The 57,519-nt window shown below is 35.2% G+C and overlaps 1 protein-coding gene across 10 annotated transcripts; it reads left to right on the top strand.

Annotated features, from left to right (window-relative positions):
• Positions 1–38,857: 38,857 nt before the first annotated feature.
• LOC147381376 (RAF-like serine/threonine-protein kinase 20) lies at positions 38,858–48,131 on the top strand. Of its 10 annotated transcripts, none has more exons than XR_015174608.1 (9): positions 38,858–39,098; positions 39,354–42,573; positions 42,668–42,754; positions 44,426–44,578; positions 45,064–45,227; positions 45,338–45,485; positions 45,947–46,020; positions 46,375–46,462; positions 47,721–47,771. XR_015174608.1 is itself a non-coding variant. In XM_086430520.1 (9 exons), the coding sequence occupies exons 2-9, from the start codon at positions 39,820–39,822 to the stop codon at positions 47,867–47,869; spliced, it is 3,666 nt and encodes a 1,221-aa protein (XP_086286646.1). In that variant the 5' UTR covers positions 38,858–39,098; positions 39,354–39,819; the 3' UTR covers positions 47,870–48,131. The 10 variants fall into 10 exon arrangements, 7 of the variants coding, with proteins under 7 accessions (XP_086286646.1, XP_086286645.1, XP_086286644.1 ...); XR_015174607.1 differs by having other exon boundaries at positions 47,685–47,736; XR_015174606.1 differs by having other exon boundaries at positions 47,682–47,733.
• Positions 48,132–57,519: the final 9,388 nt, after the last annotated feature.

Below are 57,519 nucleotides of genomic sequence, written 5' to 3'. Positions count from 1 at the left end.
AAAATGTAATCTTCTTTTTCAAAATGTTTTTACCGACTCCGTGTCGATGCCAACCCCGTGCTGATGAAACTTCTTTTTCAAAATATTTTATCGATTCCGTGTCGATGCCAGCTCCGTGCTGATGTAATCACTTTTAATTTTATCGACTCCGTGTCGATGCCAGCTCCGGCTGATGTAATTTTTTTTCAAAATCCTCTTTTACCGACTCCGTGTCGATGCCAACTCCAGCTGATGTAATTCTTTTTCAAAATCTTTTTTTACCGACTCCGTGTCGATACCAACTTCGGTTGATGTAATTCTTTTTCAAAATCCTTTTTTTATCGACTCCGTGTCGATGCCAACTTCGTGCTGATGTAATCATTTTTAAATTTTACCGACTCCGTGTCGATGCTAGCTTCGTGTTGATGAAATCGTTTTTAAAAAATTTTATCGACTCCGTGTCGATGCCAGCTCCGTGCTGATGAAATCGTTTTAATTTTTACCGACTCCGTGTCGATGCCAGCTCCGTGCTGATGTAATCACTTTTAAAATTTTACCGACTCCGTGTCGATGCCAGCTCTGTGCTGATGAAATCGTTTTTTAATTTTACCGACTCCGTGTCGATGGCAATCCCGTGTTGATGTAATCACTTTTAATTTTACTGGCTCCGTGTCGATGCCAGCTCCGTGCTGATGTAATCATTTAAATTTTACCGACTCAATATCGATGCCAGCTCCTTGCTGATGAAATCTTTTTAATTTTACCGACTCCGTGTCGATGCCAGCTCCGTGCTGATGAAATCTTTTTAATTCTCACTGGCTTCGTGTCGAGGCCAGTCCCTGCTGATGTAATTCTTTTTCAAAATATTTTGTCAATCCCGTGTTGATGCCAACTTCGCGTTAATGTCGGCTCTGAACCAAAGAACTCTTTCTTTAAAACTGGTTTGCTTTAAAATAAATAACTTTACCCGACCTAATAAAATGTCAGGCATTTTTCTTTTTGTAAACAAGATAGTAATGTTTGGTCTTCTATACCCAAAAGTGGCCAAACGAAAGAAGTACAAACACCCTGAGAAGCCTCCGTATTTCCTTCGATATACATCAACTATGAGCAACTCAGAGGATCCACAACCTGCGACAAGTGAACTTGCCGAAGCTAATGCAATGATAGCGAAGCTAATAGAAACAACGAAAAGACAAGAACAAATGTTGATGGCTGTTTTTAGTAATACTAACTTCCTACAAGCGCAAGCCGCTCAGCACCAAGCATCTGGATCAAATCTGGAACCCCTTGAACAGACACGACCAGATCAACAGACCACCCCACCTCCTACGGTGCCAATGTATCAGGGCCCTCCACTTTACATCCCACAGAATCAACTACCTCTGGTGGTAATCTCAGATGATAAGTGTGACTTCAGGGTACCTGAGGTCAAAAACGCCACTGATAACAAAATGGCCCAGCAGATAAAGTCTCTCCAAGAAAAAATGAGACGAATGAATGGTACAAATATTTTAGGAGGGACAAGATTCAGGGACCTTTCCTTTTATCCTAATGCACAGTTGCCAGCCAAATTCAAATGTCCGGAGTTTGAGAAGTACAGTGGGGTGGGGTGTCCTCTGTCACATCTAAAACTATACTGCAGATCCATGTGCCAATACGGCGAAGATGACAGGCTACTGGTGAAGTTGTTTCAAAGAAGCTTGACAGGGCCATCACTCAAATGATTTTCCGGATTGGACCATACGCTTATTAAAAGTTGGCAAGACTTGGCTGAAATGTTCTGGCATAACTATCGGTTCAACACAGATGTAGGTCTGGATCGAAATGATATGGCCAAGATGACTAAAAAGCAAAGGAAAACAGTAAAAGAGTACGCCCAAAGATGGTGGGAGTCTGCTTCACAAGTGAGGCCTGCAATGACTGAACAAGAGATGAACACCACGTTCATCTCAACACTAGGGCATGCCTTTTATATTCATCTGGTTGGACACACCACAGGCACCTTCTCAAATTTAGTTCAAGTGGCAGACCGGGTCGAGGACGGGATCTGGACTGGTTTAATATTTGACTTTACATCCCTAAGTGCAGCGGCAGGGACATCGGCACAGAAGAAGTTCGTGCATTTTGTCAAAAAGAATGAGGAAACTCAAGTCAACAATGTATAACCCAGCCAACCTCTTTTCATTCAGTCATCAGTTCAGAGGCCGCAGGCACCACAAGTCCCTTGGGCGTCAGTACCTCGAGCTGCTTAGGCTCCAGCACCGCATAATCCCTTTCAGACAGTTCCTCTGCAAGCACAACCAGCACCACAGTATGGGCAAAACCAGCAGGCACGACCTAACAGGATAAACAGAGTATTTACCAGATTACCCATGACACTATCAGAACTACTGCCACTCTTACTCAGAGGCGAATATCTAGTAAAATGTCCACCAAATCCTGAGGCTGCAAAAGGACCAGGGTACAACCCTAACCTGCTCTATGAATTCCACATGGGTGCACCAGGGCACTCCACAGATCAATGCTGGCAGCTCAAGCATCAAGTACAGAACCTGATTGATAAAAAGGTTCTCATCCTAGATGGACCTGCCAACCGACCCCAACAACAGAACATCAACTAAAACCCCCTACCTACTCACAATGGAGAGGGGAGTGGGCACAAGGTAAATGTTGTCTGTGGAGAACTCGACTTCAATCCCTCAGATTTAATAGCGCCTATCGGGTCCAAAATCAGGATCTACCTAACTCAGGGATCAGAAGCACCAACAATCAGCACAATCAATCGTCATACAACAAGCTCACCCCAAAATTCACTACCACCTCTCAGATTGTCTGACCTCACCATCCATCCCACTCATCAAACTCCCAATACTGCTACTCGACCGCTTCTTATTATACCATATGCATCGCAAGGTTCTCAATATATGACTCGACCACCCCTTCACATACCATACACCGCATCTTCACGTCCACCACTCATCATCCCATACACTCCATCGACTATTCCTACTACCATTTCATCCAAATCATGGCCACCACCCCTCATTCTCAATGTAAAACCCGAGTTGCCTCCCATGACTATATACTCACCCAAACCATTCCCCTATAATTCTATCCAGGCAGTTCCTTGGAGTTACGAGACAACAATCACCACGACCTCCGGGGTTGAAACCATGAAGAAAGCAATGGTGGCCGATATTGGGCATATGACAAGGGCATGGCGATACAAAAAAATATTTAAAAAGGGGTAAAGCATCAGGGAAGAGACTGAAGAAACAACAAAAGGCATGACGGATGAAGAGAAAAGAAAAGTAAAAGCAAAAGACAAAATGAGCGAGAGTGAACAGAAAGAAGAGAAGGCGAAAGTGACGGATAAGGAAGCTGTAGACTTTATTAAACTCATTCTCAAGAGTGAGCATAATATAGTGGCCAGATAATGGCCCCCAATCCCATTATTTTCACTGAAGATGAATTTATGCCTAGAGGAACGGGGCACGTCGAGCCACTAAACATCATGGTCATATGCAAGGGCATGATGGTTGCTAGGGTACTGATTGATAATGGCTCAGCGCTTAATGTTTGTCCGCTTGAGACCTTCCGGAAACTCAACGCTGATTGGTCACATGTTAAGCCAAACAACAAGGTTGTCCAAGGCTTTGACAGTTCGAGAAAGGATTCTCTAGGAGAAGTGGATCTACCTATCACAATAGGCTCATGTACGTTCGAAGTAACGTTTGAAGTCATGGAAATACCAACAACTTTCAACTTACTGCTGGGCAGGCCATGGATCCATATTGCCGGGGCAGTACCGTCTTCTCTACACCAAAGAGTCAAGTTCATCATGGGGCAGAGAATGATATCAGTGCTGGCAGAAAATCTTATCTTAGTTGGAAAAGCTCCGGATGTGCCATTTATCGACATTGAGATGACGAAGGACAAAACACTCTATCACTCTTATCAATTCGCCGTTGTTAATCATATTGAAAAGGGGCAGGAGAAGGTAAAAGCAAAACTATCAAGACCAAATCTGATGGTTGGTCGGGTTATGAAAAGGGCAGGTTATCGACCCAAGCAAGGATTGGGGCCAGGAGGAAGATGGAGAGTTACACCGGTTGAAGCCAAAAAGCATACTCCTTATTTTGGTTTCGGGTTCAGGCCCACAAAAAGGGATATTATAGAAATGAATGAAAAGAAAAAAGAGCTTCGACTAGCGAGAAAGTAAAACCGTGAACCAAATATCTGGAACCTGGGCAGAGTTCCGCATATCAGCGTTAGCTTCCCAAAATCACATATCAGACCCGACAGTTTATCAGAACCACAACCAGTAAAAAGGCCAAAAAGGGTAAATTTCAAACCCGTGCAAATTCATGAAGACTCAGTTGTTGAGACCCAGTCATCCTTCATAGAAGGCATTGATGTCTTATTCAATGGGGATTCCGATAAAAGTCTATCAGAAACGGCTCTAGAATCCACCAACGTGAAAACCACCGTGAGCCAAGAGAAAAAATCACCCTTCCCCATTAGCATCGACTGGGCATCAGTCGTCGTCCCACCGAGTTTGGGAGGGACTATGCCCCCATATGATAAAAATCAATCGGAGATCATGGTTATCTCCAAACCACCAACTAAATCACCCAACACATCACTTTCACATCTCATTCGCCCCCTCAGAGAAGGGGAAGTTCTGAACAATTGGGAGGAATTCCCATTGACCCTTGAGGCTGTTGAGGCCTAAAAAAAATGCCGTTAAACGAATCTAATTTGTCCAAAGATCATAACGAGCCTTCGTCCTCGGGTAAAGACTGTTTTGAGGGTTCCCTATCTTTATTAATGAATTCGTATGATTGTTCTTCTTATTTCAGGTATTCGAAAAGCAACAAAAAAATAAATATTCCTCAAAAGGCAAAAAAATCAAAAATTTCTCAAAAATCAAAAAAATAAAAAAGCTTTCAAAGTTGTAAAAAAATAGATATTTTTCAAAAGTCAAAAAAAGAGTTTTCAAGGGATATGTCTCAATCAAATAAGTACCCAGATAAAATAGAATTTGAAAGGGACGAGTATGATTTCGATCTTGAACTCAACTTTGACCTCATGGGGATCGAAGAAGAGTCTGAGGACGAAATGGAGTACCCGCCTAAAGAAATCAAAGACTTGGTAGAACGTCACGAGAAAAGTGTTCAGCCAAAAATTGAGGATACAGATTCAATCAATCTTAGTACTGAAGAGGACCTATGAATTGTCAAGATCGGAGCCTTATTAACGTCACAACAAAAGGAAGAAATGATCAAACTCTTACAAGATTATCAAGATGTCTTCGCATGGTCGTACAGGGATATGCCGGGATTGGACACAGATCTTGTCGTGCACAAGCTACCAATTACCTTCGGAAGCAAGCCGATCAAGCAGAAATTGAGAAGATTAAAGCTAGAATGGACCCTCAAGGTCAAGGACGAAGTCATGAAACAGTTCAAAGCCGGATTTCTTACAGTCTCTACGTACCCTGAGTGGTTGGCTAATGTCGTCCCAATACCCAAGAAAGATGGGAAGGTACGCATGTGTGTTGATTATCGGGACCTGAACAAGACCGGTCCTAAGGATGATTTCCCACTTCCACACATCGACACTCTAGTCGATAGTACAGCAGGGCATGGCATGTTCTCGTTCATGGACGGCTTTTCAGGCTATAACCAGATAAAAATGACAGAAGAAGACCAGGAAAAGACTGCATTTATCATGCCATGGGGTACTTTCCACTACAAAGTCATGACATTCGGGCTAAAGAACGCAGAGGTGACTTACCAACGGGCAATGACTGCACTATTCCACGATATGATCCACAAGGAAATGGAGGTCTACGTAGACGACATGATTGCTAAATCCGGCATTGAAGAAGATCATCTGGTAAATCTAAAGAAGTTGTTCGAGAGATTGAGGAAATACAGTTTAAGGCTAAATCTTGCAAAATGTGTATTCGGGATAACATCGGGCAAACTACTGGGTTTCATCGTCAGTAGAAGAGGCATCGAGATAGATCCGACAAAAACCAAGTATATCCTCGAGATGAAAGCACCCGTTTCAAAAAGAGATGTTCGGACATTCTTGGGAAGAATACAGTATATTAACCGTTTCATTGCTCAACTCACGCCTATCTGTGAGCCAGTCTTCAAGCTACTCAGAAAAGACACACCGAAGAAGTAGAACAAGGACTGTCAGGAAGCGTTCGACAAGATTAAGCAATATCTGCTCAATCCACCAGTCATAGTCCCTCCTACTCTAGGGCGACCTTTGCTGATGTACATCTCGGTGCAAGAAACGTCAATGGGGTGTGTGCTAGGGCAACACGATGAATCAGGACGGAAAGAACATGCCATCTACTATCTCAGCAAGAAATTTACTGAATACGAAGTAAAATATTCAACGCTTGAGAAGACTTGCTGCGCATTAGTCTAGGCATCTCAACGACTACGTCACTATTTGCTGAGTTACTCGACTATGCTAATAGTAAGGATGGACCCCCTGAAATACCTATTCAAGAAACCAGCATTAACAGGTCACACTGCAAAATGGCAACTATTGTTATCTGAGTTTGACATCACCTATGTCACTCAAAAAGCCATCAAAGGGCAAGCAATCGCCGACCACCTAGCCGAGCACCCGTGCCTGACTACGAGCCATTAAAAACGAACTTTCCTGATGAAGTCATACTGATCACTGAGGTTGAAGACGATAATGATGAACCAGGCTGGAAAATATACTTCGACGGAGCAGCCAACCAGAAAGGAAACGGAATAGGGGCAGTTTTGATCAAGCCAGATGGATCCCACGTGCCAATCGCAATCAGACTAAAATTTCAATGTTCAAACAATGAGGTTGAATACGAAGCATGCATAGCAGGGTTGAAGGTAACACTGGATCTCGAGGTAGATGAAATCGATGTTTTCGGAGATTCAAGCTTAGTAGTCTATCAGACGACTGGAGAATGAAAGACCCGAGAGCAAAGACTGGTCCCTTACCACGAGTATCTGAAAGAACTAAGCTCACGCTTCGATAAGATTTCATTCACGTACATGTCGAGAGCTAAGAATCAGTTTGCAAATGCACTAGCTACACTTGCCTCTATGATCAACATCTCGGAAGACCTAATCATCGACCCTATTGAGATTGGAATTCAAGATGAGCCAGCCTATTGCTTACCTGTTGAAGTAGAAGAATCTAAAGAAAAACCATGGTATTCTGACATCAAGGCATATCTTGAAGATCGAACGCTCCCCTTAGATGCGACGCCAAATGATAGAAGGACCATTAAGAAGCTAGCAGGATAATTTTTTTTTAGCAACGGTATTCTGTACAAGAAGTCGCACTATGAGATCTTACTTAGGTGTGTGGTAGAAACAGAAGCGAAACGATTAATTGAGACTGTACATGGGGGAGTCTGTGGGCCCCACATGAATGGTCATATGCTCGCCAAGAAAATCATGAGGATGGGATACTATTGGTCGATAATAGAGAGTGACTGCTATCAACATGTCCGCAAATGTCATCTATGTCAGATCTACGTCAACAAGATTAATGCCCCACCTTCAGAACTACATAATATGACTATTCCTTGGCCCTTCTCATTCTAGGGCATGGACGTCATTGGGCAGATCTCGCCAAAAGTTGCAAATGGGCATCGTTTCATCCTTTTTGCTATCGATTACTTCACCAAGTGGGTAGAAGCGGCTTCATACGTCAATGTCAGTAAGAGCAACGTCATAAAGTTTGTCAAGAACAATATCATTTGCCGGTATGGACTTCCAAGTGGATTGGTAACTGACAATGCTAAGAACTTCAAGAACAAAGATATGATCAAAATGTGCGAAGACTTCCAGATCACCCATCACAACTCTGTACCCTACAGACCTAAGATGAATGGAGCAGTCGAGGGAGCGAACAAGAACATCAAGAAAATAATCGAGAAGATGGCAATTACATACAAAGATTGGCACGACATGTTGCCATTTGCACTACACGCCTACCGAACCTCGTTCAGAACTTCGACTGGGGCAACTCCGTATTCATTGGTCTACGGAATGGAAGCAGTATTGCCCGTAGAGGTTGAGATTCCCTCCTTCCGAATCTTAAAAGAAGCAGAGTTAGATGAAACTGAATGGATTCAAGTTCGGTTTGATCAGCTAAATATGATTGAAGAGAAACTCATTACAGCCATTTGTCATGGACAGATCTATTAACGACGAATAGCTCGTGCCTATAACAAGAAAGTTAAGCCTAGGGATTTCTCGCTAAGAGACCTGATCTTAAAGAAGATTCTGCCAATCCAAGAAGACGCTAGAGGAAACTTCAGACCGAACTATGAGGGACCATTCATCTTGCATAAGGTAATGACGGGAGGAGCTCTGATTCTCACAGAAATGGACGGACAAGTCTTCCCGCAACCGATCAATGCTGACACTGTTAAGAAATATTACACTTAAGACCTACCCTGAGATAACGAAAGGCCATTTTTGTTATCCCAAACAAACCATCACACCCTAGTCAACCCTTTTGAGCCATCACTTTTATTTCTTAACCTAAGACTGGGGCAAGTCAACAACTACAAAAAAAAATCAGAAAGAAATAGAAAGATCAAAGCATCAAAGTACTCCTGGCCCGCATGAGGATAAACTGTGAACGGCTAAAAAAATAAAAAAATCAAAAGAAGTCAAAAACTCTGATACTTGATCTGAGCTCGACCCAAATCTCCAGTCTACACAAGTTCGAGAGACGCTGGAAGGAAACATAGATCACTTTTCGAAGTAAAAATAACCGAACCCCATGTCTAAACCACTCCAGACAAAACTAGACCTTAACCTTTTTGTAACCTCTCACTACCATAAGCTTAAGCCAACGTTTCGTCCTACTTAAAGTCCTTTTTGATCAGGAAATGTTCTAGGGCAACATAATAATAGTGGCAGCACCAATGATCTTGCAACTTGGTCCGGACCTCAAAGTCTTGTTAGTCGTTGGAAGACTCTAGAGGGGAATCCAGATCGGATATTAAAAAAAAAAGAGTACTCAAAGTGTAAAGTAGTCTATCTCGCGGCTCAACTTGAGTTGTCAAACCACGAATAGTTGTTAGCAAACTCGAGAGGGGAATCTAGATCTATTACTCAAGAAAAAGTGCCACTACAAGAATAGAGTCGTCGATCTTGCAGCTCAACTTAAGTCACCAAGCCACAAAGACACGGAGACTTCGAGCGAAATTGTAATGAAAAAACTAGAAAAATACAAGCATGGTCTGAAAGGGCATAGTGAAAACCTGAAAGGGCGCTATGAGTAAAAGAATCAGACTATGGCAAGATTAAAGCCACCAGCACGATGAAAATCCCAAAAAGGACGTCGATGAGTAAAAATGTGGAAACCGGGTCTGATGAAAATCGTAATTGGCACAGGGGCAATAAAGGTAAAAAAAAAATAACAACAACAACAACTCCTGGCCCGCAATAGCATAAACTATGAACGGCAAAATCTTTCCAAAATCCCGAGACCTAAAATAGTCTTCCAATACCATGGCACTGGGAATGACTCTAAAGGAATCAAAAGAGTAATTGACGTTTATATCCTCTGTGATTGGCAAAAACACCGAGATCGTCGCAACAAAAGGTTTTACAAACTCTGAATTTATCGTACCCATTTGATAAAGATATTTCATAAATTTCATAAAAAAAAAAACTACTATTTTGACCAATGATGAAGATTCTTGGACTTATTCAAATTTCAAGTTTTCAAAGCATTAGATACACCTGAGGCCAAGTAAGTACAAAACCTATTTTCTTTGTATTAATCTTTCAATATTTTGTAATGAAAAGAAAATACAAAAAGAGTGAATACAGCACAATCAATCAAACATCATGAAAAAAGAGTCAAAGCGTTCCTACAGAGCACGGATCCGGGCAGCCCGACTCATCATCAATTTTTCAACGTCCGAAGCATCATGACTCACTAGACAAGACGCGAAGGCATCGAAGCATGGACCCCAAGCAAGCCCCTCCTAAGATCACTCTCCGGGCCTACTGAGGTAGATAAATCATTGATCATCGAACTCGCAATTGCAGCAATGGAAGAGTTTATAAGAATGGTCCAACTAAGGAAAGCATTGTGAATGCATAGTCTTGATCATGCTTATGAGATTCTAAGTGAAGATGAGTACATGCAAACATTTCCGAGGGGAATTGGACTCAAACCATTTGGATTGAAGTCAGAAACTTCTCGATAAATGGCCGTTGTTATCATGAATCACATTAACCTTGTTAAGATCCTTATGGATGTGAATCAGTAGTCCACCGTACTTTCTAGTATTGTTTCAAAGAGCGATGACTCTTGAGGTCGTATCAACAAGCGTAGCAGAAAACTACAATGGAGTCCTTCAAGTGATGATAGTAGAATTTCAAGTCCCTTCACCTCTAGTTCTGATTTGAGAAAATTTCTTTGTAAGGTATTGTAAACAACATGCCGAGGGGATTTGAATGGTGGTCGATGTTTCCTTGGAGCATTTGTGTCCTAGCCCGATATCAAGGTGTCGAAGAAGGCTATCAGGGTGGTTAATCCAAGAAATGCCAAATGGTCACTCCGAGGTCATATGGGTCGAACATATAGAAGTGGATGACAAAGCAGTTCACAGTACATATAGAATACTGATTAACTCTGACCTTGGATTGTGGACAAAGTGATGGGTTGCTACCTTAGATTGACAGTGCGAACACCTGACAAGTATTATGACTAGTAACATGCCAGTTAGAGATATTGGTGTGATAATGAATCAAGAAGTGCGAAAGAGTATGTTGATACTGCAAGAGAGTAGCACCGATGCAACAAGTCTTGGTCGATTTAGTTCCAACTGCAAAACTCTGTCTTGGATCTGTGACAGTTGTTAACAACCATATTGCTTGTGCTCCAACTGCAAAACTCTCTCTTGGATCAGTGACAGCTGTTAACAACCATATTGCTTGTGCTCCAACAGCAAAACTCTCTCTTGGATTTGTGACGACTGCTAACAACCTCAGTGCTTGCACCGTTGAAAGGATCAAAGGTATCAAAGGACAATGCTTGAATTGAGAGGGCTAGCTTATGATAGAAACAGAGCAAGATCAACAAAAGAAGGCAATCAAGAGAAAATTAAAAAAAAAAATTCAAAAACCTTTTCGAGTTACACTCAACTCTGATTTATCAAAACATGATCGAAAAATAGTCGAATTTCAAAACTCATCAAATTTTCATCAAATCAAAGATCTCACACGAGCTCCGCGTCATCGAGATCAATGAACTAATAAGGCAAAACTCTGTTAGACCCTGTGCTTGAGGCACCATTTTTCACAAAATTTATCAATTCGAAATCGTGTTTTACAAAGTTCTCTTGTCCGTGCAAATAGGGGTTTAGTCTATTCTTTGCAAGCAATTCCTGCAAAGAAGGACAGCTGTAGACACCCCAATTTTAAAGGGGCCATACTCGAAAGGGCCCGAAAATACAGACTTTTCAATAAAAATTACCAACGGGCCTCAAAAGCCCAAACCAATCGAAATATGACATTTTTTGACAAATCAAAGCTTCTAAAACCTCTCAATGAGTTAGTAGGTCCACCAAAAAGATTTGGCATGTTCCCATCTATAGACACCCCATTTTTGCACTCGCCTGATAAATCAAATCGTCAACCCGATCGCAATGATTCCCAATGATGGATGTGCATTCTATTGCTTTATTTTGTTACCAGATGTGTTTCAGAAATTCGGATGAGGTATCTCGAATTGACAAAACCTTAGAAACCACGTTACGCTAGGAAAATACGACTCCAGAAACATAGAAATCATCATCGTGCAGACCAAAAAGAAATTTCACGATAAAAATCATTAAAAAATTACCAAATTATCAAAATACCCCTAATCTCAAAACAACCATAGAGCCTACGTTACGCTTAGAAAAATCCATTCGAACACATAAAATGACAAATCGGAATCAAATAAATCATTTCACCAGTTTTAACAGAATTTGACAAAATTACGAAAATGCCCCTCATAAAGTTCACAATCATTTCACATAAAAATTTTCATAAATGACATAAACCAACATTCTCATTGAATTCCTTACGAAAAATTGATTCTAAAACATCCTAGAACATTAAAAACCGACTTAAAACGTGAAAAGTCCTCTTCGAGGGCAAAATGGTAATTTCACAATTTTCATAATTAAAAAATTCGAAGTTAATAAATAAAACATTAAATAATTAAAGTGAAACATTAATAAAATTAATTTTGAACCTAAAAAATCGATTAATCGGACTCTCAGCCAAAATTGTTGAGGGTTCGTGGGATATTTCTTTAAGGACCCCTCCATTTGGGGGTCCAAAGAATTAAAGAAATAATGGAGGGGGGTTCTCCAAAAATTAAAAGTAAATCAAGCAAGACTGAAATCAAGGTATTAAAGTCAATCAAGTGAAACTGAAGTCAAAATTAAAGTCAATTAATTAAGATTAAAGTCAAAACATTAAAAATCAATCAAATAAGATCAAAAGTCATAATAGAATTCTAATTAAATAATAACTCTATCTAATAAAGTTCTAACTTAAAAATAATTCTACCTAAAACAATTCTAATTAAAACACAATTCTACCTAAAACAATTCTAATTAAAACACAATTCTACCTAAAATAATTTTAACTAAAACACAACTCTAATTAAAAGATCTCTAATTAAACACTAACTCTATCCAAATCAATCCTAAAAAACATCTATAAATAGAGGTGCTCACACCCTATTTTCGTATCAAATCATAAACCCTAAGAGAAGTAGGTCTAAAAGCCCCCTAGCCTCCCATAAACCCTAGTTTTGGAGTCCCAACTCCTTACCTAACATCCCCCCTTCGATTTTAGCATAAGAAACGCCTAAAAACCTTCCAAAAATATCATAAAATCCGTAACAAATTTGAAGAGTTTAGATCCAAAAACAAGGAGATACCTTACATCGTAGATCCGAAATCAAATCCGGAAATAGAACGAAGCAAGGAAATACGATACAAGGAGCTATTTTTGTCAGATCTGAGGGAATAAAGTTTACTGTCGGAAAGGTACATTTTTTATTTCTTTTTATTTATTATTATCTAGGTTGTCAGCAATGTAATTTATTTGGAAAGTTAGTAGAGACCGGCTTTGGCTGGGCGGGGTTGGTGCCTAACACCTTCCAACCCCGTAATGTGATCCCCGGACTCTTTTTCTCTTTCGTAGATTAGTTTACTTTTTTAGAGTCAGTTTGGTTCCTAGACCTTAACAACTAGGTGGCGACTCCAAAACCTCAAGGGTCAAAAGCGGATCCGCGCATCCCGCGGATCGAGGGCGCTTTCAGTGGCGACTCCGCTGGGGACTATTGAGGATCAAACTTGAAAAACCCCAAGTATGGGAGCATTGCCAAGATGACCTAGTTTTTTTTATTATTTAGTTGGATTTATTTTATTTATTTTTTCTGTTTATTTATTTTTTTGTCTTGATTGTAGATGATTTTGGGCATTGCATTTTTTTTTTCAATTAAGGATCACTTTTTGATGACCCCTAAATAATGAAAGATTCAAATTGAGGGAATGATGAAGGTTGGACAGAAATATTAAAATGTTTTTAAAGAATATTCTAGTAAGAATTAAGTCTAGGAGCCTTTAATAAAACATAGATCTCGTCGAGTAGATTAATTTAGAATCTGAGTTCACTCAATTTCGTTATCGGAAGCCTTAGATATCATCAATGCAAGTTCAATCTGTAAATCTGGAATTATTTCCGAATGAAAGTTGGGACAGCAATGTTAAAACTTTTTTACAGAATATTCTAGTAAGAATTAAGTCTGAGAACCTTTTAATAAAATGTAGATCTCATCGAATAGATTAATTTAGAACTTGATTTCACTCAATTTCATTATCGAAAGCCTTAGATATCATCGATGCAAGTTCAATCTGTAAATCTGGAATTATTTCTGAATGAAAGTTGGGACCGCAACGTTAAAATATTTTTACAGAATATTCTAGTGAGAATTAAGTCTGGGAGCCTTTAATAAAACATAGATCTCATCGAGTAGATTAATTTAGAATCTGAGTTCACTCAATTTCGTTATCGGAAGCCTTAGATATTATCGATGCAAGTTTAATCTGTAAATCTGGAATTATTTCTGAATGAAAGTTGGGACAGCAACGTTAAAACATTTTTATAGAATATTTTAGTGAGAATTAATTCTGGGAGCCTGTTAGTAAAATATAGATCTCATCGAGTAGATTAATTTAGAATCTGAGTTCACTCAATTTCGTTACCGGAAGCCTTAGATATCATCGATGCAAGTTCAATCTGTAAATCTGGAATTATTTCTGAATGAAAGTTGGGACAGCAACGTTAAAACGTTTTTACAGAATATTCTAGTGAGAATTAAGTCTGGGAACCTTTAATAAAATGTAGATCTCATCGAATAGATTAATTTAGAACTTGAAGTCATTCGATTTCGTTATCGGAAGCCTTAGATATCATCGATGCAAGTTGGGATTGTATTTTCTTAATTCACAGAAAATCTTTTTAACACAATTAATGTTCTTGAGAGTGAACTCATCTCAACCATTGTCATTCTATTATCAATGTAACACCTATTGGAATCTCGATTTATTTTGGATCACCCAAAAGTGATCATTGATTAGACCTTAAAAATTATAAAAATTATGCCTATTGCAATGTTTGTTTGATCATTTATTATATGCCATGCTCATTAATTGATTTGCCATGATCTTGACAGATATATTTGTGATGTGTTTGATTTCATCTTAATTTTGATGTGATGGGTTTTGGATTATTTTCTTGATCAATATTCATTTGATATTCATATGTGATGACATAATCTGGCCCATGGGCTCACGGGTTTGAAAAAGGCCCCGGGCACACCCCACCCTGTTTTGCACACACCACATGCACGTTTACTGTTTTGAGCACTTACACGTCCCATTTAGCCAACGTGGCACTAGTGCGTGGCTCGGTCTCTTCGGAGATGCAACGTCATTCATGAAACCCACAACTCCAGTCACGTACCTTAGGGTATATCAAACTGGGGGCATTAATACCGTCTGATCAGGTGATTCTGAGAGATATATTAATGCACCCAGGCTAGGGCAACCTGAGCCTTTGTCCTATTGTAAGCCACACAGTCACATGTCCCGATTGCCAACGTAGTACTAATACGTGGTCGGTCCCCTCGTGGGATGCCAAACCATTTATGAAAGCTACAACTCTTGACTCGTACCCATAGGTATAAAAAGATAATCTAAGTATATCAATTGCACTTCTTGATCAAAACCGGTGCCTAAGCAAGATCTTGCCCCATTGTACCCTACTGTATGAGGGGGATGGACTACGTCTATTCTAGACGAGAGGTATTTAAGTGGGCCCTTGCTCAGCATTGTGCGCCACCTCTCAACTGGAGATCAAACTGACTGTTTTTGACTTCAGAGAAGTGAGTTGAGGTTTTAGATTATCACCTATACGGTATATCAAACCAAGTCACCACGTATTAAGAGGTATATACGTGTATTTGGGTAAGGGTGGCCAGATGAAATGCATTGCACGTAGTAAGCTTAGAGTCTAGAAATCTTTCTTGTAGGTCACGACCCGAACTGACTATGGGTGTTCCCGGGTTGCTTTATTCAATCCAACCAACAGGTAAGTGGTCGGACCGATCTACAATAATCAAACAGAACCCGCAATATCGGTCCAACTCAATCGGTGAAATGTACCAATTAATTTGAATCACTTAAACCAGTTAGCCCAATTGACAAATGGATCAAACTGATCAATACCAAATCAGTTGGACTAATTGGTTTCACTTTTAAAGATCCAGACCACTTTATATAGAAAGATTCGATCTTATGATCAAATTAATTTGTCTGATCAAAGGTTCAATCCCAATCAGGGGTAGACCCGTGCCTAATCTTTCTCACTTTCTTGGTCACCATAGACTTATAGTGCATTTGGATTCGATATTTCCCATCGAACTTGGACTATTCTATATCGAAACTTTAATCATGTAGTTAAGAGTCAAACCTTTAGAGTCAATGGTTAACCTTGGTTTACTTCCAATCGGGTGATAATTGGTCCCAAATATTTTAAATCCTCATCTATGTCATTTTGGGTCCGTCAAAAGAGTCGTCTAGTCAAAGTACCAATGTTAAGTTCAAGTAGTCCATCCACCCAAAAGGACTTTCTCTCTTTGTAGATAATTGTCCCTGAGTTTTCTTTGAGTTTCAATCCAGTTTTTGTCATTCTTTAAATCCAGTAGTCGAGTTTGTCAATCAATGTTTTTCAATTCCAATAAAATATAGAAGCTTCTGATTATCATACGTGTAATAATGATTTGAGCATAATATCTAACATGAGGATTGACTTAGAGCTCAATAATCAAACTTAATAAATATTGGAATTAAAGAGTACACTTAAGAAGTGCAAATGGGTACTACATTTTCCTTAGCAGAACATGAGAAGAATAATAAATTTACTTGAGAAATTCAACAACGTTCCTGCATGGTCTCGTGAGAATACATGGATGGATTGCACCAAAATAGATCAAATCCTAAAGTTGAGGGTGAACTTCAAAATCAAAGATTATCAAGAATGATGTAGTTGAAACCATCAACTAAGGTGTTAAGATCTACAAGAAAGGATTCATCATATTTTTCACTTAAGAAAGAAGAGTTCTCATTCGCGAAAGAATATAAGATTTTTTCGAAGTTTGGAAAAGGTTGAACGAGTCAACGTCAAATACAAAGAAGTCAATCACACTCAACTTTGTAAAAGAAGACTGAAGATTTCTCTTTATCAGAAAAAGACTGAAGATTATTCATTCTTAGAAGAAGATTGAAGATTACTTATTTTCAGAAAGAAGACCTTGCTTGACAGAGCAATCCAAATATCAAATTCTTGAAACTTTGACCAAGTCGAGCAGCATTCACAAAAGGAAGCCTTCTTTGGTCGAACCATTTTCCTGTCTTACCAAGATGAAGATAACCTTCTTTAGCCCCTCGCAGCCTTTAAAAAAAATCAATAGCATTTTTTTTCTAAACCACGCCGACCAACCTTGGGAGGGAATCTTAGTATGAATTACGTTTTGACCTGATCCCAAAAGAGAAAAGAAATATTTGGGGTACGTAGGCAACCTGATAAGTTACTTCAGGTCCGGTCATGAAAAAAATATATTCTCTTAAAGAAAGTATTATCCAAAAGGAAAATCCCCTATTGAAAGGTTTAAAAGAAAAAAATGTCAAACTAGGGGCATTAGAAAAAAGAATTAAAAGAATTGATAAAAAGGAAAGAATACTAAACTAGGGGCATTTAGAAAAAAAAATCAAAATAATTGACAGAAAAAAAGAGAATATCAAACTAGGGGCATTTTGGGAAGTTGAGCCTTATATCTTTTCTTTCTAAATCATATCCTAAGCCCACCTATTAAGTCATCCTGAAAGCTAATTGACTAGGTTAAGGTGCAGAGAACTAAGAAGTTGTCGAGTTGGTTATATAAGTTCATCAAGAAAAAAAAGAAGTCCGCTAAGTTGAAAACCTGAAAGGGCGACTTAGGCAAAATTTAGGGCATAACCATAAAAAAGAAAGCCTGCTAGGTTGAAAACCTGAAAATGCGACCTAGGCAAAAATCAATGCATCATCAGAAAAAATAAAACAAAGCCCGCTAGATTGAAAACCTGAAGAGGCGATCTAGGCAAAAATTAGGGCATCATCAAATGGAAGGAAAAGTCCCATCAAGAAGAAAAATTCAGAAGGAAGCTTGTGCAGAAATTAGAAAATGTAGAACCATTCAAGCCACAATATTCATTTTTTAGCCAAGAGCTCACATCCGACAAAGACAATATTGAAGTCGAAAAAAATCAAAAGTCATCTTGAACATTGTAGGATCTTCAAAAGTATGTTTACTTGTTCAAGTGTTCGCTAATGGAAGATGTAGAATCATCAACCACTTTGAAGAGGAAGATCTTTTATTCTAATATTTATCAAGATTTTTTAAGTCCAGCTCAAGCATTTTTTAAAAGAAATTCGAAAGAAAATGATCAATTCTTTATTGCACATATGATAATCTTAAGAGTTTTAAATTTAAGAGAATGTCAGTTCTTCTATCTATCATACATCACACTCCATATTTTTCAAGCGTAATCCATTCCATCAGTCTCGTAGTCAAGTCCCAGTTAAAGCCAACCTTGAAACTAGGGGCATTTTTGAAGGTCATTTAATTCCAAAGTTTTTGTTCTTAATCACATGATAAAAAGAAAATCATACAAAAGCTTAAAAGTCCGACGAAGCCCAATGATAATTACGAATCCAAATGCATGATAAGCCAATAAATGCCTGATCTTTCAAACTTTGAGCTCGATTTTGAATCATATAATCAATTAATAGGATTGTTTAAGTTCCTATAAATCTAAGCTCGAGAAACGTGGCTTAGTAAATTCGAGTCTGAGAAGCGAGATTCCAACTTTTTGAATCATAGAATGAATAGGCTTTTTGAAGTGCCTATAAACCTAAGTTTGAGTCTGAGAAACGAGACTCCAACTTGTTGAATCATAGAATGAATAGGCTTTTTGAAGTGCCTACAAACCCAAGTTCGAGTCTGAGAAACGAGACTCCAACTTTTTGAATCATAGAATGAATAGGCTTTTTGAAGTGCCTACAAACCTAAGTTCGAGTCCGAGAAACGAGACTCCAACTTTTTGAATCATAGAATGAATAGGCTTTTTTGAAGTGCCTATAAACCTAAGTTCGAGTCTGAGAAACGAGACTCCAACTTTTTGAATCATAGAATGAATAGACTTTTTGAAGTGCCTACAAACCTAAGTTCGAGTCCGAGAAACGAGACTCCTACTTTTTGAATCATAGAATGAATAGGCTTTTTGAAGTGCCTACAAACCCAAGTTCGAGTCCGAGAAACGAGACTCCAACTTTTTGAATCATAAAATAAATGAGCTTTTTGAAGTGCCTATAAACCTAAGTTCGAGTCCGAGAAACGAGACTTCAACTTTTTGAATCATAGAATGAGTAGGCTTTTTGAAGTGCCTACAAACCTAAGTTCGAGTCCGAGAAACGAGACTCCAACTTTTTGAATCATAGAATGAATAGGCTTTTTGAAGTGCCTACAAACCTGAGTGTGAGTCCGAGAAACGAGACTCCAACTTTTTGAATCATATAATGAATAGACTTTTTGAAGTACCTACAAACCTAAGTTCGAGTCTAAGAAACGAGACTCCAACTTTTTGAATCATAGGATGAATAGGCTTTTTGAAGTGCCTACAAACCTAAGTGCGAGTCCGAGAAACGAGATTCCAACTTTTTGAATCATAGAATGAATAGGCTTTTTGAAGCGCCTACAAATTTAAGTTCGAGTTTGAGAAACGAGACTCCAACTTTTTGAATCATATGATGAATAGGCTTTTTGAAGTGCCTACAAACTTGAGTTCGAGTCCGAGAAACGAGACTCCAACTTTTTGAATCATAGAATGAATAGGCTTTTTGAAGTGCCTACAAACCTAAGTTCGAGTCCGAGAAACGAGACTCCATATTTAATAGGATTGTTTAAAGTTCCTGTAAACCTTAGCTAGAATCCGAGAAACGAGACTCCAGCTTTGTCTAAATCATAAAATGAATTTAACAGGATTGTTAGCGTGGTTACAATAGGTTCGAGTCTGATAAACGAGACTCAAATTTTTTTCGAACTCTAAAAAAGAATTTCAAATAGTATTTAATGAAGTTCCTACAATGTTATGACTCCAATTACTTTATTGTTTAACCTTTCCCTGATTGCTTTCGTTGCATAAGTACATTTCAATTTTGAATCATTATTGTCAGTGAGAGAAGATCTCTGGGACTTGACACATTTTTATTCAGTTTCACACAGTACACACACTCACACTTGCACCTTTTAGTCAAGGAGAATTCTTTAAAATTCAAGGATCTGACACTGTCAGTGAAAGCTCACGCTTGAGGACCTGACAACATTTTTGTTCGGGGAGAGTTTTACGCTCAAGGATCTGAACGCCCTGACGAATTGCTAAATCAGGCTGCAAAATGAATTGTCACTAGCTTTGGCATTCAGATATCGCACTATCTACCAAAATAGATTTGTTATCTAGTTTGCTTCAACCCTCTGCTAAAGAGGGACATCTATAGACACCCCATTTTTGCACTCGCCTGATTAATCAAATCGTCAACCCGATCGCAATGATTCCCAATGATGGATGTGCATTCTATTACTTTATTTTGTTACCAGATGTGTTTCAGAAATCCGGATGAGGTATCTCGAATTGACAAAACCTTAGAAACCACGCTACGCTAGGAAAATACGACCCCAGAAACATAGAAATCATCATCTTGCAGACCAAAAAGAAACTTCACGATAAAAATCATTAAAAAATTACCAAATTATCAAAATACCCTTAACCTCAAAACAACCCTAGAGCCTACGTTACGCTTAGGAAAACCCATTCGAACACATAAAATGACAAATCGGAACCAAATAAATCATTTCACCAGTTTTAACAGAATTTGACAAAATTACGAAAATGCCCCTCATAAAGTTCACAATCATTTCACATAAAACTTTTCATAAATGACATAAACCAACATTCTCATTGAATTCCTTACGAAAAATCGATTCTAAAACATCATAGAACATTAAAAACCGACTTAAAACGTGAAAAGTCCTCTCCGGGGGAAAAACGATAATTTCATAATTTTCATAATTAAAAAATTCGAAATTAATAAATAAAACATTAAATAATTAAAGTGAAACATTAATAAAATTAATTTTGAACCTAAAAAATCGATTAATCAGACTCTCAGGCAAAATTGTTGAGGGTTCGTGGGATATTTCTTTAAGGACCCCTCCATTTGGGGGTCCAAAGAATTAAAGAAATAATGGAGGGGGGTTCTCCAAAAATTAAAAGTAAATCAAGCAAGACTGAAGTCAAGGTATTAAAGTCAATCAAGTGAAACTGAAGTCAAAATTAAAGTCAATTAATTAAGACTAAAGTCAAAACATTAAAAGTCAATCAAATAAGACCAAAAGTCATAATAGAATTCTAATTAAATAATAACTCTATCTAATAGAGTTCTAACTTAAAAACAATTCTACCTAAAACAATTCTAATTAAAACACAATTCTACCTAAAACAATTCTAATTAAAACACAATTCTACCTAAAACAATTTTAACTAAAACACAACTCTAATTAAAAGATCTCTAATTAAACACTAACTCTATCCAAATCAACCCTAAAAAACATCTATAAATAGAGGTGCTCACACCCTATTTTCGTATCAAATCATAAACCCTAAGAGAAGTAGGTCTAAAAGCCCCCTAGCCTCCCATAAACCCTAGTTTTGGAGTCCCAACTCCTTACCTAACATCCCCCCTTCGATTTTAGCATAAGAAACGCCTAAAAACCTTTCAAAAACATCATAAAATCCGTAACAAATTTGAAGAGTTTAGATCCAAAAACAAGGAGATACCTTACATCGGAGATCCGAAATCAAATCCAGAAATAGAACGAAGCAAGGGAATATGATACAAGGAGCTATTTTTATCAGATCTGAGGGAATAAAGTTTACTGTCGGAAAGGTACATTTTTTATTTCTTTTTATTTATTATTATCTAGGTTGTTAGTAATGTAATTTATTTGGGAAGTTAGTAGAGACCGGCTTTGGCTGGGCGGGGTTGGTGCCTAACACCTTCCAACCCCGTAATGTGATCCTTGGACTCTTTTTCTCTTTCGTAGATTAGTTTGCTTTTTTAGAGTCAGTTTGGTTCCTAGACCTTAACAACTAGGTGGCGACTCCCAAACCTCAAGGGTCAAAAGCGGATCCGCGCATCCCGCTGATCGAGGGCACTTTCACCATCTATTCCGCTCCACTCAAAACATCGATTTTTCGACAAAATTGGCCAACGGGCTTCAAAAGCCCAAATCACTAAAAAGTGATGTTTTAATTAAACCGAGGCCCCTGAGACCTCTCAATGGTCTAAAGGACCCACCAAAAGGGTTTGAACTATCCTCTATTTGTCTAAACCCTCACCGCTCCGCCTTTGTATCTAAGAATACCCGAATGCTCGATGAAATTCTCCAATAGACTTAAAAAGCCAGATTTGCTAACACGTGGCATCTCGATCAAACCAATGATTTCAAAATTTTCAAAAAAATAAATAAAATTAAAAAACAAGACTTGGGACGCCTACCACCTCCTATACCTTCTACCGCTCCATCTCCAAATCCAAAAAAATCTAAACCCACATAAGGCCCATAAATCCTTAATTCTTCAAAATCTATTTTTCTCACCCCCTAACCTAAACTCAATCCCACATCACCTAAAAATCTAATACCAATCTACACCCTCAAAATCCATTCCAAAATAACCCCCAACCAATTCCTAAAATTCAAAACCATTTCATAACCCAAGCCCAAAACACTCCAAAACCCCTAAACCCAAATCCATATCCAATTCATATCCAACCCACAATCCTAACCCATCAACCACTACCCACATCAACCAATCACCATCTTGATAATCAAAGATGATAAATGTCATCATCCCATCTCACCTCCCTCATCCAACTACCTACCCCCATTAATTTGCTTTAAATCTCATCTACCCACACATCAACCCATCACATTTTCTCTCAAATCAAACACATCTACCCACACCCTTAACCTATACCTCCCTTAATCTACCCTCATCATTCCCTACAAAAATCATATCTACAAGCTAAACCTACACTATCCTCTCAAGTCAAACACTCAACCTCTCCCATCAACCTATCTCAACCCTTCATTTCCACCCACTTTGACACATGGCATCATCTCCCTCACCCTCCTAAAATATCATCAACCACCTCTTTAAATCCTCAATTCTCTTAAATCAAATATCATTTAATCACAACCACCATCTTAAACTCACCTCACCAAATACTCCACCCAAATGGGTTGGGTAGGATCCAAACCAGTTGGGTCAAAACTCACCCATTTAACCCCCATTCCCTAAATACCCTTCAATCTCCTCTATATTACACCTACTTCTCTCTCAAACTCATAACCATTCTATCATTTTTCTTCACTTCACCCCATTATATCCCTAAAATAACTCCTCAACATCTATAAATACCATCATCCTCTTCCCAAAAATGGCCCGAACTTCTCACTACAAAATTCTCCCCCCAACTCTTACTACTAACCATTATTCCTAATTCTCACCACAAAAATACTCCCAATTCTCTCCTCCAAGTGTCACAAAAAAAATCACATACTACACTCATCTCTCTCATCATCTCTTCTCTATTCCTTCTACCAAAAAAGGAGCTGTATTTTCTTAAAATACTAGAGACTCAAGAAGACTCAAAGAAGAAGAAGAAAAGAAGAAAGAAGATACAAGGTGGGTTCAAGGCAATCCCCCTCTCTTTCTCTACCCTCTCCTTCTCCCTCTTCTATTATCCCCTCCCCTCTTCTCAAGGCAAAGGTTTATAAGGATCATCCCCTTCAATGGGATGATCTTATAATCAAGCCAAAAATAAATCCCTTATTAGGGTACAAATGCACAACACGTGGCACATTATTTTTTGTATTTTTTAAATCAAAATGATCGAGTTGAGTTGAGGTTACCACTATTTAGTGGGGAGAAAAGGGTGCCTAACACCTTCCCTTTTCTCTAACCGAGTCACTTATCCGAATCTCAAAGGTTGATTTATCTTTATCCATCGAGAGTCACCACGAGCCCAAAATAGTAATTTTTCAAAATGTATATCGGGTGACCATTCACACCCACTTACAACATGAATGGTGGCGACTCCAAACCATTGTAGATGTGGTCTTCGTAATAACGAAATCACGTGTCTACACCATCTATTTTTTTCCACAATCTTTTCATCCAATCATTTTATTATTAACTTAAAAAAATGTAATTAAAACACTACATTAAATGACCAGCTCCAATTGTTCTACATGCACAAAATATAAATCTATCATCTCTAACTCCAACAAGCATCCATCCAAAAGATAATGAATCAGACTGCATTTTATTTATAATGTTTGGTTGTACGACTGGAGTCCCCAAATAGGTTATCGAATAAGGCATGGAACCATGCTGTAAGTTTGAGACGGAAGTCGGCTGCATTTGAGTTTGTGGATGAAGTTTCTGTCGTCCTTGTTGCTGTGAATGAATAATGCCAATTTCAAAGTAGATAAAACAGTTTTGAAGGCAGACGATATAACTCCCACAACAATAATCAAAATACAAAGGGACCCTTGCAAAGAAACAAAGGTTTTATTATTTTTTAGTGACCAATAAGCGAATTACATAAATAAATAAATAAAATCTTTTAAGTGATCAATGGTGAGGTCTACTGAGTAACTTGCCTTATTTTTTATCGTGAAGTAAACAAACCATATAATAAAGTGAAGACGAAATGCTACTTTCAAATTGTGTGCTTACCTGCAACTTAGTCACTTTACCCCTTAATATGCTTAGAAAGTAAGCACAAAGGAGGATCAAAGTCTGCAATAAAAATGATTAAAAGTGTAATCTTAGTGTAGATATAATATTTCTTAATTCAATCCTTTTAATAACAGATATTAAGCTGAAATTACCAAAACATGAAATAAAGAAGTTCAAGAAAACTCACTACAAGCATGGTGAGTAAAGATCCAATCAATGCCATCACCAGACCTACAAGATGATTAGAAGATTGATCAAAATATACCTAAAAGATTTATTACTTGATGATTAGAAGGATGAAAAGAAACTTATCAAAAAAAGGTATACTGAGGCCCATGATTAATGAAGAGATCACCAGTGCTTTTTATAAGAACTGTGTACATATGAGATTTCATATGGTTTGATGGTTTAGCTTTGCTAGACTTAATGCCATTGGCGACATTATTAGTGCATATGTGAATTCCAATTAAGGAAACTAAATAACTCTAATTTGGATTAATATTGGACTAAGGAAAAAAAATCAAGAAAAACATGGAAGGGAACATTTTGATGAAGCAAGAAATAGCATGACACTAGTTTTGAAGGTGTGCCAACTCCTTCTTGAAAACAGGGTGTTTGGGTGGTTCCCACTTTGCATCCCCTCCGAATGACTAAAAAATGTAGAAGGAATTTTAATTTAAAAAATTAAATTGAATCTAAATATAAATCTATCATCTCTAACTTCAACAAACATCCATATAATTTTTGCATTTCATCAAAAAAAAAAAAAGTTCAAGCATTAGAAACAACAATGTGATTAATTGTTTTTGGTTAATGGGCAAAGATGGGGTTTCAAACCCATGTATTGGTATGAACATTCACAAACTTCATACCAAAATGTCACCATATCAGAGATCTAAAACAAAATGTCAATTTGGAAGAATAAAAAAATTGGCATAAAACGTATGAAAGTCAATGAAGAAAGTGAAATGATGAAAACATACTGCAACACGCATTTTATTCAAGCCTCCATTGCAAGATACTTTATGATAACCATTGTTTTCATAAATTCTTGAAACATGTCCATCGCAATTATATTATTAACGAAAAAAAGATAGCTTAGCGAAAAAAAAAAAACAATAAATAAATTTGTCACCACTTTATAATAATTACATGTGGTTCCATTGCAACCACCACTTTACACGGATAATGGGGAACATTAAGGCACCATGTCAGCATGTTTTTGTGTATCTACCATCTACATACACCAACGATCCAAAGATAAACTCAAAATAGGAGTTTCGCCATAACAGAAAAATAAATATATTTGTAGAAACATTCTTAAATTGTGATAAGAAAAGTAATTACCACGAACCCAATAGGCTAGCCAGCCCATGAGTAAGATAATCAGCAAATAGAAGTTCAGAACCAAAGAGAGTCTTACATCTTATGTTCTCCCCACCTTCAGGGATGTATTTAAATGAAAGTCAGATTTCTCATTATTGTATCAAAATCTTATATAATCAGAGAACATACTACAAGAATCAATTATTAAAATGTCCAAAATTCAAAATCCAAATATCACATCAACAAATTCATATAATTTGTCCTGAATAAATCAATCTTTGATTACAATGACACCCAAGTTCTATTAGTAATCATATATAATCAAAAGAGTAAAGCACAATAAAAAAAATCAACCACTCTCCATCTTCCTCCATGCTTCAATCGATAAGTCTAAAAAAAAAACTATTGTTATATATATGAAGTCGAATATTTTAAAAAAATGATTCTATTATAATAATTTATGAAAGAACAATTTACTCAAAAATACAAATGAAAAGGAATTTGTAATTCAATCAAAAAGATCAAAATCATTTATAATAATTATAAAAATAAAATAAAATAAATTGTTATCAAATAGAAAATAGAAATGACAGAATTTTACAAATAAAATAAAATCATATAAAAATTAAAAGTTACCTGACTTGATTTCTTCAAGTTCTTCTAACATCTCTTCAACATCAATTGGAATTGGGGAAGCACGTAACTAATCTTGCCCACAAATTAAACATTTCACGAACTTCAGAGTTAGAGAACTACGAAACGGATCTACCACGCGATCCCCAATGCTAAAAGTAGTTTCAGAAGCAACAGTGAAAATTGGAATAGCTAACAAATCTCGTGCCACCATAGAAAGTATGCGATACTTAGAAGAATTAATTTTTCACCAATCCAAAATATTTAAATTTATGTCTTGCTTCTCAACACTTTCTTTTAAATATCCATCTACTTCTGATTTGTAATCCACACTTTCTTCTTTTTCTAAGTGCTTCAGAAACTCAGATTGAAATGACTTGACTAGAACATTACCTTCACCAGTTAGTTGATCAACTTCCATCTCATTTAAAGTTTGAGTAAAATCTTTTAAAGAAACAACTGAAATTGAATTGAGAAACTGATAATACTGAAAAATTTAATTCATTGTTCCCCTTATTTTTCTAATCAACTCCTTAATATTTATAAGTGGATAAACCTTTGAGTAACAAAATTTGACATATCTTAACTTATAACGAGGATCCAGTACCACAACAATCAATAATATCTTGTTTACCTTGTCAATACTTCTCCAATACCTATCAAATTTATCCTTCATCTTCAATGTCATAGAACTCAAGCAAGGATCAAGACTTTTAGACCAATCAGAAATAGTATTTTTAATTGCGCAAACTTCATGAAAGTAAGAATTAGCAGTGACATAAAGAGAACCTGATATTCGTTTAGAGGCATCCTAAAAAATTTTGTAAAAATTTAATCAATACTCGAGTATAATTCTACTCATCTTTAGTGGGAAGCCCTCCTCTAAGTTTTTTTCTCAAATTATGATTCTTGTTCTTCCACCCGTTCAAATATTTTTTGAAATTTTATAACGGTATCCAACATAAGATATGTTGAATTTCACATAGTTGGAACATCAAGGACTAAAGAACTCTTGCATGTAATTCTCACTTGGTCAACATATTTCTTAAATTGTTGAGTTTTTTACGGAGAACTCCTTACATTGAGGTGAGGCAATTGGTAAAACAGTTGAGTTATGCTTGTTTTAATGGAGTATAAAGAATGTGTGTACTATTACGGTTGATAACGCAAGTTCTAACTATTAACCAATCAAAAAAGAAACACAAAAGAAAAGAGAAAAGGCTACTGTTTCATTGATTGTATGTAATGCAATTGAATACAAAAAATAAAATAATTTAATCTAAATACAAAGAGACTATATATATGTTAAGTCAAAGGAAATTGAAAAGACTATTCTACCCTTAATAAACAATAAATAAAAAAATAACCCTATATTTCTTAACACTAACGACGTTGACATTGGTTATTTGAAAAAAAAAATTGAACAAAAGGGGTGATTGCATTTTAGAAGGTGAATTTTTTTGCATATGAGGTGTTGTGCACATATATTGAATTTGATAGTAAAAAAAGGGATTAATGATGTGTATGATTCTAAAAGTAGAGTCCGCAAGACTGTGAATTCCTTACATATTTCATAGTCTCGCGGATTCTACTTTTAGAATCATGCACATCACTAATCCCTTTTTTTACTATCAAATTCAATATATGTGCACAACACCTCATATACAAAAAATTCACCTTCTAGAATGCAACCAACCCTTTTGTTCAATTTTTTTTCAAATAACCAATGTCAACGTCATTAGAACTTGCGTTATCAACTACAATAGTACACACATTCTCTGTACCCCATTAAAACAAGCATAACTCAACTGTTTTACCAATTGCCTCACCTTTATGGCTAGTGACAACACAAAAATTAAGTATCTTTTTATGTAGTTTTCAATTTTTATCAATGAAATGTGCAGTGAGACACATGTATGAAATGTTTTGCAAAGAAATCCACAAATCCATAGTAAGAGAAACTCTTTGGACATAAGTATTCAATATTTTCTTCAACTTCTTATTTTCATTTGCATACAATTGTAAGCAATCTTTTGTCACAGTAGTGCGAGACACTAAACAGAATTTAGGTTGCAATACACTTAAAAAATATTGAAAACCTTCGCACTCCACAAACTTAACAGGCAACTCATCAATGATTATCATTCTTATAAGGACATTCCTACATAACTCTTGGTCAAATTTAAAAGAGGTAAAACTACTATCTATTTCTTGTCCTGCTATTTGAAATGATAGGACTTTTTGCTTCTTGTCATCACTATAAGATACTTAGGACATTTAGTTAAATGTTTCCTTAACGTACTAATCCCATTAATACTCGAACAACCATAATCTGAACTACAATAATTACATTTGGCTCTTTCTGACTTCTCCCCCCCCCCCTTATCATTTTTTATTTTAGTAAAATGATTCCAAACATCAGATTTTGGTCTATAAGGCTTCTTACAAGTTGAGTTTACCTTAGGTTTTGAGGCAATAGTGCTAGTAATAGTAGAATGATCAAAAGGAGCAGAAGGAGTATAATCAATAACTGACTCAATATTGGCATTGCTAGTGTCTTTGTCTCCCATACTTAACATCTAACAAAAAGAAAAATATATCAATTAAGTCCCAATATACATCAAAATGTTTAAAATAATTAAGTAAAAAAAACATTTAACATGGATTAATGCTCCAATTAAATGGCTAATTATGAACTAATTTTTTCATGAAACATCCAATTAGATAAATGGTAAATTATAATTTTTGGAGAAGAATTAATTTTTCATTTTAGGAATTAAAATGAATAGTCAACAATTTTGAGTTTATCTTTTAGTAAATCAGCCAAAAATAAATAGATAAATAAGGTGTATTTGTTTTTTTCTTTGCAAATTGAGCCTTCTAATTATAAAAAATATGAAATCGAAATAAATCATAATCAACCCCAAATCCCTAATATTTAGTTGGATTTTTTAAAGTTAATTTGGAGCATCGAGAAGGTAAAATACTTGACCCATTAAATAAGCATCTGTGATAAAAGTTCAATGAACATGCAGATCGATAGTTTTTCCTATTAAAGGAAGAAACTGGAGCTTTAATAGATCGGCTGATCCTTCTACTCTCAAATCTGAATCTGCTTTAACTTCTTCTCCTACATTCAAAGATCTTTGGAAGAAAATCTCCTACAATGGAAAATCCATCAATCAAAATGCAGAGCTCTTTGTTGATTTCGTCTCTGATAAGGTTAGTTTCTTCCAACTATACATAGTTTTTTTTTAATTCCAATTATACAGATGAATCGAGTTTGGATTGGTCTTGAGAAGGCTCCGGATGAAACTTTTAATAATAAGATATAAGGGTGAGTTTTAATGCTTTGTTTTCTCCAAACTAAAAATTATGTTTTTTTTGGGTTTTTTTTTTTTGCTAATTTTATTGTGTTCATTTGTAGTTTGGGAATTGCGTCAATTGGCTCATATTAAGCCTTCTGAAAGTTTGTTGAAATCTATTACCAAGGAGGTTACTAATGTTGAAATTACATATCCAATAAGGTTTGTTGGTTTTCTTACCTCTGTACTTCATTTAATTTTTTTTCAAGAGAACGACGAACCGTCGATAGTCGGAGTTGAGATGCAGCCCACGGTCGCACAGTTGTACTATCACACACAATGACAAGAGAGAGAGAGAGAGGACCATCGGCCGCCAGAGTTAAGCTCGCAGCCGCATGTTCGCTACAACTGCAAGAGATGAGAAAGAAAGAGTAGATGGAAGTGGGAACAAAATAACGAGAGTTAAGGTTTACTGGTTTTGGTTTTAAAAAAAATTAAAAATGAAATATATATATTTAATATTTTATTTTAAATAAACATTGGTTCGATTTTTTATATTGTCTAAACCAAGAACCGAATCGAATTCATCGATTCTTCTTTTTTAAACTTGAAATCGAATCGGTATCAGTCTAAACCGAACCAAACCAATCCAAATTCCACGGTTTGTTTCGGTTCTCGATTTGAATCGAATTAAGTTGCACCCCTATTACCAATAATGATGGATTCTCGTGAAATTGCATGATCGAACGATGCTAACTTGATCTTCTCGTTAGAAGTTGTGTAATTAGGATTAGGATTTTTGAAGATAAAATAAGTTATTGGTGATAACAATAAAGAGATTGCAAGAGCTCCCAAACAAAAAAACATGGAAAATAGATCAAATGGGTCTCATTGATGCAAAATGAGGCATGTTGTTTACCAAAAAGGTCATAATATTGTATGATTTTGACAATATTATTATAGAAAAATTCATATTTATCATCAATACTCGAATCATCCTTTAAGTATGTGCGTAGTCTTTGAGTTTTAGATTTGTATGGATCTAGAATTGTAGTGCCACTTGTAAAAATGAGATGTTCATTTCGAACCTCAATACTATGATAGTTTGGAGTCATCATCATTATTTTTTAGGAATGACAGTAAATGAGTACCTAAAATAGTTTTTTAAGAAAATCAAATTTTGATATTTGTAGTGACTCTTATCAATGGAAAATGAACATAATTTACATAAGATCAGGGTAAAAAGGCCAGTTAGAGAATGAAAAAAATGTTAAGCACCACATTCTCCACCTTAAGGTGGTTTACCTTTGAAACTTAGTCATTTTAGAAAATAATTAATGAAAAAATCTATTAAAAAAAATACATGAAGACGAATATGTGCATAGAGTGAAAATATACCCTTTAAGAAAATGGCTTGATATTAATGTGAGACATGGAGATATAGAGAAGGATATCCCCATGAGGTCTACATTTTTTACATGAGTTGGAATGTTGGTTTAGATTTTTTGAGAGATTTCATGGATGTAATTCCCTTAGAGTTATGACCTTGATGCATACATACTTGGATAGAAACTTTGTGCGTCAATCTTATCTAAGAGATGACACAATTTTTCATCATGAGCAAATATATGTTGTATGTGTGCATTGTGTACATTATGATGCATGAAAGACTAGATGGGTTAAGAAGGCTTTCAACCTTCATCCGTTCAATCAAACCGTTTCAAGTATTCTATGACCAAAGTTTCAACCTGCTTAGAATGAAGGAGTGTTCTTTATTATATCTTACAATTTTCTAAAAAAAAATGATAGAAGAAGAAGATAATATAAATGCTTGAAAATAAAACTAAGTCTTAAGTCACTTTGTCCCTTGATATTCTTGAATGAGTTTGTCTTAGATGAAAAAACTTGTAAATTGAGAGTCTTAACTAAAAGTTGAAGGTAAGAGATGACTGAGAATTTTAATTTGGAAGATTGAAAGTTAGAAAGAGGTTAATGATTTTTTAGTAGAGATTTAAGTTGAGAGGTTTGAAAATTTGAGTAGATATTTTAATAGAGTTTAAGGTTGAGATATAGAAATTTGAGGGCATGAATTGTTTATAGAAAATGAGACTATTTATATAAATTTTAAAATATTTTAAGGGTAAAATGATCTAACTCTAAAAGTAAAAGAAAAATATATGAGCTTCATTTTATTTTTTTTCATTTATATAAGGGTAAAGGTGGAATTTGTGAGATCCTAAAAACACATTTGATCTTTGGTATTTTAGTAAATACCTCCAAAAGTATGAGTAAAATGGTGAGAGGTAGAAACGTGTTTTGGAAGGATAAATAGCAGAGTGACATGTGTAAAGTGATATGGTAGGTAAAAAATAGATTTTGGTTTATTTGTAAATAATATATAAAACATGGTTAGGTTATGATATATGTAGGATTGGATTGGGTTAAGAGGTGAAGTAGTGATGCCACAAAGCTGAAAGGAATTCTTAGCCCATGGGCCAAGCAAAAAGGGGCCTTAGGCCATTTATTAGAGATAAAACAAGCATTTTTGGAGGTTGAGATCCATTCCAATTTTTATTTATTTTGGACCATTTTGTGTTGAGGGATCGTTCAAGTTTGGGTGTCTACATGTCCTATATGGCTAAAAGTCTTGGAATAGTTTGATTTTTTATGAGAATGATCTCTATGACGAGGAAATCATCCTCACAATAAATCAGTCCATTGCGAAACTTTTTAGCCATATATGACAAAGTTTTGTCTAGAACGTTGTCTACAATTTTATCTAACGAACATTGTCCTATATATATTGATCAATTATCCAATAAACATATAATCCATCTTCTAGTTTTTTCTTAAGATGGGTAAGTTGGACTTAAACCCACGACATTAAAGTTGCTTTGCAATGTGTCAAACCAATTGAGCGATGGGTCTAAGTCTCCCATTTTCTAGTTCTTGCTTCATGATTTGGTGTCACTAAACCATATGGAGAGATGTACATGGTTGTTTTTAGGACAAAGTATACACCCAATTGTGTTCTTAGTACTCTTCTGGGGTTTTATTTCCTTTTTGTCCAATTGAAAGTCACGTTCACCTCTGTTGCAGATTAAAGAGAACATGAACTAACCAGTGACAGGGATCAATTACGAAAAATGAGACTAAATGATTCTTTTGTTTATTATTATTATTATTATTATTATTTTCTAGTTTTATTTTAGAAAACTTCTATTGCCACACTAACTTTTACTAAGAGCACACCTAGATTTGTGCTAATTACATGGCGATTTCATATGAATTGGGGTGGTGGTAGCCAAAGTTAGCGTGGCAATAGAATCTCTCTTATTGCTACACCTACAATTTTTTATAAAATCAAATAATGAAGTTAGATATCGTCTGTGGGGGTGCGAATAACCATTGTATTGTTTTTATGACTGCAACCCATTGCCATTTCTTCTCTGAAAAAGCTCTTCGCCTTGGGTTTCTACTAAAAGCTCTTCAAGTCTTAAGGGACTGATTTTGAGATGGCCGTCGCTCCCCTTTATTTTTTACCCTTTTGTTTCAAAATCACTTCTTTAGTGTGTTGGTGTACATAATTTCTTCAAATTGGCATGTTATAAAAATAGGAATATAAGTTCTCCTTTTTATTTATATAGAAAAATTACAAGTTTGCTTTGGTTTAATTACAATCGGCATCGATAAAATCACATTTCATCTCACCACCAACTTCAAAGCTTTTTTTTGTGTGTCTTTAGATAATATTCAACACTGTTATGTGATCAATAACCAAAGGGCTGCATTATATATCTTGGAGGGGTTTGTTAAAATTTTGATGAGGTCTTAGTTGGAATTTCTTCAATCCACAGGCCTTAGATACAAAATTAATCGATGAACAAGAAAAGATAAACCAAAAAATCAATTCCAAAAGTGGTCTTGTTGGATTCTCGTGGAAAACCCTAAATCAGGGAAAAATCATAGAGCCACATCGATTTCAATGTTTGCTCAAAAGGCCAAAAGAAATGATTTTGATGAGTCACTATGTAGATGATTCGATAGTTATTTCACTTGAGATGACTCGGCCTAATCACAATTGATTGGATGATTGTAAATTTTCAGCTTTAAATCAACTTTTTATGAGGTTAGCCCCCAACAATTACAAGTAATTGGGGAGCAAATTTGCTCCTAAATCTTAATATTTAGGACTATATCTATGGTTGCAACCCAAAACCAATAATGAGGCCAGGATTTTGTCCATGTGGGGGCAACTAAGAATAGAAAAAAAAATTGTGGGGGCGACTTAGAGTGAAAAGAAATATTTTGTGAGGGCAATAATTGTTGATTTTTTTTTATCACTAACTAACATTTGTCGCAATAGCTTATTAATCTAAAGACTTTGAAAATTCTTATGACGGCAAGTGCCCCTACTATAAATCCGCCCCTACCCAACACAACGCTAAAAAAATTCGTGCTCAAAGCCACTCATAGGGCCATCTAGCCCGCGTTCCTATAATTAGTAATAACGTGGGCTTTAGAGGCCTGAATTTGAATTCTACGAATGGGCCCACGTTCCTATAATGGTGTTTTGGTCTTCCCATCCTGGTCTTAATTTTAAAAAGAGAGATTCTATTGCCACACCACCTTTTGCTAATAACACCCCAATCCATATGTAAATCACCAAAGTTAACACATCTTGGGTGGCATTAGCAAAAGTTGGTGTGGCAATAGAAGCTCTCTTTTAAAAATTATCTTGGAACAAGATGACTTGGGCGAGTTATACTGAACTCAGGGAAAACATGGTGGGATAGTCAATGTAATTGGTCCTTCTCATTGACTCGTCTGGGCTGATATTATGAAATATCAACCAAGTTTATGAAAACTTATCGGACTCCAATAGGTTTTAGTGTGTCTTTTCCCCCCGTAAAATAATAATTATTTAAATGTTGTAATTTATATATAAATATGATTCTGTGTTAGAACACTAATAATCCATTATATAATAAATAAAAAAATAATTTAAACAGTTCGAATCCTCGGAGAGGAAATGAGATGACACCTTTTAAGCTTCCTATCATGATATTTGGAGGATAGTTTTAAGGCTCGAAGTCAAGACGATTTGATGAGTTGCAAGTCTAGTCCAATCAAAATAGATTAAAAATTCATAAATAATTTTTAAAAATATTCAGATTTTATTCTCCACAAAAATATCAAATATAGCAGCAAAACTATGTGAGTTTCTGACACAAACTTGGTGCATTTTCAAGCTGGCTTGGCCAAGTTGATTGATAGACTTGATGATTCCCCAAGTTGACTCAATGAATTGTTTCCATCGAATTTTGGGGTGAGTTGACTCGACCAATCTTAAAACTATGATATTCTTTAGTACCTCCGGACCACTAACCAAGTAGTGGCCTAGCACTAGGCTACAAACGTGCATTTGTGGGTCAAATATAAATAGTATGGGTATTTTGGGCCCAACTACTATGTTGTATACACTGGCCCACAAATCTATCAGCTTTAGATTATTCAACTGTTGTGTCCTAATTGTGATCATTGTTTCATAAGTTTCGACTGTTGATCAACGACTATAGTCCATCCATCAATTATGATTAGGAGTGGCAATTGGTTGGGTCATGCATGGTTTCAAAACTCGTCCGAGACTAAGACGTATTGCCTAATTCATCTTGGTATCAGGCATGGATGAGACAGATGGACAAGTCAATTTTTCGGACGAGATTTAAAACCCACATTCATTTTTTTTTTTTTTTTTTCTTTTTTGAATGAGATGTTCCAACCGTATTGAAAAACTTGTCCGAGATAATTCAATATCTGGCATGGACGAGATGAGATGCGAAATTGAGTTTTAAAACCATGGTGTCATGTTGAGGTAAGGGTATTTTGAAAATTTATTCAACCCTAACCTGACCCATTTAATAATTGTGTTAAAAACTTAAATCTGGACCCATTTATTAAATAGGTAACCTGTCTCGACTTGTGTGACTCGTTTAGTAAAACTATAATCTTAAGTGGAAAAATAAAAATCATTATTAAAAATAAAGTCACACAACCATAAACCAATATCTACCAACATAAATTAAGTATCACAAAACATAGATTAAGTATTTTTTTTTAAATAAAAAATTTCAAAGTTTTTTAAATTTTATCGTCTACATCCCTGTAGCATGGGATCATATTTTTGGATGCCTCATGGGAACACAGTCAAGAAACTTGGTAAGGAAAGTATTTTTTTTCCTTTCCCAAACTGAAAGCTTCACCCTTAATTATTTAAAAATAAATCTTAAAACACCTTTTATATTTTATAAAAATTGAAAAAATGTACTATGAAAAAGTTATTTGAGATACTAGTAAAAAATGGGTAGTTTTAAAAATTCTTTAATAATTGTTGGTATTTGAGATATCTCATACATTTCATGATTTAAAACAACATGTTAATGACATAATAACTAAACATATCAAAATGGGTTAAGCGGGTTGATGTCCCTAACTTAGACACCACCCATTTAATAATTGCTTTAGACGGATTGACATTATTATAATCAAAACCCACTAATTTCGTGTCGTTTTCAAGTTGTGTATGCAGGCATGTTAAGATTGCCACACCTAGTTATGATCAAGGAAATTTGATGGGTTAGTGAGCTGATTGGTCACTTGTATTGTATGGTTTGAAGTCAAGGACTCATGTTTGGAATGGTCAATATCAAGACTCAGACAATTTCCAAAATTACCTTTAAAAAAAAGTCTCATACAATTTGGACTTGAGTCCACGAGAGAACAAAGTTGCGTACAAGTAGAGGTTCTGTTGAGTTAAACCGAATTAAGGTTGGGTTGTTCTAAACTTGACCTTGATTTTGTTAAATTTGGACTTGCCCCGAGTCTAGCTACCTCAACTTCTAACTTGATTACATGCTATAACCAATTTCAATTCCATCGAACTTTGGCAAAATTCATACTTGGCTTTGTCTTTGGGATCAATCGAGATTGAGTTGCTCCTCAGATGAGTCAACACATCTTGGGTGAGATTAATCGAGATTAATTTATTACTTAACATACCTTGGAGTGGATTCTAACTGCATCAATTTGTTGCATCCAAAAATATAATCTGATGCACAAGATTATAAATGACAAAATTCAAAGAATTTTAATTTTTTTGAAATGAGTTAATTTTCATCGTTGAATTCTAGTTTTAAATTTGGGAGTTTGATAGCCATCCATTTTCAATAACTATGACCAAGCTCAAAAAGATATTCTCTTTTTTTAATTTTTCCAAATCTGAGTTTTTCCATGAAATCTAAAAGAATTTGTTGTTGGATTGCTAATTTGACAATCAATGTGGGCCCAATGACCCTTAGTAAGATTTGAAATCTTACTAATTTAGTCAGGCTAACAATTCATAAAATAAGGTTTGGTTCAGTAACAAACTTCATAAAGTAAGGGAGTTTTTGTAATAAAATTGCAACAGATAGGTCTGCCCAGTAAATCTCGTTTTAATAAATGCATTTGGTATGTTTGTACAATAAATACATTTTGACTTGCTTAAATTGTATTTATGATGTTAGTGCCATAAATACTAAATATGTCAATGGGTACCTATTTATTTACCCAAAATCAAATCAAAACCACTAATTCCAATTCCTTTTTATTGGAATTGATTAAAGTCGGGTCCAAAATGGAACTGAACCAATAGGAACCAAAATTGTTAGGTTCTATCCGATTCGTAATTTCTTTTTATATTATAGATGATTTAAAGTTTTTAACTTTTTAAAATTAATAAATTATACATAAAAGTTCTTCAATTTTTATATAAATTAAGTTCTCCTAAAAGTTTATTACTTGTAATGAAGATAAATTTTAATTTTTGAAAAAAAATCATTAACTTCTATCTTTAGTAGAACAAAATTGTAATTAGGTTGATATTTTGTAGATTACATGTTAATTTTATTAAACAATTTCTTTTACAACGATTCAAAATAGCTTTTTCTTTTTTCCATAATATTCTTGAGAATCATAATTGACGGGTACCCTCATTTCCTGGAGTTACAATTCCACTATTTTTAGAATCAGAACCGACAAAAATACAGTGGTTTTGATTCCAAATACCTTAAGAAACAAACCATAGTCGACCCATTGACACCCCTAATAAATACTTCTACAAAAATTTCTTTTGAGTTTTTTGTTTTTTGTTTTTTGTTTTTTTTTTCACATTTACACAAATGCCATTGTATAATAAACCAAAATACCCATATTATGTTAAACTAAAAAATAAAATAATAAATATATTTTAAGGATTTTTTTGAAAAATTAAAGCATTACATATATATGTATATTTAAATAATAATAAATTTTATTATAAATCTATATAATAAAATACAATTGTAGGGTCCACTTTTATAGGGAACCACCATCGAGTTAGGATAAATATCCCATCCAACAATAATTTTTGTAAGGCCCATTTTATTTATTTTTTTCTTTTACTCTTTTAATCCACTTTATAGTCTTTCATCTTTTACCTCTTAACCTAAAAAAATAAAAAATTAATAATACCCCAACTTTATTTGTTCCCTTTTTTACCCCTTTAATCTTAAGTAGTTGGTTAACATATTGCCAATAATAAAACCACATCTTACTTACATCACAAAGCTTCATATTCTTAAAAAATCATTTTATAAAATGAAAAAAAAAAAGAAGAAAAACCTACTATCAAGCGATTTGACCAAGCTTTTGAAAGCACAACTTATCTCAGACAAGTATATTTTGCTCAGTTACCTTCGAGACCAAAATGATACACCCAAGTTCATCTCAGTCTTAGACGAGTTTTAACAACATGCTCACATTTTCGTCGCTCATGACGATGTATTGGACGAATCACTGTATTTTTCTCGGGGTCAATATGGGATGGTTCAATCCTTTAAATCAGTATTCAAGATGGTATAGGATGCTTGTGTTTCCATTTAAGATGATGAACATAAGGCCCATTACATTATAATTAAGCCCATGTAGAAAAGCCCACAAGAAGGAAAGAGAGACAGAGAGAGAGTAATAGAATTTAAAAAATAAAAAATAAAAAATAAAATTTGTTCCAGTTAGGGACCCTGAGTTAATGCCGCCATATTCTAAGGGATGTCGCTCTCCGATGCTCCAGATTGAATTTCGAGGCGTAAGAAACGGGTTCTTTTCGCCCCATTCACCAATCAACCAAAACCCTCAATCACAATCGAATGCCCCCCTTTTTCGATTCATCCAATTCGATCCACAGAGTAAAAAAAAAATAATAATAATAATTTGAGAAAGATGTCGAGCTCAATTAGATTCAAAAAGAAGACATACAGGTACATGTTGTTGAACTATTCTTTGCAAACTTAATGCTCTCTGCTTGCTTTAAGTTTGTTTGGTTTGAAACCCATCTTGATATTTTGATTTTCTTAGACACCCAATTCTCGAATTTTTAGTTTTAGCTTATATGGATGTTATTTTGATTTTGTTAGCCACCCAAGTCTCGATATTTGTTAGCTCTTATTCATTTGTTGATTTTTCTTCACAATTAGTCATGTCATTTATCTGATTTCTTAATTTCTGCATTTCAGATGTTTGATTCTTTGCAAATTCTTCCATTGAATTTGTACTGTTCTCTGTGGTGAGATGGTAGAATTTCTCATGATGGATGAATGATCTCTTGTTTTTTTGTCTGCATTTTGGGTCTTCTACGATGTCGGATTGTTAGTTGGATTTTACTCATTGGATATTCGGTCCTCGATGGTCACAGAAAAAAAAAAAAAACACATTGATTGTGAAGATTGGAGGGAATTTTGTACATGACCCATTACAGTTATTCTACATTTTTGCCCATTTTGGGAGAAATTCAAGTTTTTTATTTGTTTATAAATTATAATAAACATTTAAAGCTGAAGATTTGCAAATTGGATTGGAAACAAATCGCGCTTCAATTTGTACAGAAGAAGAAAGTTATGGGAGTATAGTAAATAAAGCCTCAATGAGCCAAATAATGTTAGTTTGCAGCTAAATAAACCAAAGGATTTTACTTGAAAAATCATGAAAAATGAGATGGTTGGCCCTTCAGGCCAGTGGGTACATCAAGATTCATCTGCTGTTGTTTCGGGTGAGGGATTTCCTACTGGACAACATGGGCATAATGTCTCAGTACAAACGGGAGAGGAATTTTCCCTCGAGTTTCTTCAGGATCGTTTCATTCCAAGAAGGGTATCCAACATACCCGATATGGATCAAGGACGGTTGAAGACAGGGGGAGTTAATTTCAATCAGAATCATCGAGAGGGGTATGCGGATCTCACTGGAATACTCGGGCTAGAGAGAGTGGATTCCGACGTTCCAGATGTTCTTCCGAGAAAAGGATGTGTTATGGAGGTTGAGAATAAGGCCTATTTTGATGAAACAAATCGATATCAGAAGGAGATTAGTGTTGGTGGAAAAGAATCGAGGAAGTGTTCTGATGAAATGAATTGCTATCAAGCTGTTCCACCCATTTCTATTTCGGATTCTCCTCGTGAGTATACCCCTTATGGGTCTGGAACTTCGGATGGTTCCCAACGTGATAAGATGAAATTCCTCTGCAGCTTTGGTGGAAGGATCTTGCCGAGGCCAAGTGATGGAAAACTTAGATATGTTGGTGGGGAGACACGAATTATCAACATAAGGAAGACTCTTTCATGGATGGAACTCCTGCGTAAGACAACGGAAGTTTGCAATCAGCCACATACAATCAAGTACCAGCTCCCTGGTGAGGATCTCGATGCTCTTATATCCGTGTTGTCAGATGAGGATCTTCAAAATATGATCGAAGAATACAATGGGCTTGAAGGGGTTGATGGTCAAAGACTTCGGTTGTTTCTCATCTCTACTAATGAATCCGAAAGTCCATGCTCTTTCGAAGCAAGGGCCACAGCAGAGCGGAGTAGTTCTGAATATCAATATGTTGTTGCCCTTAATGGTATACTGGACTCAACTCCCCGGAAAAGCTCTAGTAGGAAGAATTTAGCGTGTCAAGTTGGACATAACTTTGATGGGTCTTCAACTTATTACAGAGATTCCCCCACTTCGATGCATCCTTTGGCAATCAAAGGTGTCAGTTCCTCAGATTTGGTGGGGATGTTCTCACATCCCGCTGCCCAGTTTTTTATTTCTAACAAGAATCAAACCAATTCTCCGAATCAGTCGCCTCCTTTCTCTCCACTGAACATTCAGCGTAGAGATTCTAAGAGTCATTTGCAAATGTGTGAGGATCAATCGGGCCATTGTAGTAATGAAAGTAATAATACCCCATTCGTCACAGACCAACCGCCAGCCGGCGATTGCTTCATTGGTAACAATGGGTATTATCATCATCCGTTGACTCATCATCATTATTATCCTAACAAACATGAGGTTGATATTGAGAAACCAAACAAAGCCCGCGGAGTGCATTTCCATGCTTGGAATCCTAGTAGAGATTTGGCGGCTTCACCGGCCTTGGGTCGAAATAATAGTGATTTGGATGGGTATTCTTCGTATCAGAAGTCGATGCTCAAGGAAAGAACGTTTAATTCCGAAAAGTTAGTCTCACTCCCAGGAGACCCATTGGGTTTGTTGTCAGGATCAAATGATTCAGTTGGGTCTCGTAATGGGATGCCGCACACAGTTTCTGATTCGCAGCTTCAAGAACATGGAGCTAAGTCAATTAATTGGTTCCAAGAAGGAGCCACCCCAATGTCTCCATTGGACTTTCCAACCTCGCAATCATCTGTATGGGGAATTTCAAATGCCTGGCAGAAGGTACCGATGCAACCAGAAGAAGATAATACTGAATTTTCCGAACTTGAGTTCCAAAATAAAAAGTTATTAAATACAGAGCCTATTGGGCCCCAAAGGAGGCTAGATTTCTCTGGCATACATGAACATATTCCCTTGGACGTTCGTGATCTTGATGAGAAAGAGCAACCTACTGAAGAAAATTTGAACTTGATTTCATTGAACCATTACAAGGAAAATCCTGGATTGAGTTGTGAAATGTTGAACTTGATGGATAAGAATAGTTATTCTCTTCTACAACAGGAAAGAAAACACTATGACAATGACGCCAACAATAGATCACATACTGTTGTCAAGGCAATAGAGCAACCCCAAGGCTACCTACTGGATGAAACAACATCTGAGCTTTCCAACATTCAGAAGTATGCTTTTACTGGGCCGACGAATGGTGAACAGGGGATCAAGGAAAGCAGAGTCTCTCCATGCACATCTTCTGCTTCATGTTCAAGCAATTCTGATGTTGAAGACTCACACAAATTGCCTCACAAGGATAACAAACAACGGCCTGATGATAAAAATTATCCTACTCAACCTCTTCATGACTCCTCTAGTGGCTTAGTTTCTTATGCATCACCTTGTCCGCTAACTGTCAAATCTCAGAAAGAAATGGGGGACCAAGAACCGACAGTCAGAGCTGATCTGAGCTTGAATGAACCCTCTCTTAATTGGTCTTTCTTTCAGAATCGAGTTACAGATTCTTCTTCAAGTAGAGAAGTTTCTCTCCTTGACGAGGAGCCTGAGCAATACCTTCACGAACCATCGAAGTTAGAAGATGATAACTTGGTCCACTCAGAGCCCATAAATAATTCTGATCAACAAATTCAATTGGAATCAGTGGTTATTGTTGAAGATGTAACAGAGAGTATGCCTCTTGACATCCACCGTTCCTCAATAGTTCCACGTATCCAAGATGATGTCTTCTGGGATATCTCTTCCCCGAGAACAGACTTGGAAAGCATCAGTCCATTGTCTGAGTGCGAGGTAATACTCTTTTTTTTTTCCATTTTATATGAAGCATAAGAGTTATGTATCTTCGCGTGGAATTAAGTAACTTTATTCCACTTCTATGCTATAGGATGCTAAAGCCGATGACAGAGATATGGATGAATCTATCAGCGATGCAGTGTTAGCTGAAATAGAAGCAGGCATCTATGGTTTGCAGGTTTGTACTAATTTCTAATGTGATGTTTACTTGTAAATTATTTTTGTTAGTATTTGACGTTCTTGACGGTAATTTCTTACTGTAAGCTGAATATGTGCTGACTTGAACTTTATTGTCACTGAGGGGATTATGAATCCAATGGGATATGGTATACGTGAGAAGCATTTTGAAGAAGTACCTTTTTCTCATTTCAGTAATGAAATGTTTTGAAAAAAACTGCTTACTTCAGTTAAGAAAACTTTTGTCCTTGAGAGTTGGAAACTTACACAATTTTTATTTTATTTTATTATCAAACATTTAACACAAAACTACAAAATAAAATTTTACTAATAGCACATTACATTTCTTGAGTTTGTTACACTGAAATATATTGTGTATTATATTTATACCCACCATTACATGGATTTGGGTATGAGTCTTAGAGCCCGAGGTACGGAGAGTCGGATTCGGCAAACTCCCACAAAAAGGGATTCATGGACCCCGAATTATATTTTAAATAATTTTGAACAAATTAATTATTTAAAGATAGTGATAATGATACTAACAAAATACGTGACTAGATTCGTTTAGCCGACCTCAAATGTTTTGGGCAAGGCTTTGGGGATGATTGCTACAAGAAAAAGGGGTTTTCATTGATCAAAACCCTGCCTTCACACTTACATTTATCAAAACGACAGTTTCCATTTTAATGGGTGGAACTCATATATATATTGCTAAATAAACCCATATATATATATATATATATATATATATATATATATATATATATATATATATATAATAAAATATAACGGTGACCCCACTCAACTACAGTTTTGTGGGGTATAAAGATTGAGACAAAGGAGTGGGGTTCACACAACCACACTTTATTACCTTTCCTCTTCAATGTTATTGTCTTTTCTCTCCTCCCCCCATTTTTCAATGATATCCCTCTAACTTTACCATCTTTCCTCTTTCACCCCTTTAACCCCAAAGAGGATGCATGAGCAAACTCTAGTCTATGATAAATGCTGAGAAAATGTCTTGTAATAAATAAAGATAAGAGAATCAGAAGTTTCGCACTAGAATCCATAAAATGTTGGACCGGACACATGTCTACACTCGTCCCTCACCCCTTTTAGAAGAGTCCGTGCAACATAGATTATATTAATAGATGAACAATTTAATGTGCTCATGATATTCTAGCATGCCTAGAGTGTATTAAATTATGTGATAGATCAATATTGTAATTTCTGAATATCAATGCAAACATATTTGATATGACATAATACAGGTGTCTTGTCTAGAAGTTGGATCAAACAAGTTTTAAAAGAATACACGACCTCATGTCAATATGTTGTTAGTATTACAAGAGTATTGGTAAGAAACCTGTATATAAAGAAAATTGTGGAAAGTACATGCCTCATCCTAGTGATCTTATCTGAAATTTGGCACACATATTGGTTTATTAATAATATATTGATACCCATACCAATGTCGGGCACTGCAGGGATACTTCTATGCTACCCAAAAAAAAATCTCAGTGGTTGTGAATTGTATGTTGAATGTTTTGGACTTTTAGCTTCTAATTTCAATTGTTACTTTAAGAGTGCAGTTCCTTTCTCTTTTGGTCAGTCATTAGAAAATTTCCAAATCTTATATTCAGCTGAATGTTTCACATCTGATGAACAGATAATAAAGAATGCCGATCTAGAAGAACTACAAGAGTTAGGATCTGGTACATTTGGAACAGTATATCACGGGAAATGGCGAGGAACAGACGTTGCTATAAAGAGAATAAAAAAGAGCTGTTTTGCTGGCCGATCATCTGAGCAAGAGAGACTGGTAGATCCAAAAAAATTTCTTACTTCTGAAATTTCTTTCTTGGCATTATTTTCTTGAATGACTTTTGTTATGTTTACAATGTCGTCCTGGGATTTATTTTTTTGATGATTTGAAGCATAGAAAGTGATGTAGGTGCTAGGATATTTAAAAGTCTTGTGCCATCTTGAAATGTTTCAGCTGAGACATTCCGGTTTTGGCCGAGACCTGAACGAAACATTGACCCTGAAAAATTGAATCTTTGGGCATGTTTAGAATGTGTCGAAATGTTTCGGTGAAAACAGTCTTGGTCTTTCTTCTGACCAAATCATCGCCTTGAAAGGAGATTTTAAAGCTTGGGTATTAATATATAATTCTTACCCTTCATATGGTGGTGATTTAGTCACAATTTATGTGCCAAACAGAGATTGTATCATGAATTTTTATTAGCCATGCAGTTCATGGCAATATACCACCATGTGGATGTGATTTTTCTTTTGCCTCTGTAGATTAAAGACTTTTGGAGAGAGGCACAAATCCTCTCAAAACTTCACCATCCAAATGTGGTAGCTTTTTACGGGGTGGTTCCAGATGGGACCGGGGGAACATTGGCGACTGTAGCTGAATTCATGGTGAATGGATCACTCAGACATGTCCTACTAAGGAAGGATAGGTACGGTTTTTTTTCCCCCGCCAAGCAATAAGTGAGTTTATCTCCATTTCTTTCCCTCTACTTATGTTCCCTCTAAGTTTTATTTAGGGAGTTTGGAATGTTTCTTGTAGGGCACTTGATCGTCGTAAAAGACTTATAATTGCAATGGATGCAGCTTTTGGCATGGAATACTTACATTCAAAAAATATTGTTCATTTTGATCTTAAATGTGACAATTTGCTTGTCAATATGAGGGATTCTCATCGGCCCATATGCAAAGTAAGCAGTAGCTGAGATAAGCTTTTATAGAACCAAGCATCTGCTTGGTCTATGAAGGAATCAAGATAAACATGTCGATCAATCAATGGGACAACTTGGACTTAATGTGTGACTTTAGCACTCTTGCCTCATAGTTGTGTGTCTTTGGATTACTTTCTGCAACACTCAATATCCATCTAAAGTGGCATGTTCGACGAGTAGTTAGATGTGTCTTGGAGATTGCTGATTGGAATTGTATCTTTCAATATATATGATATTAGTTGCTTGAAACCTTGTGTGCCTAATTATAGAAATTTTTACTACTTTTATTAATTTTCAATCTGGAAATTTCCTTCACATTTTTGCTTCAATGGTGTACTTTTTTTTAATTTTTTTTATCATTTTGTGGTTACTCGAAATTGGTCTTCTTCAGGTTGGAGATTTTGGATTGTCCAGAATTAAACGCAATACTCTGGTCTCAGGTGGTGTGCGAGGAACCCTTCCATGGATGGCACCAGAACTATTGAATGGTAGCAGCAGCCGGGTTTCTGAGAAGGTTAGGGGTGATTCAATCATTAAGGAAATTTTGGACATATGTCCCAAGTTACCTGGAGCCTTCAAATTTTATTGAAAACTCATAGAAGTATTATAAAGAGAGATAATATTGCAACACAACTTTTGCTAGTGCCATCCCAATCCATATGCAAATCATCAAAAAATTAGCACACATCTTGGGGTGACATCAGCAAAACTTGGTATGGCAGTAGAAGATCTCTTTATAAATTAATGACAGTTATAAAATTTTTATAACTGATGCCCTTAACATCATCCGTACCATACTGGGTAAAATAGGCAACATGGAAGAAGATTTAAACTTTGTATGTAATCAATGCAATTTGGGTTTTTACAGGTTGATGTTTTCTCATTTGGCATTGCAATGTGGGAGATACTGACGGGGGAAGAACCCTATGCCAATATGCATTGTGGTGCAATCATAGGTGAGTCATTGTCGTTGATCTAATGATTAGTGGTTAGTAATTTTGAATGGGGATTTTGATATACCTATATCGTACTTTTGGAACCATGGCATGTTCTATACTGGGTGACACATCAATCCCAAAGTACACTACAATTAAATGGACTCTGTGGGATTCATGTTTCATGTACATGTTTTTATTGAACATATGACACAAAAGAAAGTACAAACTCTATGTGCCCTTTCCCCCTTTTTTTTATGCACTCCCTTGCCTAGAATAACTTCACATTAAAATAAAAAAATTACTTATCAATCTTCTTTCTTGTCTTGCTGTAATTTGGCAATCAATATTTGTATCACTCAAGGGACCAAGGCAAATGGGTTCCTATTCTTCATTTTTTTTCCGGGTTCAGTTTCATCATTCCTTCGCATTTTTTGACTTAGTAAATGGATGGTTTTAGTTGGACAGGGGTAAGCAATATGTCCTACACTACCATACATGTGGCAATTTAGAGAGTTTCCTTGAACCATAGCTTTTCCTTTATCGTTGAAATTCTTTGAATATTGAGTCAGAGATGGAAAACTAGAAATGGATCCTGCTGCTCGGTCACTTCTCAAATCGCCCATCTTCAATGTAGTTTTCTGAAAGGCTGATCTTTTCAAAGCTTTTTCAATCTATAGGGCAATGTGAAAGGTGTTTAAAATATATAATTGGGTAGAATCCATGCCTGAATTTTAGGTTTTTTAGACATGACTTTGTACAACAAGTCATTATCCTTGTTTCCTTCGAATTTAGCATATGTTGATAATTCATAGAACTTATCGGTGTACTCTTCACAGAACCCGTGGCTTACTGTAATCTTCGAAACTGGATGTTGAGGCACTATTTGCAATCAAAACACTAAATTCTTGACTTTTAGCCATTCCGTCATTTCCCTCAAAATTATTGTTTCTTCATTCCCTAACCTTATTTCTTATTGATTTTGAAACCAGAATAAGGATTGACCCTTCATTTTACACAAGGCTTTGAAGTCCTTCAAACATGAAAGTAGCTTTTAAGTCCTTTAGTTGTCTGGAGGCACTATTTTGTAGAGGTTGTCTTGCCTAATCACATTTTAGAGAGCTTTGAGTTGTTCTCGATTCTCTTAAGTAACCTATCATACTATATGTATGTACTGCTAAGTGTTTCACACTTCAACTACACTAACAGTGATAATTCCTGTTGTGAACAATTCATGAAGGAGGGATTTTGAACAAAACGCTTCGGCCATCCATTCCAGAATGCTGTGATCCCGAGTGGAGAAAACTAATGGAACAGTGCTGGTCACCAGACCCCGTAGCCCGTCCATCTTTCACTGAGATAACAAACAGGCTGCGTGTTATGTCAATGGCACTCCAGACAAAGGGACATAATCAGGCAAACCGATGAAGCCCATCCATCATCTCCGTGCAAGTCAACATCATATACGAGCTCTCAATTCATTCTTTAAGATCCAAGATCAAGAACATGAATAAAATGTGTAATGTTTTTTCCCCCCACCTTTGTTAATAAATCTATTTGTTTATTTTTTTCAAAAGTACAAAAGTTTCAGATCGAAATGTATATTAAACAGAACATTTACATTTCTCTCATTAACTTGGAAATTCTTTTGATCAAAGAAAGACTTGTAATACATACAGTTCTCTTCTAAGAGTCTTGCACAAAGTCCTAGAATGCCTGTTCGAGTGTTAGGTTTGCATTGTTGGTCCTTAGCCAACAATGTGGGAGTAGGTCCAATAGGCAGTAATTAATAGAAAGTCGGCTGAGATAATTTGGGCATGCTCAATGAAGGTCAATTTCAGTCCCACTTGAAATTATTCTAGTTAAATATCTTAAAAGAGCAAGAGGAACCCTAGAGAACTTGGATTTAGAGAAAAGTGCCCACAAAAGTTGTTGCTTGAAGGCAATCATGATGTTTGTTTACCTTCTTCCTCCATCCAGGGATCCAAAGTGCCCACAAAAGTGTCTTTCTTCATGTTGTTAGCAGTTTGGAATAAACTTTCAACTGTCGACCTTCTCAAGTGTAAGGACCTTTCTTGGGTTTGGTTATTGTTGCATGTGCAAATTTAGTGGGGAGCCCGTGGATCATATTCTCATCCTTTGTGAGGTTGCTTTTAGTGTTTGATTTCATTTCTTATCATTGATTAAGGTTCTTTGGTGTTAACTGCGCTCGGTCTTTTCCCTTCTTTTATGTTGGAAGTCCCCACCCTTTTTTGATAGGTTGAAGATAATGTGGAAGTTAACTCCCTTTGCAATTTGTTAGGGCTTGTGGAAAAAGAGGAATATCGGCATGTTTAATGGGAAGGAAAGTAATTTGCAAGAGTTAATTTTTGACATTATTGGATTGTTATTTTATTGGTGTAAACAGTTTAAGGAGTTTAGGGGTTGTTTTTTATCGAAGATTTTCTATTTAGATGGAAAAATGTAATTCGGGAGTGATCCTTTGTCTTTGCTTTCTTTGAGGACTCCTTGTCCTATTATCAATAAAATTTACATTTAATATATATAAAAAGAAAAAAAAAATTCACTCAATATTTAAGACTTGGCTTTCCACAAAGTGGAATGGAGGTACATGAGTCATTTGATCTGGGTCCAAATCTTTGGGATAAGACTTCGTTGTTGTTTCTAAAGCTAGATAGAGGACATAAAATTTGTTAGACCCTTAACATGGATCAAAGCTCAAGACTCGCACAAACCCATAAGGTAGTACAATTAAATTGTATGGATATAATTAAGTATCAGAATCCCTTGACTTGTGAAGAATGACTCATAGAAAAAATACACGACCCTAATCATTTAAACACAAAAACGAATGATTGAGATTTATCCTCGGGATAAGTATCTTCAAGATGTGTGTTAGCAAGATACGTATATATCTCAACTGTTGGATATTGTATCTAAACGGTTGGGATCATGTGTTTTTCCATGAGTCAACGAATCCTAACCCTATAATTATCTTGGTTTGTCTAAGGTGGTGTTTGTTTATGCTATTTTTCAGCGTTTATTGCTGGAAAAAATTAAATTCAACACTTTTGTCAAAATAACACGTTTGTTTACTTTATATTTTCAGCTTATTGCTGAAAATAAGTGAAAAAAATTAAACAATATTTTGATGCTGAAAAAAAGTGTTGAAGCGGTAAGTACATCGCTTTTTTCAACACGGACAAGTATGCCCTTTTTTTTTTTGAGCATGAAAAAATATGCCCTTATTCTTAAAAGGATATTACCTCTTATATCCCATGGATAAGTATATAAACATCCCACAAATTAATAAACCCACACCATAGCTAAATTATTTTGTCTTATATGGGTTAAAAGTTTTGGAATGAGTTGATTTTTGGTGAGGATGATCTCTAAAATGAGGAGATCATCCTCACAAAAAATCAGCACATCTTGAAACTTCTAACCCTATCAAAACAAGTTCAAGAACCGTAAATTGTCCCTTTTTTTTTTTGAAAATTATTTTTGACGAGTTAGAAGTTTCATAATAGACTGATTTTTGGTGAGAATGATCTTTAGACCATATAGACCATCCTCACTAAAAATTTGCTCATTCCAAAAACTTTAACCCATATAAAACAAAATAAAAAATGACTATAGTGTGGGTTGCCCTTATTAATTTATAGGGTGCTTTTATAATTACACATCCTTCATTTCTATCGAAAATTATTCATCTAAAATTAAGTTCTTTTAAAGTTGATTTCAAATTTTGGTGACTTGTATGACATTATTATTTTTAATTTGAAATTTGTGGGCTTTTATAAATAGAAATTATTATTTATAAATTGAAGATTTGAGTATTATTTATTATTTAAAAATAAATTGTATTTTAATTTTATAAGAAATAATATATTTTATTGTGTTTGATAATAAATAAGCATCTGAAACATGCAAACAATATATAATATGATTGTAAGGGTAACAAAGACAATTACCAGTTTCAGCAATGTGTAACAAACATGATTCAACATCTAAACAAACAACTTTTTCAGCACTTAAATTCAGCACTTATAAGTTTCAGCACTTATTTTTTTCAGTTTAATAAACAACACCTAAGTTCTTTTAAATTAAGTTCATCTAAAATTAAGTTCTTTTGAAGTTGATTTCAAATTTTGGTGACTTGTATGACATTATTATTTTTAATTTAAAATTTGTGGGCTTTTATAAATAGAAATTATTATTTATAAATTGAAGATTTGAGTATTATTTATTATTTAAAAATAAATTGTATTTTAATTTTATAAGAAATAATATATTTTATTGTGTTTGATAATAAATAAGCATTTGAAACATGCAAACAATGTATAATATAATTGTAAGGGTGACAAAGATAATTACCAGTTTCAGCAATGCGTAATAAACATGATTCAACATCTAAACAAACAACTTTTTCAACACTTAAATTCAGCGCTTATAAGTTTCAACACTTATTTTTTTCAGTTTAATAAACAACACCTAAGTTATTATTAGTCTAGAATTTTTTTAAATATGATTAGTAGCCAACACTTAAAATCCAATCTCAAGCTCCTTTAAAAGCGTAAGAGAGAGAATGGAGATTTGTTTTTTTTTAGACTTTAGACTTGACTGAGTTAGAGAAGTGAGTTGAAAAACTTGAAAGAGGGAAAACAAAGTGAAAAAAATTAAAGGATTTCTTAATATCTTTTTGAAATTCCAACAGGGAGATTTATTAAGTTTTTTTTTTATTTAGTTTTGTTGAGTTTACATTAACACGCCAACTGTTACTTAAGACACACCAATTTATATTTAATAATTTTCAAAAGCCCTGGTGTGTTGAAAGTAAAGTAATCTTTTTTTCTTTCTTTCTTTTTTAGAACTTATAAGCATAGTCACAAAATTGTCAGATTTTTTTCAAAAATTCATAAAATTCTTCGAATAAGGAACTAACCGATTAAACCAGTGAATTTATGAATTAATCAATGATTTATCAACAAATCATAAAATATGACCACATTTTTACTCTTGACCCTCAAAACTTTATTTCCTTTAATATTCAAATTTCAAAAACAAGATAGGATTTTCGGGATGGATTTTAGTTAAAATCCCCGAAATATCATTTGTACAGTCCCCTAAATTTATCCGATTTTTTTTCTTCCAATTTTTCATGAAATTATCCAAAGTAAAGCTCGGATCTTTTGAATAATAATTGAATCCAAAATTTTTTACTATGCTTCTACATACTATCGTTGTGGGATCTCTCTCTATTTTTTTTTTTTTTTTTTCAAACTTCCAATTTCTAATGGGTCTTCTAAGAATTTTTTTGGGGGGAGAACTTCTAAAATGATCTGGGACATAAAGAGGGGTTTTTACTTGAAAACTTTAATAATTTTCCTTTTTTTTATTTTTAGAAAAATGTAATTCAGGAGTGATTTACTGGACATATTTGCTGTAATTTTTTTACAAAATCTCCCTTACTTTATACATTTATAATTCAAAAAATCCTTAACTTATGAGCCAGCCTAGCTTAAGTTAGTAAGATTTCTAATCTTACTAAGGGTTGTTGGATCACGTGGTTTATCACATTGGCAATCCAACACTACAGATTTTTAGATTCCATAAAAAAACTCATATTAAAAAAAGTAAATTATTTTTTAAGCTTGATCCAAGATGTTGAAAATGGCTGGATAATAAATTCTTAAATTTAAAATTAAAATTCAATTATGAAAATTAATATTTTTTTGTAGGGAAATTCTTAGAATGTTGTCTTATATAACCCCGTGGCATCAAATCATATTTTTGGATATCACAAAGTGATGCAGTCAGGAAACTTTCCTTACTAATTTGAAGGAAAGTGTTTTTCTTACTTATCAAATCTTGGAATGAGACCCACATCTTTAAAAATGATCAAATACATGTAATATTCTCAATTCTTTCAATTAAATATCTAATATATCCACTCCATGTGTTCGGAGTAGGGATGTCAATGGGTCAGTTTCGATTCGGTTCCTAAGCACTTAGAATCATAACCATTATATATATATATATTATATATATATATATATATATATATATATATATTTTTTTTTTTTTTTTTTCAATTTCGCCTCCTATTGGTTCTGGTTTAAAAATAAATAGAATTGGAACAACCAAAAAACACCGGTACCCATTAGTTCCGATTCTCAAGAATTGAATGAAATAAAATGCATTTCGAATCATTGTAGAACTTTAAAAAAAAAAAAATTAACATATTATCTATAAAATTATTAACCTAGTTAAAATTTGTTATAAAAAAAGATATAAGTTAATGATTTTTTCAAAAATAAAAATTTATCTTCTTTAAAAGTAATAAATTTTCAAAAGAGATACCTCTTTTTAAGCTCCAATCCATGGCTTATATATGAAAAATTGAAGACCTTTCATATAACATGCATTAATTTGGCAATAAAAGAATACCTTAAATTATCTATAATATAAAAAGAAATGATAAAATAAATCGGTTCCGGGTACCCATCGGATAGAGCCTAATAGTTCTAGTTCCTATCAGTTTGATTTCATTTTAGATCCAACTCTAATTGGTTCCAATAAAAAGGGAATCATAATTGGGATTTTTTTGTTTTGGTTCGAATTCAATTAAATGGGTATCAAATGACACTCCTAGTTGGGAGAGAATAGATAGAACTGAGGATATTACAAGTATTTAATCTTTTTAAAAAATGTAGGTCCTACACTAAAGTTTGTTGAGTAACAAATTTGATAAAGTAAGGGAGCTTTTTAAATAAAAATTTCTCCATACTAGTCCGATAAATCTCTCTTAAATAATCAAATTAAAGAGTAACAAGTCAATAAAGATAGAAGATCAACTCAAGAACAAATTTAATTAAGCGCTCCACATTAGAGTTTGGATCTCACCATTAATCAAGAAGTAATGGGAACAATTAATCTATGATATATGATATTGAAAATGAATAGTAATGATTAATTGGACGTGGAATCCCCAAGGGGTTCTTTATTTTATTTTCTTTTTTATTTTTAATAAAAAGAGTGATTTTATGCTCTCAGTACACACAGACTCTTTAGGACGTGCCACATCAAATTTGAAATAGTTTTGCAAGTAACAAGAGTAATTTTGTAGAAAATAATCTTGAGGTCATTCCAGCACGACTCTTTTGTAAATAAGGGATGCCATTCAAGCACGTGGGTTCATGTGATTGGTGGATCTCGATTTTTTGTGAGTAAAAAAAATTTCCCCATAATGGTTTGGATTAATTTTCGGTTATCATACAAGCCTAGTCAATGTGAAACCTTGAGCAAATATGTTTTTGATCAAAATTTATATACCCTATATATAAAAAGGAAACGAAAACAACAAATTTATATTTCTTCCTATCGATCTGCTTCCCATTTTTTATATTAATAGATGGTTAAGATACAGTGCAATCCTACGACTGAAAATGTTGCTAATATAATAAAGTTTATGTTTTTTATATATCATCGTTAGATTAATAGATCAAAAATTAGATCCAACATTGGTTTTTGTTTTGAAGTGGAGATGTATATGAGAGACAACTCATATGATCTTATGAGCATAACATGCCACATACCATGCAATCTTGCCACGCATCTCATTCCTTTCTTCTGCATAAAACATTTTGACTTGGAATGAGACAGACGAAACCGTGTCTTCGACTCTTCGTGCATTTGTCAAGTATAGTAATGAAGGTGATTTTCTTTCCCTTCTTCTTCATCTAAAGACTTTAATTCAAGATTTGAAATTAAAAAAAATTATGACTAAATATGTAGTTTGAATGAAGTTTAGGTCTTTTACTGGTTCAAATCAAGAGAGTGTTGTAGGCTTTGTTCAGGTAGAAGTTAATCCTAATTTTATTTTCATATTTTTTTAATTAGTATCTGTGGCAAGATCATCATCAAAGCCTGATCCCCAACATGAATTTCTGTACGGTAAAACCATCACGTCGTTTTTTGAAACCCGATTCATTCGCCTCTTAAAAAGCACACTGCTTTCTTTGGAAAGTATCCGTAAAATTGGATTTTGGATCTAATAAAGTGATCGTAAGAGATGGAGAAAGCCATTAACAGACAGAGATAAATCTGCTCTCTCTGTAAGTCTTTTTTGTTTTTTGATTTTTTGTTTAATGGTTCTTTAGATCTTTATTTTGATGTTTATTATTATATTCTTTTGGATGGAATTAGTCTTCCATGTTTTTTGATGTTTGGTATTAGATTTGGGGTTTATTGAATTAGGGTTGATTCGCTGCGAATTGATTTAAATTATTTTTACGGTTTTGTGAAATTTCGTCTCGATCTAGGGTTTCTAGTGTTTCGGAACCGTTTTGATGGGAATTTACTGCTTGTTGGGAATCTAGGGTTTATTATAGGTGTATGAGAATTTGATTTGGTGTTGTTTCTTATTGACATAATTTTATCTTAAACCTAGATGTGTAGGATTACTAGTCATAAACTTTACCAGCTTAAAAAGCTGCCACCTTTGTTCTCGAGCTAAAACATGTCCAATTCAGACGAGGAAGTTCATATTTTGAGTAGTTTAAAGAATCCTAAGATCTGGATTCTTTAAACTCTAAATTGAGAAAAACCGAGCATAGAGAAAAACATTAAGGGTTTTTGGCTAGAGTTTGAAGATGAGGCCATCCAATTCATCTTTTGTTAGTCTTCCAAATAAATTGAGGTTAAGAAGGCGCATCAATTTGAAAACACAAGGGATATTTCAAATGTTTGCCAAAATCGTGAGGGGTTTGTCAGATCTTGGGGACTCCTTTGCAATTTGATTGGTTTCGGTGATTTGTTAATAAGATTAAGAGCAACATGTATAATTAAAGTAGTTGTGATAATCTGACTCTCTTTTTCATAGAACCGTAGATCCTTTGCTTTGGGATATATAAAAAATCTTAAAAAATGACAGTCCAAGTCCGGCATTTTCGGTTAAAAGCGACGGATTTAATAGTCTCAAATTTCGGAGTCATTTTTCATAAATGACTGTCTTGAGCAGTAGTCAAAAATGACTGCTTTAATCTGTCACCAATAAAATACGGACTAAGACCTTTGTTTATTCTGTCGCAAATAACCTATGCCATAAATGACTGACTAAGTCTGTCGTTTTTTTGTTTTTCTAATTAAAAAATCTATTAGGCACACCAAAATTTATTAACAATACACCAATCCTTATGAAATTAAATCCACGAATCAGACCGCATTCTCATTTCTGTTTATTGAAATTTTTTGCATGAACCTATTTCCTCAAACTCTTTAGCTGCTTTGAATCCCTCTTCTTCCCAGATTCCAGTGACACCCAGATTGTAAACAGTCTTCTTCACATCCCCTGTTTCACCCTTTTCTCTCACCAGCCTTTCATTCCTTTTAGCCGAATATTCGTTGTAGAACTTACCCCTTTCAGACATATGAGTGTAATTAATACGGAAGGTATTGGCATTGCCAGCAGTACCCAGATCACGATTATTGAACACATTTTTCACCATATTCGCCAAAGCCTGTAACTCACTTGAAATCAATTGATATTTTGGTCGAGCTCTAGATCTTCGAGTCCCCTAAAGCAATTTGGAGGTTGGGTTTTTGTCAAAAAAGCTATTTTTTTCAAAAGAGGGGGAAAAATAAGGAGGGATTTATTTGAAATATTAGTTTTCTTTGAAACTTGGAAGTTTGAGACAAATATTTGTATAATCTGGGTTCTTCTTATTTGATCACCTGGTTGAGAGTCGATTGAGTTAGCATTGGAACGTAAGACCTGGCGAGGATGGAATCGACTCAGTTTAGAAAGTGAGGGCTTTCTTGAAGGAGAATTCAACTTCGACATTGATATGAGTGAAGAAAATGCTGCAATAGAATTATACAGAAGGATTGGGAAGATTTCTTGACGATATATGAGAGGAAATTGAATAAGGAAATGAGAAACGCAACATCGAACTGTGCGATAGCCCCTTTGTGGGATGAGATTTATGTCCAAAAGCCATGCCATGACGGAATTTTCCAAATCCGTAGGGGCTTAGATGACAATGTTAGGGTCAAGCTGTTTAGTTTCTGTTAAAAACAAAGAACCCATCCGTTTTAAAGAAAAGAATGACAATATAAGCAAACAAAGTGTAAAAGCCAAACACTAAGTTGGTCAAATTCAACTACTTGTCAAGAACTTGAGAAAGATAATCTCATAATCATAAGGAATAATCACTAAAACCAACCTTGTCCTGCAAGGATGACAGAGTGGATGAGTACTCCCGTGGAACCTGCCGCAAAGCTGCAACAAATTGACCAGCTTTATCACAATTTCAGAATCCTCTTTGCTCCGCTTACATGAACCTAAATTCCAGCAAAAATAAAAAATTTTAATATAAAACGAAAGTTATTGGAGTCATTCTCTAACCAAAAAAATAAAACATAACAACTCTAAGGCCTAAGCTATTTTTGATGGTCTGGCGTTGGTTTTTCTTCCAGACTTCAGTACTTGAAAAATAACATCCATTAATGTGTTTAAGTTTTAAGGAACATAAGTTCAACTATGGTTATATTGTATAGGAAGTGAGATATAATAAATCATTAATCATACCCAAACATGAAGAATCTACGGCTCAAACAAAGATTTGCTATTGGAATCCCTCAGTGCGTTGCATTTGAAACACTCCATCCTACTAGCAAAATTGTGCTCATTGCACCCAGACCTGTACAAGCCCAAAAAGAATACACAAAAGGTTATCAACTTATAATCTTACCCACAAAAAATATGTACACACACCCCACCCCTTATATATATGTCTGCATGAATCCATATAACACTCTCTCTCCTTCCTGTTTCTGTTATTTTTTCCCTTTCCAAAGAAAAACAGGACAAAACAGTGGAGAATGGTGGTTCCACAAAATCTACCTTGAAGTGTTGATACATTAATCAACCTACTAAATTTGTTAGGCACAAAAATACTAAAAATTTACATCCCTGGTTTGGTGTCTTATTCATTAGCCAATTTGGTTTGGTAAAAATGTACACCCCTATCTAAAACAGCTCAATCTTAATTAATCAGTCTCCTAAGATTGAATCA

This window comes from Akebia trifoliata, unplaced genomic scaffold (genome assembly GCF_017979445.1).
Source record: "Akebia trifoliata isolate Shusen 1 unplaced genomic scaffold, ASM1797944v1 Contig00526, whole genome shotgun sequence".
In the NCBI taxonomy this organism is placed as follows: domain Eukaryota; kingdom Viridiplantae; phylum Streptophyta; class Magnoliopsida; order Ranunculales; family Lardizabalaceae; genus Akebia; species Akebia trifoliata.
This window is presented reverse-complemented; position numbering and strand designations above follow the sequence as displayed.

Bases quoted from the DNA above. Each gene is read 5' to 3' on its own strand.
- LOC147381376 (XM_086430518.1), top strand. From the start codon at position 39,820: ATGAAAAATGAGATGGTTGGCCCTTCAGGCCAGTGGGTACATCAAGAT. The intron at 44,579-45,063 runs GTAGATCCAAAA...TTGCCTCTGTAG, and splicing joins CATCTGAGCAAGAGAGACTG to ATTAAAGACTTTTGGAGAGA. The intron at 46,021-46,374 runs GTTAGGGGTGAT...GGGTTTTTACAG, and splicing joins GCAGCCGGGTTTCTGAGAAG to GTTGATGTTTTCTCATTTGG.